Here is a 72089-nt window from a genome sequence, read left to right on the forward strand (position 1 = left end):
TCAAAACGCTCATCTTTGCTGATGTTGCTAGCTGGCATCTTAGCGTTTTTGAGGGTTGCAGAGATTTCAGATCTTGCTACGTCTGCAGCGATGTGACTCAGGCCCTTGAGAGCTACATCTACTCTAGCAATTATATCATTAACTGGTATGTGTCTAGGTGTGACTGCAAAGTTTAGTCCTTTAGCGAAAACGGATTTCAGGCCTTCAGAAATAGAATTGTTACTGCGATTAATTACGACTTTGTTAACATCTAGCTTTTCAATGTGTGGGTCCGCCTTCTTCTTAGGTTTTTTCGGTAAAGTCACGTAGAAAGTAAAATAAAATAAAAACAAAAATCACGACGTTTCGGAGGCAACACAAGTCTCCGTCATCAGGTGGGACCGTCACAGCCAGATTAGCTTGATACAGCTAATCTGGCTGTGACAGTCCCACCTGATGACGGAGACTTGTGTTGCCTCCGAAACGTCGTGATTTTTGTTTTTATTTTATTTTACTTTCTACGTGACTTTACCGAAAAAACCTAAGAAGATGATTCCTTGCAGTCACGAAAGCTTCAAATCTAGAATGTGTGGGTCCGGTTTCTTATTTGAGAGGCGATCGAATTTGGAAATCAAGTTGTCCTTACATTTGGTCGACATAGCGGCAGCTGAAGAGGCAGTCATTTTATCTGCATGTTCCCAATCCGATGTGGACATTGTTGCACTCAAAGATAAGTGTGATTTGTAGAGTGTCTTGTCTAACTGATCTAGATCGGTGCGCGTAAGTCTGATTTTCTCTGAGATAAGAGCTAAGCTAGTTCTAGACAGAATTCGTTTAGCATTAGAAGAAGTTACAGCAGCAGATGTTAGTGTAAATGCGTTTGGTATTACCTTAGAGTCGCGGCATCTCTTCAGAAAGGTGAGAGACTCGATTAGCTGAGCCTTCTTATCACGGAGCTTGTTAAAGGATCTCGACAATCGAGGGGATTGCCCTGTCCCCAGACGACCTGCTTGTCAGTTTTGATGTGGTTTCCTTATTCACCAAAGTTCCTGTACCTGACACCATCGCAATCATTGAAGACTTAGTTCATCAAGGACTGAATGCTGGGGTACCCCCCCTGGTGAGACACTGCTTAACCAATACATACTTCACCTGGAATGGAACTTTCTACAAGCATACTGAGGGCACCCCAATGGGCTCCGCCCTATCTCCGGTTGTAGCCAACATCTTCATGGAGAAATTTGAGACTGACGCCATCAAGACTGCCACTCTACGCCCGACCTTATGAAAGAGGTACGTAGATGACACTTTTGTCATCTGGCCACATGGCCGGCCTGCTCTAGACCAATTTCTCGACCACATCAATTCCATACACCCAGCCATCAGATTCACCATGGAAGTCGAAAAAGATGGCAAGCTACCCTTTTTGGATGTCCTAATTAAAAGGAGACCTGATGGTTCAATGAGCCACTCTGTCTACAGGAAAGCCACCCATACGGATGCTTACCTAAAACCGGATTCCCACCACCATCCATCCCAGAAGAATTCCCTCATCAAGACTCTATACCATAGAGCCCAATGCATTTCCGACCAGGAACACATTGGCAGTGAACTCAAACACGTACGCCAAGCTCTTAAGGCTAATGGTTACTCCGACTACACAATCCGCAAGGCCATCACTCCAACCATCAAGAAGGATCCTGTTGAGCCTTTCAAGACCATCACCTTACTCTACATTGCTGGGGTCACAAAAAAGATCTCCAAAATCCTGATTAAACACAAGATCCAGGTCCGATTCAACACAGTACATAAAATCTGTGATCTGGTCCCGTCTGTAAAATATGTGGTTCCAGACATACAGTACCCTGGCGTCTACAAACTAAGTTGCCTCTGTGGTAGCAGTTACATTGGAGAAACCAAACGACATGTCTCGGACCGCATCCGTGAACATAAAGCAGACCTGAAACACGGTAGGACAAACACCTCAGCCGTGGCAGATCACTGTTACAATTCAGTGGGCTCACATGACATTGACTTCTCCAAGACAGAGGTTCTCTGCAAGCCATCTGGCTATCATGAGAAATTCGTTCATGAGGCGATCCACATATACAAACACAGAGATTGTGTAAAGTACGATTTAATTGCATCTTTCGCTAAGAACTGAGGTTTATTGTTTACTATTATTAAACAAATAAGTTTACAAATATTACAATGATAATGTTTGTGTGCAAATAACAACTCTGCTTCATTGTTTACTATTATGAAACTAAAAAGTTGCCTAATACTGTATTACAATTATAATGTTGGTGTGCACAAACTACATGTGTGTCCCTAAAGTCGATGTCTGTGTGTGAGTCCATATGTGTTTGTGTGCGTGTGTAGTGACATGGGAGGGGAGGGCGGCCCAGGCGCTTAAGCCTCTTGGCGCCACCAACGGGGGGGGGGGGGGGGGGGGCTGTGTGTGCTCTGTGGGATATCTGGGGGCGCACACGGCCCCACCCCTCGTTGGGGACTAGGCATAAAAGGGGAGCTCCCTGGATGATCAGGGCCAGTTGTAGCTCAAGACCCAAGACCAGCCATCTGAGAACCCTAGGACGCTGTGAGGGCCAGTGGTGGGACTCTGGAACTCCCGACTCTACGACCTTGTGAGGGCGAGTTCCAGAGCGTAGCCAGAGTAGTGTATCTAGGCTGTGTACCTAGGCTGTGTACCTAGGCTGTAACAGAGTATCAAGACTGTTGGAGAGATGGAGAGTTGGAGTGTTGGAGTGTTTATTGTAATAAAAAAGTTAGCTCTACAAGTGTCTCCGGAACCCATTACATTTGGAGTCAGAAGTGGCCATGGAGACAAGAAGTAAGCCACGTACCTTCAGTCCTGACGACAATGTAGAGGAGCAAGCAGCGATGGGGCGGCCAATGCTGGCCAAAAACAACGCCGCACCGCCGGCCGACAACGATGCCGCACCGCCGGCCGACAGCGACGCTGCACCGCCGGCCGACAACAACGCCGCACCGCCGGCCGACAGCGACGCTGCACCGCCGGCCGACAATGACGCCGCACCGCCGGCTGAGCAGCTGTCTGCTCCGCCGACCGTCCCCTCTCCAGCGTCGGGAGCAGGGATGGAGGAGGCGCTGCTTCACCTCACACAGCTGCTATGCGTCACCGCCTCCCTCCTGGGCGAGATGCGGCGCTCACATACGATGGCGGGAGGGAGAGAAGAGGCGCAGCGCTCGCCCGAGCCTGCCACCGCCATTCCCGCCACCGGCATTCCCGCCATAAATGTGGGGGATGCTTCCGGGTGTATCGTCACTTCTGCCGGGGGAGCAATGACCGCTGGGAGCAACGTCACTTCCGGGCCCAGCGTGGTCCGACCAAACAACGCCGCATCATCAGCGCTGCGACCTTCACTGCCGGACGACAGCTGGCTTCAACCTAGCATACCGCGTCATCAGCGCTGCGCCCGGACAGTGAGGGCGCCATTCTTACTGTAACCGGCGCCGGGGCCGGCACATCGAATGACACGCTGGTCGTCGCCTTTGCTTTGGCCAAAGGTTGGAGGTCGGGAGACCAGGTCCCTGACACTTCGTCCATTTACGCGCTCCGGATTAATGATTTTTGTTGACATTTTCTTCGTTGTCGTCGGGGAGTCGTGATTATTGTTGGGCAAACTGTGTGGAGCTTCGCTCGTGAGTGTTGTCAATGTGTGTGCGAAACTTTGCTTGTGATTGTTAACAATGTATGGTTTGTATGGAGCTTTGTTCGTGATTGTTAATGTATAGCTTGTGCTGTCATTGTTAACGATGTATAGACTGTATGGGGCATTTATCTTGAGATGGTGACATGCTGCCAGGGATTTGGAATTGTCGTACTGGCTCTCAAATATCTTGGGATGCAGATCCTGACCAGGATGGCCCAGTGGGTGTTGCGTGTCTAACACGAGAGTTGTGGTCCCGTCATGCTATGGCTGATGGCTTGACCTGACAGCCCGGAGATAGAGACACTCCGTGGCATGTCTAGCCTAGTGGGCTGTGCGCTCACATGGCTCGGAGAGTGTGGTCCCGTCATGCTATGGCTGACGGCTTGACCTGACAGCCCGGAGATTGAAACACTCTGTGGCATGTCTAGCCTAGTGGGCTATGCACTCACATGGCTCGGAGAGTGTGGTCCCGTCATGCAATGGCTGACGGCTTGACCTGACGGCCCGGAGGTTGAGACCCTCCGTGGTGCGTCTGGAGCTGTAGGCTCGCCCTGACGGCCCGGAGATTGAAACACTCCGAGGCGCGTTGAAACAGTGGACTGGAGATTCCTAGTGTTCAGGTGTAGTTGTTTCGTTACGTTGGGACTGTATCCCTCAGATGTTAGGGTGCATGTTGTGCAGTGAGTGAACGATGAGTCATCTCAGCTCGGTCGGTACAGCTATATGCTGCGATGCGAGTCTTGGAGAGAGACTGGGTCTCAGCTCGGTCGGTACAGCTATATGCTGCGATGCGAGTTTTGGAGAGAGACTCGGTCTAAGCTCGGTCGGTACAGCTATATGCTGCGATGCGAGTCTTGGAGAGAGACTGGGTTGAAGTCCCCCCCCCGATATGGCCAACGCGTGCTACTGGTTGTGACGCCGCGTCGGAAAGGCGGTGGGGTGGTAACATGGAAATTCCCCCCCGATATGGCCGACGTACGCGGTTTTAGGATGGAGACGCCATGTCGGAAAGGCGGGGGGTGCTAATGAGTGACATGTAATGTCGGTGGTGGTCCTCAGTGAGGGCTGCTGGGACGCAAGCATGGGATGCCTTCGAGATGCGGTTCGCGCGTGCGTCCGCCATTTCTGGGCAGGAGCAGGCAGATTTATTTTGTTTGTGTCATGTCAAATTTTTATATGTATTTTTTTTTTATTGTAGATACTGGAGCAGCCCTGAAGTGCGACTTCTTTGCCCAGTACATGGGTCGGCCCTGAAGTACGACTTCTCGACCCGGGACGTAGACAGACGTCCGGATTAGTGTGTGTAGAGGGATGCTAGACATGTTGGTCTTCGCCCTCTCTCCACCTGACGGATGGGAGACTGGCAGGGTGGTGTGGAACCCTGCCATCCATGCGGTGGTTGTGCATCCAACGCGTCGGAATCTGTATATTTGTTGTTGTTAATTCCCCGTTTTTTACGCGGATCCCGAGGAGGGTTAGGTGTGCCGCGGGTCGTTTTTTCACGTGTCATTGCTTCACCTTTTTGTTGATTGACGCTTGTATATAGTGTAAAGTGTACAGGTTGGTTAGGGTATTTATGGTTGCTTTCTTGTTCTCTTTTCTTTTCCTGTTGAGGCTCGCGTATTTTTTTTTCTCTCCCTTTCGTTAATTTAAACTTTCTAATTATTGACAGCCGGGACGGCTGGAGGCTACATAGAGGAGGGTAATGTAGTGACATGGGAGGGGAGGGGCTGCTGGGGGGGCTCTGGGACCCTGGGCGGCCCAGGCGCTTGGGCCCCTTGGCGCCGGGCGCTGGGTTCCCAGGCGGCCTAGACGCTTAAACCCCTTGGCGCCAGGCGTTGGGTTCCCGGGCGGCCCAGGCGCTTAAGCCCCTTGGTGCCACCAACGGGGGGGGGGGGGGGGGGGGGCTGTGTGTGCTCTGTGAGATATCTGGGGCCGCACACGGCCCCACCCCTCGTTGGGACTGGACGATCAGGGCCAGTTGTAGCTCAAGACCCAAGACCAGTCATCTGAGAACCCTGGGACGCTGTGAGGGCCAGTGGTGGGACTCTGGAACTCCCGACTCTACGACCTTGTGAGGGCGAGTTCCAGAGCGTAGCCAGAGTAGTGTATCTAGTCTGTGTACCTAGGCTGTGTACCTAGGCTGTAACAGAGTATCAGGACTGTTGGAGAGTTGGAGAGTTGGAGTGTTGGAGTGTTGGATTGTAATAAAGAAGTTACCTCTACAAGTGTCTCCGGAACCCATTACACGTGTAAGTCGATGGGTTTCTATGTGTGTGGGTCCATGTCTGTGTGTAAGTCCATGTGTGTGTCTGTCTTTTTCAAACGGACAACGTCCCATGTGTGTGTGTGTGTACGTACAAGTGTTTGTGTGTGTGTGTCAGTCCATTTCTGCGCATATCAGTCTCTGTGTGTGTGTTAGTCCACATGTGTGTGCATGGCTCCATCTGAGTGTGTAAGTCAATGTGCGTTTGTGTGTCTATGTGTGTCAGTCGATGTGTGTGTGTTAATCCATTTGTGTGTATCTAAAGTAGATGTCTGTGTGTCACAGTCCATATGTCTATGTGTGTGTAGGGCAATGTGTGTGTCAGTCTATGTATGTGTGTGTAAGTCCATGTGTGTGTGTCTTAGTCGATATGTATGTGTAAGTACATGTGTGTTTACGTCAATGTGTGTGTGAGTCCACGTATGTCTGTGTGTGAGTCGCTGTATGTGTGTACAGTCCGGCAAACAACCCCCTACCTCCTCGCAGTGCCGGACAAGGAACTCTGTCGTGGACAGTGCTGTGGGGGGAGGGCCAATGCCCATTGGCCCTCTCCATTCATGGTGTCTGTGACCACCACAGTGGCTAAACGGGGGCTCTGGACGGGTGCTAGGGGCTGGTAACTCCTCTACTTTCAATTCATTACCACGAAACTACGACTTAAGCATAAATATGTAACTAATAAGCTTGTGCCGGATGCCCCAGGGGGACAGGCGGCTATGACGTCTCCTGGCCAAACCCCAATTGGCGGAGTCAGGTGATTGAAATTTCACCCTCGGGGCTCCGCCAGAAACAACGAAAAGCCACTACGGATGGCCACATGGAATGTTCAAACGCTCACTGCGGAGGAGAGGCTGCAACTCCTTTGTCGGGAGCTGGACCGGTACTGCCTGGATATCTGTGGCATTCAGGAGGTCCGGTGGACCGGTTCTGGCTCCTGCAACCATGAGGGGTGGACAGTCCTCCACTCGGGGCAGGAGACTGCCAAACAACAGGGTGTGGCTCTTCTTCTGAACAAAAGAATGAAGGGGGCGTGGGAGCGTGGCGGTGAGGTGTGGGAAGCTGTAAGCCCCAGGCTACTTTGGGCTCGCCTTCCCATCAACCGGAGGCGAGGAGGGGTGATCATGGTTACTTATATCCCCACCGAAGACGAACATCCGTGGAGGGATGCAGGCAAAGCGGATGAGTCAGATGCTTTCCATGACCTCCTGTCACAGATGCTGGCTAAAGTGGCCAATAGGGACAGAGTCATCTTGTTGAGTGACTTAAATGTCCGAGTTGGTCATGATGCTGGCACCTGGTCTGGAGTGATTGGAAGGCATGGGCCAGATCAGCTCAATAACAACGGTAGGAGGCTGCTAGATTTTTGTGCAACCCGTGGGCTTGTAATTACCAACACGCTCTTCCGGCATCGGCGCATCCACACAACATCATGGATGCATGCCAGGTCCAAACAAGAACATCTGCTGGACTACATAGTGACGGACCAGCAGATGCGAGCCCATGTCCTTGACACCAGGACCTACCGTGGAGCTGATCTGCCATCTGACCATCGACTAGTCATCTGTAAGATGCGCCTGCCATTCTTCCACTCCGGTAGTGGGTGTACACCCAGGACCCCATTCCAACCTAAAGTGGCCTGGTCTCAGTTAGCTGATGAAAGTTGCAAGTGAGAATTTCATCATCGCTTGCAGCTGGGGTTGGTATCGTCCCCCACTCCTCCTGATGTCGAAGGTAAATGGGCGAGGTTTAGGACTGTGACTCATGCAGCTGCAATGGCTGCTTTGGGTACGCAGTCCAGACCTCCACAGAGACCCTGGCTGACAAAGGAGGTGTTCAGGATAGTTGAGAAAAAGCGACAGGCCCACTCTCATCGGCTACAGCATCCCACGTCAGAGAATGAGGAGGATTACCGCAACCTTCGCTCGGAGGGTCAGAGAGCCGTAAGGCGCTGCAAGCATGGGTGGTGGTCGCGGGTTCCTGAAGAGATGGAGTCTGCCTCAGTGGCCCGCGATCATAAATCACTATTTAACTCCATGAAAAAAGTAACCTGCAGCGCCACACCTATTACCATCATTAGGGGAAAAAACGTTGATCCAATCTCTGACCCCCAGGAACAGGTTTGCAGATTTGCTGAGCATTTTTGTGAGGTCCTGGGAGAGGGGAAATCCCTCAGCCAGGAAAACATCATGGCACAAAGTGGGGATGACCCTGCTGAGGCTGCGGTGCCTCAAATATTGGAAGAGGTCACCCCCTGTGAGTGGCTGGCTGAGGTGCCATCTGTTGAGGAAGTACTGAAGGCGATCTGGAGTCTGAGACCAGGAAAGGCACCGGGCAGAGATGATCTCCCAAGCGAAATGCTGAGGGAGGGTGGCGTTTGTGCACAGACTGCCCTATATGACATCATAACAACAGTCTGGACCGCTGGATGGGTTCCGCAGGATTGGAAGGATGCCCTGGTGGTCCCCCTCTTCAAGAAGGGGGACCGCACAGACTGTAACAACTGCAGGGACATCTCACTCCTCAGTGTGCCAGAAAAGGTCCTGGCAAGGATTATTCAACATCGCCTTGCTAGGCACGCTGAGGAGAGGCTTGCGGAGCCCCAATGCGGTTTCAGGAAAGGGCGGTCCTGCACAGATGCCATATTTTCTGTCTGTCTGCTACAGCAGAGGTGTAGGGAATTTCAACAAGACCTACATCTCTGCTTTATTGACCTGGTCAAGGCCTATGATACCATCAGTAGGCCTGGGATCTGGGTTGTTCTTCGTGCTTTTGGAGTCCCTGACCCTCTGCTCACGATCATTAAGGACCTTAATGATGGTGAGCGGGCCCTGGGTTAAACTACGTGGCCGGGAGTCAGAGCCTTTCCCTGTACACCTTGGGGTACGACAGGGATGTCCTCTGGCTCCCACATTATTTAACATCTATTTTGACCACATAGTTCGTGAAGCCTTCAATAGCTGTACCGCGGGAATCTCCATTTCGTACAGATATAATGGGAGGCTGATCAATGCCTGGGTGCGATCAAGGGATGCCTCCCTATTGCTCAACCTTGTTATGTATGTTGATGCTCTGGTGATTGCTGCTCACTGCTGCTGAACCTGGAGCTTGCCACTAAGAGGTGAGCCCCACCAAAACTAAGCACCTGCCTGTGTATTTTGTACCATCGAAGAATCCACCCCCACAACTCACAATTGGTGATGCGGCAGTTGTGGAGAGAGTGGAGAGTTTCCCATACCTGGCCAGTGTGCTCATGACCGGCTCCGGTTTAACAGCAAAGGTCTCACTCCAAATCAGTCGAGCGCCATTATCTTTTCATCGGCTGCGTTACGCTGTGTGGAAGCTACCTGGTCTCTTGCTCCGCATGAAGCTCCAGGTCTTCTCGGCCACTATAATTCCCTCCCTTTACTATGCTTGCGAAACGTGCACCCCCTAATGGAACATCTTCGCCGGTTAGAAACATTTAGGCTGCCCTGCTAACGATCCATCCTGGGTTTAGCCACATATGTGTGTGTGTGCGTCTAAGTCGATGTGTTTCTATGTGTGTGGGTCAATGTCTTTGTGTAAGTCCATGTGTGTGTCTGCCTTTTTCGCCTGAGCAACGCCGGGTACTTACCGCTAGTACTGTATATAAAAGTTTCTGCGCACGCGCGTTTGCGAGGGATTTGGCTCTCAAACGGTGGGGTTGATGTCGAAAAAAAATTGCCACCCAGCACGCCATAAGCTCCGCGGTGAGAATAGGCTATTTCTTTTTCACGTCCGTCACCTGTAAATTAGTAAAATTAGCGTTTTTTGGCGATTTAGCATAATTTATTTATTTAGTTTATCTATTGTTCATTTATTTCCCTTTGCCGCGCGCTGCGTGATAACGCAGCCAGCTGCACTTGCGCACAACGCCCACTACGTTACCCCTAGCAATCCACACGCGCCATCGCCCAAGGTAAGTCGCACACCTTTGTATTATATGCATTTATATACGACGTAAGTCACACAAATTACTATTATAAGCATTTATCTAATTACACTTTGCACTGCTCACATGGGATGCCACTAGCAATGCACATACGGTCAGCACAATTTTTCATTCGCCTTACACATGCAGCAAACACAACACACGTAAATTCTTCATAGTGCGATGTCCTCTTCTCCCGACCCCAACCCAATGAGACCCCAATGCGTCCTGAAACATATAATTATTATAGCGCTTACATGCCATTATTGTTGCGTGGCCGGGGGGAGCAGCCCAGCCCCAAGCCTGCCAAGGTGACACCTCGGTGGGCTGGGAAATCTCGGCGAGGCCGGGGGCTCTGCACGGGACTAGGCCTCATCACGGCACTCTGTCTGCTTACTACTTTGTGCTATACATTCGATATATACTGCTATACACTCAGCATGTACTACTGTAGTGCTAGCAGGTACCACCAGTCATTATGCACTGCTCTAATCATAGCAGGTACCACCACTGTCGCTTGCCCTGCTGTAATCATAGCAGGTACCACCACAGTATGCACTGCTGTAATCATAGCAGGGACCACCACAGTCACTATGCACTGCTGTAGTGAAAGCAGGTACCAAACTCCGTATGCACTGCAGTAGTTAAAGCAGGTACCACCACTGTAATCATACCAGCTACCACCACAGTCCATATGCACTGCTGTAATCATAGCAGGTACCACCACAATATGCATTGCTGTAATCATAGCAGGTACCAGCACATTCAGTATGATCACTGTTTCATTGCTTTTATGGCTTTATTTTGGTGATTTTCGAAAAGTTTTTTGGTTTGGCCATGTGTGTTTGTTGTAGTACAGAGTTAGACTGATGGCCTTAATCTAAGTTGTCTTGTGGTTGTTGTTGTTGTTTGACTTGCATCCCACTGGGATTTTTGCACACAACGTTGGTGTATGGTGCTTTTCTGCAATAGTTTGCTGTCTTTTCTTGGATTTTCTGTTTGCACATAGTCACTTTAAGATGTTTTCTTGTTCATGTTGCGGTTGCACCCGATTCAAGAGCAGAATGGCTCACAGGGCTATACCAAATAAATCTACTTGAAACTTGAAACAGTATGCACTGCTGTTGTTACACCATGTACCACCACAGTATGCACTGCTGTTATCAGAGCAGGTACCACCACAGTCAGTATGCACAGCTGTACTGAGAGCAAGTTGCACCACAGTATGCACTGCTGTAATAATAGCAGATACCACTACATTCATTATGCAATGCTGTAGCTAAAGCAGGTACCACCACAGTATGCACTGCTGTTATCATAGCAGGTACCACCACAGTCAGTATGCACTGCTGTACTGATAGCAGGTACCACCACAGTATGCACTGCTGTATTAATAGCAGGTACCACCACATTCAGTATGCACTGCTGTAGTGAAAGCACGTACCACCACAGTCAGTATGCACTGCTCTGGTTATACCAGGTACCAACACTGTCAGTATGCACTGCCTTTGTGATAGGAGGTTACACCACAGTCACTAGGCACTGCTGTAGTGATGCCAGGAACCACCACAGTCGGTTTGCACTGCTGTAGTAAAAGCAAGTACCACCACAGTCGTTATGCACTGTAGTAGTGATAGTGCATACCGTCGATGTGTGTGTGTTAGTCAATGTGTGAGCGTGGTGTGCGTGTGTAGACAACTACTATTTTTAAATTAAGTTACTTCTTTTCACAATAATAATGCCTGCGTCTAAGTCCATGTGTGCGTGTGGGTCGATGTGCGTGTTTGCGGCGATGTGTGTGTGTGTAAGTCGATGTGTCTGTGTGTGTGAGTCAATGTGTGTGTGTGGGGAGCAGTAGTGTAGCGGTTAGCGCGCTGCGCTACAAACTTGGCGACCCAGGTTCGATTCCCGCTCCCGGCCAACATCAGTGACAATTATCTGAACCGGTCCTGGGCCTCCCCTAAGTCGACTCAGCCTCAAATGAGTACCTGGTGTGATGTGTAAACATCGCCACTGGGGAGACAAAGGCGGCCGGGTGTGGTGTTGGCCACCCACCCCCTCGTGTGCCGTGCCGGCCTTCATAAGTGATCGCTAACAGCATTTGTCCCTTCAGTCTGTTAAAATTATACGGGGGATCTTTATCTTTGTGTGTGAGTGCATGTGTATGTGGGTCATGTAGCCCGCATGCCCAGCCACCGTATGCCTAAACAGCTTTTGTTCGGCCGGATCGAGGGGGCTAAATGGGCGCAGCACGGGCTAGAGAAGAGATGGAGTGATGTGGTACAGGAGAACGTGAAGCTGAGTGGACTTGCCGATGACTGGTATCAGCGGTGTCAAGATCAGCCTCTGTGGAGCAGGCTCGTGAAGGACGCTACTGGGCAGTTGGAGGCAGTCGCCCTCCAGCAACAACGGAGGGCGGAGGAGCGACGCTCACAACAACGAGCGGAGCGCCGGGTGGATAAAATTCAGCGAGTTGGCACAGTAGGGGGCACAGGTGGTGCATCAGCCTGTCATCTCGGTCATCTCGGTCAGTCGACCCATGGCACCTGGGTCTGCCCCGTGACCTCCTGCCAGCGGGCGTTCGACACCTCACGTAGCCTCAAGGTGCACTTGGCCTGGCACAAGCGTCGTGGTGACGTCACCGCCACTTAGTGGCGAATGGTGGTTGTTGTTGTTGCGTGTCAGTCGATGTGTGTACAGCAATGTGTGTATGTGTGTGAGAGTCCGTGTGTGTGTGCATCGATATATGTGTGTGTAAGTTCATATGTCTATGTGTGAGTCTATGTATGTGTGAGTCGATGTGTGTCTGTAAGTCGATGTGTCTGCGTGGGTCCATGTGTGTGTGTAAGTCCCTGTGTGTGTCTTAGTCGATATGCGTGTCTTTGTAAGTCCATATGTGTGTGTGTAGGTCAATGTGTGTGTGAGTCTATGTATCATAGGACACTCCACCCCCACAACTCCCCAATTGGTGATGGGGCAGATGTGGAGAGAGTGGATAGTTTCCCATACCTTTGCAGTGTGCTAATGATCAGCTCCTGTTTAACAGCAGAGGTCAGAGGTTGAATTAGCGATTTTTGCGTGCTGTCTTTTTACTTATTTATTTATGACACATGCACGACCATACCAACTCACGCGCCTTTGATGGGGAGGACAGCCCATGCCAAGTCGCACGCCTTTGGTGGGAGTGAGGGGGACATTTTCTTTCGCATTAAAAAGGTAAATTGTTCACTGTGTGATGTCCCCCCCACCCCGATGCGTGCAGTTACTACTATACAGTCGGTAGATGCTACCACTATAGGCCGTAGATATTACTGCAGAGTGGCCGGGGAGATCTTGGCTGGGGGGGGGGGTCAGGGGTAGCAGCCCAGCCCCAGCCTGCCAAGGTGCCACCTCGGCCGGCTGGACAATCTAGGCGAGGCCGGAGGCTCTGCACGGGACTAGGCCTCACCACACCACTCTGTCAGGTGAGTACTTTGTGCTATATAATCGATAAATACTGCTATAGACTCAGCATGTACTGCTGTAGTGATAGCAGGTACCACTACAGTCAGAATGCACTGCTGTTAGATTTTTAAGAATAGGTTTGAAATATGTATTTTTTACCTGGGCAACACCGGGTACTTCCCGCTCGTTATATATTACATGGAAAATGTGTTCGATAAAGAGCAAATTACTACACCATTTCAAATCATTTGAATAGTTTTTGTATCCATTGCAGAGAAAAGTGATAATTATACTATTGTGGGATTATTACATGTGTAGGACTCATACTCTCGTTGTCTTTCTTGTCTCGTTTATTCACGCATAGAGTTCACACCTCCTCCTCACCATCGCTCCGTGTCTCTCCGTTCGCTCCGATGCACAACTCGCCATTTACAACACTCCATGTCTCCCCGTTCGCTCGCTCCGCTCTGCAACTTCGCTCGCTCACTCTCCTTCTCTCCCAAGGTCCGTTACTCTGCTGCTACCCTACTCTGTACTCACTCCATCCACTCCTACCACTGCTACCGTTCACTGTATTCTCTCTATCCACTGCTACCGTACACTGTGTTCTCTCTATCCACTGCTACCATACACTGTGTTATCTCTATCCACTGCTACCGTACACTGTGTTCTCTCTATCCTTATCGTATCTATTCCAGCTCACTGCTGCTCCGTCTCTGTCCCGGGCACCAACCACTCCAGCTCCAATCCCAACCAAGACTCCCGTCTCTCCGTTACGCTGTTCCCTTTATCCCCGCACCAATCAGTCCCAATTAATTATCTCCCTCCCCGCTTTGCTACTCGCCCCCAGGCCCCCAGCCTCACGTGACCATGTTATTGCCGCCAGGCCGGTGCCGGTCATTAGCCACTCACCCTCCTGACCAATCACTGGCCTGCGTCCTCCGTCACCCCTAACACCTGTCGCGTCTCTTAACGACCCCCCCCTTAATGCCACGACAACAACAACCGTGTCCTCAGATGCTCCCACTATACACTGCTCGCTTGCCTAGCAACAGAACGCGTGGCACGTGATATTTCAAGTCCTACACATGTGTAGCAATATTACAGTCTTTATTTGAAGCTTATGTGACTGCAGGAATCCATACTCTCTGGTTCTTTCGGTAAAGTCACGTAGATAGAAAAAATAATAAAAGAAAAAAGAAAACACGACGTTTCGGTCGCAACACAAGCGGCCGTGACCAAATACACAGCATCGCAATGCGCATACGGCGCTGCGTGACTGACTGGGCACGTCAGTGACGGTCTCGACGTGACTATGTATGCACCCAAGGGCTGGAGCGAATCATTGGGCATAATCCGAGCCGTGTATTGCAGTGCGTATTTTACGGCAATTTATTTGTCATTAAATAGATACAATCTGTGCCAAGTTGTAAACTGCGAGTTTTTAGGCGTCTCAATAATAAGCTGCAGTGATTCTAAGTGGTGCCTGCTTAAACATTCTGTCTCCCTCCTCAATACCGCGTGGGCTTGCGCGGGATATTATTAAGAGAGCGGAGTGTGTAACTTACTCGTCGTGTACCATTAACTAGCCGCATGTCAGCAGCAGCGCTGCGATTCAAATCGCCGTTGATGCAGCCACTTGAGCGAGCCCGCAGAGAGCGTTAAGTGCCGCACAAAGACCCCCCCCCCCCCACCCCCCACGTGGCCTGTAACAGACTGTTGGGACAAGTGCACCTATGAAGGCCGGAACGGCACTCGAGGGGGTGGGTGGCCAGCACCACGCCCGGCCGCCTTTGTCTCCCCAGTAGCAATGTTTTATACACTGCACCAGGTACTCATTTGAGGCTGGGTCGACCTTGGGGAGGCCCAGGACTGGTTAAGATAATCGTCACTGCTGTTGGTCGTGAGCGGGAATCGAACTCGGGTCGCCAGGTTCGTAGCGCAGCGTAGCGCTCACTGCTCCACCGTCTCTCACGGCCGTGTGTCAGGGTCTGGGCACCCACCAAATCTCGCCACGCTTACTTCTTTCTACATCGCCTTCTCCCTCTCTACGTTCTCAATCTTTGCTCTCTCTCTCTGTTCCTCCTCCTCCTCGTGCTCAACCCACGCTCTCTCTCTCTTCATCTCACCCCTTCACTGGAACAAACTTCCCCTTCCACGTTAATCGTTCACGTTCGCTCACTAGTTTCCGCTCCGCACTCAAAACTCACACTTCTTGTTACCCCTTGCTCACCCCCACGACCCCCCCTTAATCTCCCCCTCATGAGCACCACCACCGTTACTGGCCCCTCTTCATATTCTCATTACATGGCTATCACTCATTCCCCATTCATTAAATCCATTCATCACCATCATTTACCGTCATCAATTTCCCTTTCACCGAATTCATCATCACAGATTTGCCCCCATTGCTGCATCTGATCTACTTCATTTACCTCATCTCCACCTTTACATTCACAAACACACGCATGCGCGCATGTACCATTTTTTATTATCTGTTAAAGTGACTCCGTTAAGGCGTTATATGAATTACGCTAAGATAAGAAGATAGATAAGATAATGTAAATATGGACCAGGATTAAACGGGTGGGTTTAAAACTCCCCTGTGGGAGAATATTAGCTGCAACTCTTTTGTTGCAATGCGTTAAGCCGCAGAAAAGGGAGTGGGAAAAAAAATAACAAAACAATCGCGCACAGACATGGGGTGTTTGCTTTGTCCAAGCAAACTGGATTCCTGGTTATATGGAATAGAGGGTGACTCTACATATGTATCGCTGAAGCAAATGTGCACTGATTTTTGTTTTGAAACCGAAGTCTTAAGAGAGTCAAAATAGGGTCCGGTACAGCGCGTACTGTGTTTCTGTATGGTGCGGCACAGCGTGTACTGTGTTTATGTACGGTGCGGTACAGCACGTACCGTGTTTCTGTACAGTGCAGTACAGCGCGTACTGTGTTTCTGTACGGTGCGGTACAGCACGTACTGTGTTTCTGTACGGTGCGGCACAGCGCGTACTGTGTTTCTATACGGCGCGGTACAGTGCGTACTGTGTTTCTGTACGGTGCGGTACAGCATGTACTGTGTTTCTGTACGTCGCGATACACCACGTACTGTGTTTCTGTACGGTGTGGCACACCACGTACTGTGTTTCTGTACGGCGCGGTACAGCACGTACTGTGTTTCTGTACGGTGCGGTACAGCACATACTGTGTTTCTGTACGGTGCGGGACACCACGTACTGTTTTTCTTTACGGTGCGGTCCAGTGCGTACTGTGTTTCTGTATGGTGTGCTAAGATTGGGTAGATTCAGTCGATTGTTTTCCTGGGAATTGACCCTTCACAGTTGAAATTAACGGCATCCTGTGATTCCCTGTATGCCTCACCCGGAAATCTAACTCCCCTCACCATCCACATTTCCCTCTCACCCTAACATCCTTCCAGCACCCAAACTCCCTCAGCTGCTTCACCTCCACTCAGCCTCGGCCCTGCGATCAGGCACTTCATCACCATTGACAGCAGCGTCGTCGTCGTCACGGCCATTTTATTGATCGAAGGTAAATAACGTCCCACCGGTTCTGATCACAATATGAGAAGCCTTGGGCGTTCGTAAGGCTGACGCTCGCCAAATACCACTCACCTGAGCCTCACCACTTAACTGGAAACTCACAACTCACCTGACCTTCGCCACCCACATGATCCTCACCACTCATCTGACCCTCACCATCCACCTGACCCTCACCACCCACCTGACTCTCAGCACCCACCTGACCCTCGCAACTCACCTCACACAAAACGCTCACCACTCACAAAACACCCTGGGGGCACACTCACCTGAAACTGACCACTCACACAAGAAGCAGGCACTCACTTCTGACCACTCACGGCGCAGCTTTGACAAGACATTGACACTCTCACACTTCCCGCCTCGACGCAGCCGCATGCTCTCCACTACCCACTCCATGTTCCGAGCCGAGCGCACGCGTGGCCTTCCGTGATGGAGCCCGTACAGCGCGGGGGCAATGCCGCACGAGTTTGGCTGATGGGTGCCGCCACTTTCAACGGCTACCATCTATACATATATATAAAAAAGTCAAAAATTGTTTGTGTGTGGGTTTGTGTGTGTTTGTGCGCTTGCACAGGATTTGGCTCTCCAATGGTGGGGTTTACGGTATATAAAAATAGCCAGGTACCACGTCGTAAGCCCCGCCGTGAGCAAGCGCTATACTTTTCTCACATCCGTCAACTTTAAATTAGTTGAATTAGCGATTTAGTGCGATTTTTGTGCGCTGTATTTTTTATTTATTTATGATGCGTGCACGACCATACCAACTCACGCGCCTTTGGTGGGGTGGATGGCCCGTGCCAAGTCACACGCCTTCGGTGGGAGTGAGGGGGACATTTTCTTTCGCGTTAAAAATGCTATAAAAATACACTAAACGCTCAGGTAAATTCTTCACTGTGTGATGTCCCCCCACGCCCATGTGTGCAGTTACTACTATACAGTCGGTAGACGTTACCACCGTAGATATTACTTCAGAGTGGCCGGGGAGATCGTGGTTGGGGGGTGGGGGGTCAGGGGTAGCAGCCCAGCCCCAGCCTGCCAAGGTGCCACCTCGGCCGGCTGGACAATCTAGGCGAGGCAGGAGGCTCGGCACGGGACTAGGCCTCACCACGCCACTCTGTCAGGTGAGTACTTTGTGCTATACAGTCGATAAATACTGCTATAGAGTCAGCATGTACTACTGTAACAATAGCAGGTACCACCACAGTCGGTATGCACTGCTGTAATCATAGCAGGTACCACCAGTCAGTATGCACTGCTGTTAGATTTTTAAGAGTAGGTTTGAAATATTTTTTGGACCCGGGCAATGCCGGATACTTCCCGCTAGTTCTCTATATTACCCAGCGAGCACGGCACTTCACCGCCGGTGCCTCTTCAGCGAGTGGCCCCCTCGGGAGCCACGCGTGTGACCGGAAGCACGTGGCCAATGAAAGACAAAGATCCCCCCCCCCCCGTGTAGCAAGAGACCGGTAGCGATAGAAGAGGCCAGCACAGTACACGAGAAGATACGGTACAGCTGCAGGATATGTAAAAATATTATATAACTTACTATAGAACCAGGTAAGGCCCACTGAGCTGCCATGTAGCTCTTTTTCAGAAGCAATCAGGCTATCACAAATAGTAGTTCAATTAAGTGGTTTATTACGTGTAAATGGAAAGCAGCCAAATACTCTAAACACGTGATGTTGATTCTAAATGTGGAGAAAAATCCACACGATAACGGGGAGAATATGCAAACTTCAAATATACAGGCGTCCAGGTCGGGATCGAACTCACGACTTCCTGTATACCAGGCGAGGTAGTTAACATTTCGATGATGATGATATAATGGTCATCATCATCAACATGCTTATGCAGTAGGAATCATTCCTGGATAACAGCTCAGTGGCAATAGGTTGCCCCATTCTGTTTGCATCACACAGAGGAGAGTGATGAGTTTGCAACTCTACCGGACGTCTAGCAAAAACATTGCCATGCTGCAGCGTGTACAAAACTCTTGGCACGTGTCATGACGGGTACTGCAAGATCTGACCGTGTCTGTCCGGTGCTCGTTGAGCTGCATCGACTTCCGGTTCCTGAACGAATACATCGTTATAAGGTCGCACTCATTACATACAAAGTGATTGCCACAAATAAACCACAATACCTTGCTGATCTTATCAAGGAGCATAAACCATCATCACGTGAAGCTTTTGGTTAACCATCGAACAAAGACGGTCACCGCATCGCACGCTTTCAGTTGCGCTTCTGCAGCCGTCTGAAATGCTCTTCCTTCTGATATTAGGAAGACACTGGAGCTATGCACTTGTACATCATCTAGATTGAAAACTCATTTTTTTAGAACTGCTTATTGAGTTTAGTTTGATGTCCTTCCCCTGCACATCTTATTAGCATGGTTGGCTACGTACGGTGTGAAAGAAGTTCAACATACGTACATACGCACCGTCCAGTGGAATAGCCATAGCAAGCTGTCAAAAGGCTAAGGTAAAAAACACATGTTAAATAATGCATAAGCTACCACATAAATCCCACCACGGCAGTTGGACAGGACATGGCTCAGACTCTTGGCCAGTCAGCTTTATCTGGGTCTGCCAGCTAATGGCTGCAAGTAAATGATCTGGGACCCTGAAGGCAAGAGTGTGTGTGTGTGTTTGCGATCCCCAAAAGGCATTGTGATGTCCCAATGGTATCGCATAGACCTTTCCCCAATTAAACGTGGCAAAGGCAGAGTTTCGGTTGACATTCCCCAAACACCCTCTGCAGGTAGCCATGACACGGGCGGCCAAAGCATCCAAGCAGAACTGTCTCAGCCCCAATCCTCACCAGACCCCCCCTTGCAAACCTCCCGTCTAATTTCACTGCCAAAAGAATGTTGGAATTAGCCCCAACTTATCTCCATTGACTCGCCGCGGATGCAAACGAGAGCCCCACCTTTTGCAAAGAGAACCACGGGGGTGGTAGTAGGGGTTGCTTAGGTGATCCCCAATATTTAAGAGGCCTGCTCTGCACGCTCACGCAGGTCGGTCGCCTTCGGGTGTTGGGATGAATGCGGCACTGTCGTCACACCCTGGAGTGTGTGCATGACACGCATCAGGTCATGAGACGAAAATCCCCACCTCTCCCCTCGTCGATTCTTCAACAGGCTCTCGGGGCGAGTGCCATTAGCGAGTAGCGCCTATGAAAGGCCGGCACGGCACCCGGGTAGGTGGGTGGCGATGTTTAGCACACTACGACAGGTACTCATTTGAGGCTGAGTCGACCTCGGGAAGGCCCTGGACCAGTTCAAACATTCGCCACCGTTGTCGGTCGCGAGCGGGAATCAAACTGCCCACTTGTACTAATTGCTTTCTGTCTGGTGTGTACAATCGTGTTTGTATAAATTTAACCTACACACGACATCGTTCCGTGTGCATGTAGAAGCCCGTTTATTAATCCGCTGCTGAATGAGGGCCTGCCCACACCACGCAGGCTTTGAGGGGTTGTGTCACCGTACCTCACCACCCCGGTCAGTGTTGGTTTGTGGAGGTGGGGGAATTACATGGACTTTGTTACATGCCCCCCCCCCCCCTCCACTGCCCACATCACCTGCTGCACCTGTTGCACGTTGCACCAATTACACCAATTGCATCTGTTGCACCTATTGTCCCAATTGCACCTGTTGCGCCAATTGCACCTGTTGCACAAATTCCACCTGTTGCACCGATTGCACATTTCACCAATTGCACTTGTACCAATGGCACCTGATGCGTCTGTTGCACATATTGCACCTGTTATTCCAGTTGCACCTAGTGCACCTGGTGCGCCTGTTGTACCAATCGCATATGTTGCACCAATCGCATATGTTGCACCAATCGCATATGTTGCAAGTCTGCATTAAGCAGACATACTTGTGGTAATTCTAGATTTGAAGCTTTCGTGACTGCAAGGATTCATACTCTTAGTTCTTTTGGTAAAGTCATGTAGGTAAAAATTAAAATAAAACAATAAAAATCACGACGTTTCGGAGGCAACACAAGTCTCCGTCATCAGGTGGGACCGTCACAGCCAGATTAGTTGCATCAAGTGAGGGAGGGATTCAAGGTGTAAGCTCTTAAGTACCAGTTAAGGGAGGAGGGGGGGAGGGGCTTATCAGAATGTGGTAGCCAATGAATGGAAAGTATCGGGAGAGGGGGGGGGGGTCGGGGCTAACAGAGGGACAGGGTACTCGTGGTCGAGGTCAAGGACGTGTTTGTGCACAAGTCACTGTGGATGTACATAATAGGAAAGGAAAGAAAATGCCCATGTTTATACCAATGTTGGCTGACAATAAAGAGAGTACTGTTAAACGTTAGGGATGTTAACACTCGGTAAAGTAAAATAGTGCCTGTCAGAAAAGATGGTCCAATAATGTGTAATTACATCTTTTTTGCATGGTTGATAACATCTTTACAATGTTCTCAGGTTTTTTCGGTAAAGTCACGTAGGTAAAACATTAAAAGTAATGAAAGTAAAATAAAACAAAACAAAAATAAAAATAAAATTCACGACGTTTCGGAGGCAACACAAGTCTCCGTCATCAGGTGGGACCGTCACAGCCAGATTAGCTGCATCAAGTGAAGCAATGATTCAAGATGTAATCCCTTATAAGCAAGTTGAAGGGGGGAGGAGAGGGGGGGGGAGTTCATCAGAATGTGGTAGCCAATGAATGGAACGTATCGGGAGGGGGGGGGGGAGCCAACAAAACATTTGGCGACGGCTTGGACGCGGCTGCTGCGCACGCCAACACAATGGGCAGAAAGGGGGGAGGGGAGGTCTGATACACATGATAGAACAAAGGAACGAAAATGCCCATGTTTATACCAATGCAGGCTGAAAAATGAAGAGAGTACTGTTAAAAATAACTGGGGATGTTAACACTCGGTGAAGTAAATTAAAATAGTGCCTGTCAGATAAGATGGTCCAAAAAGTGTAATTAAGTCTTTTTTTCAGCCTGCATTGGTATAAACATGGGCATTTTCGTTCCTTTGTTCTATCATGTGTATCAGACCTCCCCTCCCCCCTTTCTGCCCATTGTGTTGGCGTGCGCAGCAGCCGCGTCCAAGCCGTCGCCAAATGTTTTGTTGGCTCCCTCCCCCTCCCACCCCCCCCCCCCCCTCCCGATACGTTCCATTCATTGGCTACCACATTCTGATGAACTCCCCCCCCCTCTCCTCCCCCCTTCAACTTGCTTATAAGGGATTACATCTTGAATCATTGCTTCACTTGATGCAGCTAATCTGGCTGTGACGGTCCCACCTGATGACGGAGACTTGTGTTGCCTCCGAAACGTCGTGAATTTTATTTTTATTTTTGTTTTGTTTTATTTTACTTTCATTACTTTTAATGTTTTACCTACGTGACTTTACCGAAAAAACCTGAGAATATGAATCATTGCAGTCACGAAAGCTTCAAATCTAGAATCTTTACAATGATTACTAAGTTTGTACCCATCATCACGGTTGAAATTATGTCTGTGTTTGTATATCTGAATGGCTTCGTGTACAAACCTTTGATGGTAGCCAGAGGGTTTGCAGAGCACCTTAGTCTCGGAGAAAACAATCTCATGAGAGCCCACCGCGTTGTAGCAATGATTGGCAATGGCGGAAGACTCAATTTTGCCGTGTTTCAAATCTGACTTGTGCTCGCGGACACGATCAGAGACATGACGTTTCGTTTCCCCAATGTAACAGTCACCACAGTTGCAACTCAGTTTATATACTCCAGGGTATTGCAAGTCAGGGATGACATCCTTCACAGATGGAATTAGATCACGGATTTTATGTACTGTACTAAATCGGACTTGGATCTTATGTTTGTTTAGAATTTTGGAGATCTTTTTGGTCACGCCTATTATGTATGGTAACGTGACAGTTTTGATCAGAGTTTCAAGTGGCTGTTTCTGTATGGTGGGAGAAACAGCTTGGCGGATGGTGCGTTCAGAGTATCCTTTCATCCTGAGGGCCCGATGTACTTGTCTCAATTCACTGGCCAGGTGGTGTTGGTCAGAAATGCCATGAGCTCTGTGGTATAGCGTTTTGATGAGAGAATTCTTTTGAGATGGGTGGTGGTGGGAATCCGGTTTCAAGTAGGAATCTGTGTGGGTGGCTTTCCTGTAGAGAGAATGTCCCAAGGATCCGTCAGGTCTCCTCTCAAACAGAATATCTAAGAATGGTAGTTTGCCACCTTTCTCCACTTCCATGGTGAATCTGATGGATGGATGTCTAGAATTGATGTGGTCCAAGAAGTGGTTCAATGCTGGGAGGCCATGTGGCCAAATGACGAAAGTGTCATCCACATACCTCTTCCACAGGGAAGGACGCAGCGTGGATGTCTGGATGGCGTCTGATTCAAACTTTTCCATGAACATGTTGGCTATCGCTGGTGACAAGGGGGAGCCCATAGGGGTACCCTCATTCTGTTTGTAGAAGGTGCCATTCCAGGTAAAATAAGTGTTGGTGAGGCAATGCCTAACCAGCGCAGGTACATCCGAATTCAATCCATGTTGGACCAAGTCCTCAATTATTGTTAGGGTGTCAGGCACTGGAACTTTGGTCAACAGATACTACATCAAAACTGACGAGGATATCATCAGGAGATAGTACCATGTCCTTGACCAAAGAGACTAGTTGGGTTGAGTTGAGTACTGCCGAAGAGGTCTTGCCTGTGAAGGGAAGTAGAGTATCTGATAGAAAACGGGCAAGTTTGTAAGTAGGGGAGTTAATCGTTGACACGATGGGTCGTAGCGGGGTGCCTTCTTTATGGATCTTGGGAAGACCATAGAATCTGGGAGGTCTAGCAGCCGAGGGTTTTAGAGAGGGACGTTTAGTTCGTTCGATTAGGGAAGTCGAACTAGTGATGATCCTGTTGGTTCTTGTCGTTAGGCTGTTAGTAGGATCGCTTTTAATTTTGGAGTAACTACCATCATTAAGTAGGTCCAGGATTTTGCTGTTGTATGATTCTTTATCCATGATGACCGTGGCCTTGCCCTTGTCTGCCGAGAGGATGACTATATCATCTCTCTTTTTTAAGTTCGCGAGTTCAGAGCGTTCGTTTTTGCTAATGTTACTAGTGGGTTTCTTAGCATTCTTAAGAATCGTGGCTATTTCAGCTCTTGCTACATCCGCATGGATGTGTCCTATGCCTCTGAGGGCAACATCAACCTGAGAAATGACATCCTCTACTGGTATATATTTGGGGGTGACAGCGAAATTTAGTCCTTTGGCCAGTACCGTTTTCAGATTGTCAGAAATTGGTATGTTACTCTGATTAATGACAGTCTTGTTGACATCCAGCTTTGTGATTTGTGGCTCTGATTTCTTCTTAGATAGGAGGTTGAATTTTGAAATCAGGTTGCCTTTGCATTTGGTTGACAGTGAGTCAGCAGAAGCAGAAGTCATGTTGTCAACGTGGTTCCAATCAGAAGGAGACGTTTTTTGTGCTAACATTAAATGTGTTTGTAAGAGAGTCTTGTGGTAGATAAAACGGGGCTATGAATAATGATGCTTTGTAATTTGCATCGTCTTTGCGCTGTTCGCATTGTATACGACAAAGATAACGACCCCCCCCCCCGTGTAGCCTCAACAGATTGTTGGGGCAAGTGCTGTTAGTGAGTAGCAGCTCCTGTGAAGGCCGAGACGGCACACGACCTAGGGATCTATAGCAGCGGTGAGACAAAGTCGGGAATGGAGGCTGTCTGGTGTAGGTCAATTAATTGTAAGGACAATGTGCATGTTTTACCACCAGCATATGTGGTCAATGCAGACTTCATGCCTTATTATTGGTGTCTTATTTGGTGTTTGAACATTTTAACACAGCTTCTGTATTATTTCCAGAAAGAGAGATATGGCACTGCTGCTGAAGATATGACACTCCATTGGGAGACTGCTGAAGTTAAACGTTGCCTCCAGAGTACCAGTAACATCTCTTATCTGCAAATCCCTTATCTATGGAAGCTCCCTTGGACATCACTGGCAAAAACTGCTTTGTGTTGTGTTAGTTTGTTGTCATTTCCCCGCACCACCGATTATCACGGTTGGCTACGTATGGTGTGAAATAAGTTCAACATACAGTGAGGGAAAACAGTATTTGATCCCCTGCTGATTTTGTACGTTTGCCCACTGACAAATAAATGATCAGTCTATAATTTAATGGTAGGTTTATTTGAACAGTGAGATACATGGTGCAAAAGAAGTTCAACATACATACGTACATCTCATTCACACTGTGTTCAACCACCACCCTTTCAGGACACAACATCTCACTTGCTCACTCGCTCGTCTACGTCACTCGCTCTGCCCATTCACTCACCATGCTCCTTATCAGAATCGTTATCTCTGCGGAGCAATCCGATGGGCTATGAAGCTCTTTCTTTTCAACAGATGTCCAGGTGATTGGACTTCTCTGCTTCTTTCCCTCGCACCGCTCCACGTTGGAATTCCCTCGTGTGTCCTCTGCTCTATTCTCAGGCTCGTATAACCTCGCTCATATCAATAAACACGTTACACTCTGTATCTATTAACGGTGGTCGTGCTCGTTTTTATTTGCTGGCCGCTTGACATAGTAGGACACTTGCGGCCGTGGTCAGAAGTTAAAACTAAACTAAACTTTTATTTTACCAGGTAAGGCCCCACTAAGCTATGTCGCTCTATTTTTAGAAACGACCTGGCCATAACAAATGATAGCTCAATGAAGTGGCGTATCATCACCACGTGGACATTTATAGTAGCAGTCAAATACTCTGAATGCATGTTTCTAAATGTTGAGGGGAAACCCGGAGGACCCGGAGAAAAATCCACGCAACAACAGGCAGAGAGACACGCAAACTTCAAATATACAGCAGGCGTCAGGGTCGGGATCAAACCCACGACCTCCTGTATACCAGGCGAGGTAGTTAACATATCCTAGCCACCGTGGTGCCCAAATTTAAATGAATGCCACATTGGTTACTATTGTGGCCGAATACGTGCCTGCTAACAAGGCTATATTCAACTCGATTCTAAGCTTTCGTGACTGCAGGAATTACTCTTTGGTTCTTTCGGTAAAGTCACGTGACATTACCGAAATAACCAAAGAGTAAGGCTATATTACCGTACACATACAACACTTTACACATGGATTGCAAAACTGTATACATAATGATGCATCTCGAGTGTCAGGTCAGAGGTTTACCTCTAGGCCTCTCTGGTTTTGTCAGGTCAGAGGTTTCACCTCTAGACCTCTCGTGTCAGGTCAGAGGTTTTATCTCTAGACCCCTCTGGTTTTGTCAGGTCAGAGGTTTCACATCTCGACCTCTCGTGTAAGGTCAGAGGTTGTACCTCTAGATCTCTCTGGTTTTGTGTGTTAGTTTGTTGTCCTCCCCCGCACCTCCGATTAGCACGGTTGGCTACGTACGGTGCAAAAGAAGTCCAATACCATATACTGTAGCCATGCATGTGTAATAAACGACTGGACCACGATGTCTGTCCCAGTGTCCTTTATTATTCGGTTCGTGCTGTACACCCACACGGCTGTCTTTACTCTGTAGCTTCTCCACGGTGCTGACTCCAATGTCGGCCCGATCCACAACAGCAGCTCCGCTGCTGTTTCTCTCACACAGCCCCCCTTGGCTGTACTCTCTGCTGCTCTTCTCCCTCCGCAGCCCTCACAGCTTCTTGCTCTCTCTCTCTCTCTCCGCAGCTCCTCCTGGCAGCCACACCGCTGCCTCTAACAAGCAGCCCCCTCTCTCTCTCTCTGCAGCTCCTCCTGGCAGCCACACCGCTGCCTCTAACAAGCAGCCCCCTCTCTCTCTCTCTCCGCAGCTCCTCCTGGCAGCCACACCGCTGCCTCTAACACGCAGCCCTCCTGGCTGTCTCCTCCCCAGCTGCACACCACTCCGCAGCTTCCTCTTATCTTCGGGGTTGGCTCCCGATCGCCGTCGGCGCCCCCCCTCTCCACACTTGCCCGCGTGGCCTCACTCTTTTCCGCTCACACCCCGACTACCTTCCCCTTCCGGTTTACCCGCTTAAAGCCCCGAACCTTACCCCCACGTCACATGACTCCACCCCCCGTGACGTCACCTCCGGAAGGTCGCTTACGCCCGCATTACACCACCCTCCCCCGTAGAAAAATCCCAGCCGACCTCGGCTGACCAATAGCAAATCGTAATGCGGCGAACCGAGCTTCCCCCCCTAAAGGACACTAAGCATATAATGTAACAGCAAGAACAACAACAACGCAATCAACATCAACGATCGTACAAAAGCATGCAATAAATACAACTGTAAGAAAAAAATAACAAGACAGCAACAATCAACGAAACGTAAGCGATTTGGAACGTGTGCGGGTCGCCGGCCCGTCCCGGACGGTCGGCGGCCCACTCGCAGAACGGGAACGCGATGAAAGTCGAGGAACGACAGGGGGTAATCCCCCTGTCGCAGCTGGAAGTCCACCGCCGTCCCGTGTCTCTAAAGAGTTAGTCTTGGGCTTGTCCTGTGACCGTGCCCGCAGCTGGGTCGGAAGGGCTGCAGGGCTCGAAGGTCCCGCAGACCTGGCAGGCGTCCTCCGAGCAGGGCCCCTCGTCCCCCGCAATGTCACGGCCGGCCTGTCTGGAACAGGTACGACAGGCGCTCTAGCGAGATCAATGGACGCAGGCAGGGGAGAGTCAGCAGCAACAGACCCCGGCAAGGCAATATTGGGGGATGACGCATCATGTAAGGGAGCAACATATGGTTTCAAGCGCGACGTATGCACAACCCAGCGACGAGACCCAATCTGGACGCGTGCTGTCTGTGGGTTGGGAACCGCAATGAGGCGTACGGGACCATGCCAGGGTTTGTGCAATTTCGGCGAGGTCCCCGGACGTACCTGTGGACAATGAAGCCAGGCTAGGTCCCCAACCTTCCAAGGGCACTCCCCCTCAGACCGTCGCGCATATCGCTCGTTCCGGGCCTGGGCTTTGGCCGTAGCCACGCGGGCATTCTCCCGCGCCTCCGTGACTCGGCGAACCGTGTCCTGGATGTATTCAGGAAGTGGTTTCCGAGGTCCCTTCACCCCAGTTCCCAATTGCACATCCACCGGCGGCACGTTTTCCCGACCATACATAAGGTAAAACGGCGAATATCCTGTAGCCGCATGAGGCGTCATCCTGTACGCCGAAAGCACCCCGGGGATGTGCAGATCCCAATCTGATTGTTGTTCACTCACGGTATGGCAAAGCATGGCAGACAATGTCCTGTTCAGCCGTTCAACCATACCATCCGTCTGCGGATGGTATGGGGATGTCCGTACTTTCTTAGTCCCAAGGCCCGCGCACACTTCCGCCAATAATTTAGAAGAGAAATTCCTGCCCTGGTCCGTGAGGAGTCTCTCAGGCGCCCCCTTATCCATAATATACCCAAACAAAAAGGCGTCGGTAATGGCCGCGGCCGACTGATCGGGCAACGGCCAGGCCATCGGCCAACGGGAGAGGTACTCAACCCCTACCAGCAAATATTTATTACCCCTCGCCGATGGTGGAAAAGGTCCCAATATGTCCAGTGCCACCAATTCATTGACTCGAGACACCTGAATCGACTGGAGAGGCGGCACGTAAGGATGTTTCGGCGGCTTACGTTGTGCACACGCAGGGCACGCGCGCACGTGCCCTACGACATCTGTCGCCATGCCGTGCCAAAAATAATGACGTTGCAACGTCAACAAGGTCTTCTGCACCCCTAAATGTAAGAGAGTGTCACAATGGAGGGTTCTAATCAACTCGAACCGCAAGGACGTTGGTACCACCAGGCGCCAACGTTCCTGGAACCCCTCCCGCCACATAAGCAGACCATCTCGGAGAGCGGTTTGCGGCCCCACAGCCGTACTCGGACTCCCATTGTCCTTAGCAGACCGCTTCCGCAAGGACACCAATGACTCATCCATCATCTGTTCCCGGATCCAGACAGACCGCGGCAGATTCAAAACCCCGTCAGCCGGTCCCGGTTCCATCGGAGTGTCCGACTTCTCGACGGCCAGCGTGAGCGGCTGAGGGGGGTTTGGAATCGGCGAACACCTATGCGTCCCCGACTCACATTTACAAGGGCCGCGCCGCGGTAATCTGGAAAGTGCGTCAGCGTTCGCATGGCGCACACCCTTCCGATGTTGAATTTGGAAGGAAAATTCCTGTAGCGTGTCCAACCAACGTGCCAACTGTCCGGATGGCTGGTCAATTTTAAGGGCATATTGCAAGGCCGCATGATCCGTACGCACAATAAAAGAACGACCGTAGAGGTATGGTCGAAATTGCCGTAGGAAAAAAACAACCGCCAATAGTTCTCTGCGAGTGACACAGTAGCGGGTTTCCGCAGGAGACAAGACTCGGCTACCATACGCCACGACACGCTCTACACCCCCTTTAGACTGTGATAACACCGCCCCAATACCTGTGTCACTCGCGTCCGTATCAAGAATGAATGGGTGATCGAAATCGGGATAATCCAATGTTGGGGCCGTGGCCAATAGATCACGCAGACTCCGAAAGGCCGCCTCCTCCGGCTGTCCCCAAACAAACTTCCGTCCTTTACCCGTAAGGAGATGCAAAGGCCTCGCAATCGTCGCAAAACCCGGCACGAATCTTCGGTAATACGAGGCAAATCCCAAAAACCGCCGAACATCCCCCACGGTGGCCGGAGTCGGCCAATCCCGGACGCACGCCGTCTTTTCCGGATCCGTGGACACTCCCTCAGCGCTCACAATGTGCCCCAAATAACGGACGGACCGTTGCAGTAGGTGACATTTCTTTGGTTTGAATTTCAATTTGGCAGAACGCATCCTCGTAAACACTGTCTCCAGCCGCGTCAAATGTTCATCGAATGTGCGGCTGAAGACAATGATATCGTCCAAATATATAAGACATGTCTCCCACTGCAACCCCGTCAAAACGAGCTCCATCAATCTTTGAAATGTAGCAGGGGCCGCATTCAATCCCATCGGGAGACAGTTGAATTGAAATAACCCCTGAGGCGTACGGAATGCGGTTTTCTCCCGTGAGGACTCGTCAAGGGGAAGCTGCCAAAATCCCGAAGAGAGGTCCAGTGTGGAAAAGAACTTAGCCCCCGACAATGCGTCGAGGGAGTCATCCATACGCGGCAGAGGGTACGCATCTGCCACCGATATCTTATTCAATTTGCGGAAATCAACACAAAATCGCAATTTGCCATCCTTCTTCTTAACCAAGACGACTGGAGCGCCCCATGGGCTGTTAGATGGCGATATAATGTCCGCAGCCAACATGTCTTCCACTGCCCCCCGTACGTGTTCTCGCTCCGCAGGACTCATCCGATGCGAATTTAATCGAATAGGGGCAGCATCGCCCGTCTCAATGTGATGGTAAAGCAAGGAAGTGCGGCCCAAATCCAAATCATCGGAGCTGAACACATCGGAATATGTCAACAACAATTTACGCAGCGCACCACGTTGCTCCATGGACAGGGAAGAATTTTCGTCACATAATTGAGCAACCCAACGATCATCCGAACTCCTTGGTTCGGAAACCCCAGCAACAACTCCCCGGCTATGTGGACAATCATGGGTCGCAAACGCCGTAGTGGCATGTGCCACAACCGTACCGGCCGGGACACGGACGTTTTCTCCCCCCGCATTAAGCACCTGTAAAAACGGTAATTGATCCGGCCGGACGATGGTCTGTGCCCCCACTAACGCCAACCCGGTTGTTATCATGGCGGACGGTGACAACAAGACCCCTACTGCTCCTAGCCGATCAGGCAGGGGCTTCCGATACCGCAAGGGTATAAGCATCTGTGTACCAGGTGGGATGTCCACAGATGCGACGGACAGCGCCTGCACTTGTACGGCCGAAGCAGGTCGCCCCCAGGGCGACGGCAGAAACGAGATTTGACGGCCCCCCGGCAGTTCAATACAATTCTCATTGATTTTGATCAAAATGGGCATCTTAGCCAAAAAATCGGTGCCTAACAAACAAGGAACCGCCAAAGATCTCGATATCAACACAACACCCGAGGCCGACACATCCCCAATAGATATCTTAGCATCCACCTGACCCACGATGCCCATGCTACCCCCGTTCGCAGCGACGCACGACCCATAAACCGGACGCACAGCCCCCGACGGAATGCCCAACAGATGGAAAATGACATCCGATATAATAGTCGCAGACGCCCCCGAGTCGACCAAAATGCGCACGTCCACACCTTGTATGGACCCCGGTACAGTGGACGAACCCGTAGCGGCCGCGACAACTCTCCGTGCCAATTTGCGCCACTGCGTAACTGAATGACAAGGCCCCGTCGATGGCCTTTCTTTAACAACAACAATAGGATCGCGCAACACAGGTGGTGGGTGAGGTGGAAAGCCTTGCCGAGTGTCTGGTGCGTGCCGACATGCCTGTTTCGGAGGATCTTTAGCCGACTTGACCGGTGCCGAGGCCTCCTGCTGCGGCGGAGCCGGGAAGCGGGCCCAGCAGTCTCTGGCGTAGTGGCCCCTACGCCCGCAGCGGAAACATTCGGCCTCGTTGCGCCGAAGCGCAGGCCTCGCCTCCTGACGGCCCCGTTCTGGTAGCACCGCGCGCGGTCTCGGCCCGCCGCGTCCCGTCCATGGAGCGGAGGCAGCCGTCAGTTGTTGAGGGCCCCGGTCATCCGGAACATAGACGGCCTGCGCAGGGTTCCACCCCAGCGCCTCCTCTTCTTTGACGGGCTCCCCCGTCCACGCCGTCACTTGTTTCCAGCGACGGAGGTTGAATTGCGCATCGAGACACTTAGCAGCCATCCGGGAAGTTAGCTTCTCATGCCCACACACAGGCATGGGGATCCCTAGATCCCGAGACAGCTCCAACATTTTCCCTAATATGAGAGGCTCCAGCAGGTCCTGTGGCGTCTCAGGATAAGCTGCCATGGCCAGCTCCAGCACCGCACCCCTGAACGCCACGGGCGACTCCTCTGGTGCTCGTTGTCGTTGAGCGAATCGCCGATGCGCATCATCTGGTGGCTCATAAGCATCGGCCATTTCTTGAAAAACACCACATAAAGTTGCCTTCTTATCGGTCGCTATGGAACGGAAGAATCGGACAGATTCGTCGTCCAGGAGAGTCGGCAACACCTCCAAAGCCTCCGCATCGGTCCATCTTGCTGTGCGTACCGCCGCCAAGAAGCGGCAGGCGAACGCGCTCCAGTCCCCACCGACGGAAAATTCTTTAACTGTTGTAAGGTGGCGACTCCGACTCCTCTTCCCGCCGTCTTCCAATGGTGGTGGTTGTGATGGCAAATTCAAAATGGCGTCGGCCCGCGGCGTGGCCAAGATGGCGGTTTGGCGCCACGGAGCGCGCAAAATGGCGGCCTCTTGCCGCGTGGGCAATGGCGGCGGCAGGACAGGCAACGTGGCGGCCCGCGGAGCACCACTTGCATCATCCATCGTCCCTGGCGCGACGAGATGGCATAGATGCGCCAGGACGTCCTGAAGTGCCTCCAGTTGTACCGCCATCGCTTGCCATCGTTGATCCGCGTCTGATGATGTCGACGGACCCGCCACCGCGCCAACATCCTCCACACCCGTTCCCGTGGTCGCCTCAGCCTGGCTCTCCTCCACCACCCCAACAGGATCCGTGGTTGGAGGGAGTTCGTCGTCGTCGGACGAAGAAGCCGATGCAGGCGCCAGATTAACTTTCTTCCTCACTTGTTTCGACATGCCGTTGCACTTCCGACACCAGTGTAATAAACGACTGGACCACGATGTCTGTCCCAGTGTCCTTTATTATTCGGTTCGTGCTGTACACCCACACGGCTGTCTTTACTCTGTAGCTTCTCCACGGTGCTGACTCCAATGTCGGCCCGATCCACAACAGCAGCTCCGCTGCTGTTTCTCTCACACAGCCCCCCTTGGCTGTACTCTCTGCTGCTCTTCTCCCTCCGCAGCCCTCACAGCTTCTTGCTCTCTCTCTCTCTCTCCGCAGCTCCTCCTGGCAGCCACACCGCTGCCTCTAACAAGCAGCCCCCTCTCTCTCTCTCTGCAGCTCCTCCTGGCAGCCACACCGCTGCCTCTAACAAGCAGCCCCCTCTCTCTCTCTCTCCGCAGCTCCTCCTGGCAGCCACACCGCTGCCTCTAACACGCAGCCCTCCTGGCTGTCTCCTCCCCAGCTGCACACCACTCCGCAGCTTCCTCTTATCTTCGGGGTTGGCTCCCGATCGCCGTCGGCGCCCCCCCTCTCCACACTTGCCCGCGTGGCCTCACTCTTTTCCGCTCACACCCCGACTACCTTCCCCTTCCGGTTTACCCGCTTAAAGCCCCGAACCTTACCCCCACGTCACATGACTCCACCCCCCGTGACGTCACCTCCGGAAGGTCGCTTACGCCCGCATTACACATGCATTACAACTGGGATATTCCCACAGTAATTGCGTTCAGATTCTAACGCTTGACAATTACTACAGGAATCGTGATTATACTCTTTGGTTCTTTCAGTAAAGTCACGTAGTTAGAAATAAAATAAAACAAATCACGACGTTTCGATCGCAACACAAGTGGTTGTCATCAGGCAAAGGAGTCAGCCTCTTAAGGCAAACTGTTTATAAATGTTTGCATTGGCAATGCCAATGCAGCATTGGCATTGTTGCTGCATTGGCATTGTTGCTGCATTGGCATTGTTGCTGCATTGGCACTCGTGCACCGCCCATGCTCCTGGTGCTGTTGATACACTTGGGCTATGCCCACCCCCAAACCTTTATAAACTGTTTGCCTTTAGAGGCTGACTTCTTTGCCTGATGACGACCGCTTGTGTTGCGATCGAAACGTCGTGATTTGTTTTATTTCTAACTACGTAACTTTACCGAAAGAACCAAAGAGTATGGATTCCTGCAGTCACGAAAGCTTCAAATCAAAATCGTGATTATATTATTTTTCCCACGGGCAGTATTTCTGCCATGGAAGATTCATTCAAAAGTATGGCGTTTTCTTCTTGGTGGTTCTACTGGAAATAGAGATTCCACTGTGGAATGAAAACCTCCCAACTCCATGGAGGCTAATTAGAAAAAAGTCTCTGCCTTGTCATCACGGCTTCACCCACCGGTTCATCACCACCGCACCTCACCTCACTACTCTCGCCTTGCATTGAAGGCTCACGGTAAAACCCTACACAGCAGCAGCAGCGTCATTCAACATCTGCTTTGGACACGGAGGTCTCAAAATGATACAACCTTACGTCACTATACACCTCTGTATACTACAATATACTATACTATACACTATACTACTATACACCACACTCTTACAGCCTCACATCGGTTCTCTACTGTCGCCCCCTCGGTATGGAACTCTATGCCCCTTTCACATACGGAACATCGAATGCACTCTCTGACTTTCAACAAACACCTAAAGGCCTCCTCTCCATCTGTCTGGGTCCGGCTTCCGAGCAGCCCTGAGCTTCGCTCTGCGCCGCCTCCGAGTTGTTGACTTTTGTCTGCCAAATCTGGCGCGTTATAAATGTCATAATTGTTATTTGTTATGTGTTCTTTGTTATTTTGATCATTATTTGGGCATATTTCACCTGGGTCAGTGTGGGTTGGTAAGGGGGAGGAGCCTCGGGGCAGTTTTAGAGAATGCTCTCGACAGTTTAAAATTAATAATAAAGGTTTTTAGGTTAGATCGCGTAAATATATAAATGTGTTGTTAAAATCCGCCGCCACCCGACACAGCCAATTAGTAAGGTTTTCAACGTGAACAAAACGTGCCAATTCGTTACTAGCACACCGGTTGTGTGCTGGATAGTAAACCCACCACAACATTTACAATTCGAGTACCGTGACATTTCGCCAGTAATTCCAACAGCAACAACCAGCCTCATCAGGCGACAGCCAGAGTTGTGGAGAAATCCTCCTCCTGTTTTGGTCTTAAATAGAGGTGGGAAATGTGATGCCATCACTTGTGAGACAATCAGGTGCATTTCGTCGTACTCGAATTGTAAATGTTGTGGGTTTGCTCACCAACACAAAACCAGTGTGCTGAAGTAGTAACTAATTGGATATGTTAGGTGGTGGTGGGTTTAACGATACATTTATATTTACGCGATCTATGGATATTGGTTGCGAAAGCCTGCTATGTGTTAAACCAAAATAAAGTACAGTGGTCCCTCAGTTTACAATGTCATCAATGAACGATGTTTCGATTAACGATCTGCCTCCCATAGAGTCCACATTATTTATATTAACGATACATTTTCGATTAATGGATTTGTTCACGATATCACGTGGCCCTGCCAATTTTGGCCAATCGGAGCGCTCCTAAGCAGACTCAGCAGAAAACCTCAGCCAATCAGCGACGTCCCCTTCTATGAGCGTTTTAAGAGCAACTGGCTGCTCGCTTTTCAATGTTTGATGTGCCTTGCTTATGGAAAAAGCTCTCTTGAATACTTAAGTGTTTCTTACTCTTTGGGTCTTTCGGTAAAGTCACGTAGAAAAAAAAAATCACGACGTTTCGATCGCAACTCAAGCAATCGTCTTCAGGTGAAAAATACAGCAGATTGACTGCTGAGGCAGGAATAAATATAGCGAGAGAGCTACTGCAGCCATAGGTTATATAGCTTTGCTGGGTACAACCCAAGGGTAAGTGGGCGGGGCTAGAGATGGAATTTGCAAGTAAATGTAAGATTGCTCGGCCATTGTATTGCTATAGATTAGCATGTCAATCTGTTAATGTAACCCCACGGTTATGTGACTTTACCGAAAGACCCAAAGAGTATTAATTTCTGCAGTCACGAAAGCTTTAAGTTAAGACTTAAGTCCTTTTCTTACTTAAACGTTAAATACGATTAATAACAATGGTCCCTAAAATGAATATGAAGAAAGACAAGAAAGTGAAGAAAAAATTAGTATGCATCTTCTTAGCCTAAGGTAAGATTGTTGTAATGCTCTGTTTATGCACCTTTGTGTGCTATATTTATGCATTAATTGAATGCTTTAATATGTTCTCATAACGTTTATTTATGAAAATTGCGTGTTTAAATATTATAAGATGTTTTATGGCTAAAAAGGTCAACTTACAGTCATCTTGGAACAGATTACGCCCTTTAACGTGCATTTCCTACATTAGCTTAACGATCATTTCAATGAAAGACGGGTTTTCGCGGAACCAATTAACATCGTTAACCAAGAGAGCACTGAAGAAAATGAAAGCAAACACAACTATGTCTCGTGAGAGTTAAAAAATATTGCAAAAGCATAAATCAGTGTTAAATCATCAATTCCCTCTCAGCGTAGGTCGGCTGGCTCAGCCAGATTATGTTTAGACTCTTACAGAAGCGATTAACAGAGATTTGGATGACTGTTGACAAAGGGCTGTGCGATGTCAAACACAATCAATGGTTTCATAAAGAAGCCCATATACAGGTTTTTTGGGTTCGATCGTATAAATATATAAAAGTGTTGTTAAACCCGCCAACATCCGACACCACAAATTAGTAAGGTTTGTCACATAAACAGAACATGCCAATTCGTTACTAGTTCAGCACACCGGTGTGTTGGAGAGTAAATCCACATTTACAATCCGAGTATGACGTTTCGCCATTAATTACAACTAGCTTCATCAGGCGACAACCAGATTCGTGATGCTGGTCGCGAAAGCCTACGTGTTATTAGAAAGCCCAACGATGTCGTGCAGTGAATGACCTAAACACGCAAAGTGAGTCACAGGATTCGTGGCGGGAGTGGGTGGACGACAACAGCGGAGCGGTCCACATAACGAGGCTACGCCACTAAACGTGCGCTCCCCCGAGAGGCTACAGCAGTGCAGGAACAACCCACCTCCAGCTGAGATCGTTTCCGAAGACAGAGAGAGAGAGGTCTAAGGCCCAGCGAGTATCCCTCCCACTCGCTTTTTGGCTTTCCAATAATTTCCCCCCAAGTGCTGCTCGCCACAGAATGCAATTTTGGAAGCTTTAGTTGTATTACAGATGTCCTATTTGAAAGAGAGTCACCTGTCTGCGTACGATGTGTTGCTCACAAAGGGCCCAGTGTTGGCACAATGTGATAGCACCCAGAGGCTTCCGATACAAAGAGGTTAAAAACATACTCTACCTACGTGACTTTACCGAAAGAACCAAAGAGTATGGATTCCTGCAGTCACGAAAGCTTCAAATCAAGGTTAAAAACATATCAATAACGTTGCTAACCATTTTATATGTTACCAGGTAAGGCCCACTGAGCTATATAGCTCTTTTTCAGAAGCATCCTGGCTATCACAAATGATAGCTCAACCAAGTGGCTTAGCACGTGGAAATTTATAGCAGCCCAAATATTATATAAACGTGTGATGTTGATTCTAAATGCGGAGGGAAAATTGGAGGACCTGGGGAAAAATCCATACGACCACAGAGAGAGAGACATGCAAACTCCAAATATACAGGCATCAGGATCGGGATCGAACCCACGACTTCCTCTATAGCAGGCGAGGTCGTTAACATCTCGTGAACGTGGCACCCTATTTAACCAGTAAATTCGACTAAATCACACTTAAAAACTTGCAGCATAATAGTTAGGTATCTCACGGGCTGATGACTGGAGTCTGTGTCTGCTATCCACAACGTAAATCCAAAGGGGAGTGCAGCCACCTTGGCTCCGTACTATGATGCACGCAGTGGCTCGATATCGCAAAGCACGAAAAATCATTGGTGCCAACTCGCGGTCAGTGAAGCCACGGAAAATGAATACGATCGTCAGTTAACATTCATGGTCGTTCATTGACCATGACTCCTGGTTACGGTTCATTGGAAGCGTACGTATATTACGCTATAACTAAATTCTCTCTCTATATATAGGATGTAAGGTGACGTACAGTGAGGGAAAAAAGTATATGATCCCCTGCTGATTTTGTACGTTTGCCCACTGACAAAGAAATGTTCAGTCTATAATTTTAATGGTAGGTTTATTTGAACAGTGAGAGACAGAATAACAACAACAAAATCAAGAAAAATGCATGTCAAAAATGTTATAAATTGATTTGCATTTTAATGAGGGAAATAAGTATTTGACCCCCTCTCAATCAGAAAGATTTCTGGCTCCCAAGTGTCTTTTATACAGGTAACGAGCTGAGATTAGGAGCACACTCTTTAAGGGAGTGCTCCTAATCTCAGTTTGTTACCTGTATAAAAGACACCTGTTCACAGAAGCAATCAATCAGATTCCAAACTCTCCACCATGGCCAAGACCAAAGAGCTATCGAAGGATGTCAGGGACAAGATTGTATACCTACACAAGGCTGGAATGGGCTACAAGACCATCGCCAAGCAGCTTGGTGAGAAGGTGATAACAGTTGGTGCGATTATTCGCAAATGGAAGAAACACAAAATAACTGTCAATCTCCCTCGGCCTGGGGCTCCATGCAAGATCTCACCTCGTGGAGATGCAATGATCATGAGAACGGTGAGGAATCAGCCCAGAACTACACGGGAGGATCTTGTCAATGATCTCAAGGCAGCTGGGACCATAGTCACCAAGAAAACAGTTGGTAACATACTACGCCGCGAAGGACTGAAATCCTGCAGCGCCCCCAAGGTACCCCTGCTCAAGAAAGCGCATATACATGCCCGTCTGAAGTTTGCCAATGAACATCTGAATGATTCAGAGGACAACTGGGTGAAAGTGTTGTGGTCAGATGAGACCAAAATGGAGCTCTTTGGCATCAACTCAACTTGCCGTGTTTGGAGGAGGAGGAATGCTGCCTATGACCACAAGAACACCATCCCCACCGTCAAACATGGAGATGGAAACATTATGCTTTGGGGGTGTTTTTCTGCTAAGGGGACAGAACAACTTCACTGCATCAAAGGGACGATGGACGGGGCCATGTACCGTAAAATCTTGGGTGAGAACCTCCTTCCCTCAGCCAGGGCATTGAAAATGGGTTGTGGATGGGTATTCCAGCATGACAATGACCCAAAACATACGGCCAAGGCAACAAAGGAGTGGTTCAAGAAGAAGCACATTCAGGTCCTGGAGTGGCCTCGCCAGACTCCAGACCTTAATCCCATAGAAAATCTGTGGAGGGAGCTGAAGGATCGAATTGCCAAACGTCAGCCTCGAAACCTTAATGACTTGGAGAAGATCTGCAAAGAGGAGTGTTTGTATATTTGGGGACAAAATCCCTCCTAAGATGTGTGCAAACCTGGTGACCTCTGTGATTGCCTACAAGGGTTTTGCCACCAAGTACTAAGTCATGTTTTGCAGAGGGGTCAAATACTTATTTCCTCATTAAAATGCAAATCAATTCATTCTAGATTTTAAGCTTTCGTGACTGCAATGATTCATATTCTTAGGTTTTTTCGGTAAAGTTACGTAGGTAAAAAATTAAAATTAAAGAAAGTAAAATAAAATAAAAATCACGACGTTTCGGAGGCAACACAAGCTTCCGTCTTCAGGTGGAATCGTTCGATTAGGGAAGTCGAACTCGTGATGATACTGTTGGTTTTTGTCGTTAGGCTTTTAGTGGGATCGTTTTTAATTTTGGAGTAACTCCCATCATTAAGAAGGTCCAGGATTTTGTTGTTGTATGAATCTTTATCCATGATGACCGTGGCATTGCCCTTGTCTGCCGAGAGGATGACTATATCATCTCTCTTTTTTAGGTCCGCGAGTTCAGAGCGTTCGTTTTTGCTGATGTTACTAGTGGGTGTCTTAGCATTCTTAAGAATAGTAGCTATTTCAGCTCTTGCTACATCCGCATGGATGTGTCCTATGCCTCTGAGGGCTACATCAATCTGAGAAATCAAATCCTCTACTGGTATATATTTAGGGGTGATGGCGAAATTTAGTCCTTTGGCCAGTACCGTTTTTAGATTGTCAGAAATTGGGATGTTACTCTGATTAATCACGGTCTTGTTAACATCCACGAAGCCATACAAATATACAAACACAGACATAATTTCAACCGTGATGATGGTTACAAACTGAGTAATCATTGGAAAGATGTGATTAACCATGCAAAAAAGATTTAACTACACTTATTTGGACCATCTTATTTGACAGAAAACTATTACAGGTTACTGATAGACAGCCAGTTTTGTTTTACCATGTTTAGCTTTCTACCAGGTTTAGCTCTCTTTTTTCACACTTTTGTTATGTAGGCTAGGCGTAGTCACAAACCGAACCTCTCCATAATAAAGGCTCAGTCTTTTGTTATGCAGTCTATTCATAGTCTCAAGCCGCACCTTTAATCATTGGAAAGATGTGATCAACCATGCAAAAAAAAGATTTAACTACACTTATTTGGACCATCTTACTTGACAGAAAACTATTACAGGTTACTGATAGACAGCCAGTTTTGTTTTACCAGGTTTAGCTTTCTACCAGGTTTAGCTTTCTTTTTTCACACTTTTGTTATGTAGGCTAGGCGTAGTCACAAACCGAACCTCTCCATAATAAAGGCTCAGTCTTTTGTTATGCAGTCTATTCATAGTCTCAAGCCGCACTTTACCATAATAATAAAAAGTGGGCCATTCCTGGCCCCCCCCCCTCAACCATTATATATAGTGAGTGGTATCTCCTGTAATCTCTCATTTACTTGATACAGCTGTCGGGCTGTGACGGTTCCACCTGAAGACGGAAGCTTGTGTTGCCTCCGAAACGTCGTGATTTTTATTTTATTTTACTTTTATTAATTTTAATTTTTTACCTACGTGACTTTACCGAAAAAACCTAAGAATATGCAAATCAATTAATAATATTTTCGACATGAGTTTTTCTGGATTTTGTTGTTGTTATTCTGTCTCTCACTGTTCAAATAAACCTACCATTAAAATTATAGACTGATCATTTCTTTGTCAGTGGGCAAACGTACAAAATCAGCAGGGGATCAAATACTTTTTTCCCTCACTGTAAGATACATTTTCATAAGAGGTGGCTGACATTTTCGGATCGCCTTCTGCTAAGTTACAGAGGTCCAAGGCTCTTTTCCTGGGGTGAATGGATGTGCCACAGTGCAGCTCCCAAACTTTGGAACAATGCTTTGTGACTTTGGGGCCGTCCATAAATGACGTCACGCGATTTTCGCCGATTTTTTACCCCCCTCGTCACACGGCGTCACAAAAAGTCAGACCCCCCTCAAATATGACGTCACGAAGCTCTGCCCCCCCCCCCCCCCAAACCATAATTCCATTTTGAAAATAAAACATGCTTCAAATCATTGTAGTGCGTATTTAATGTGGCGCTGCACTCTGATGTTGTAGAAGAAAACATGTATTAAAAAGGAGGCGTTGGAAAGATAACATTTAGCATAAAATTTACGTGAAAATATTCAACGTCTAACTAAAACTGCAGATGTTCAGAATATTATATTGAAATTCTCTTATAATTATAAAATATTAAAAGTAATTATAACTATAAAAAATACTTGAAACTCTGTATTAGAACGAAGCAAAAATGGAGAATACAATTATAACAATCACATATTCATTCCACAGAATGAAAAGCCCTGGTAGAATCATTAAAATAAAAATGTTTAATAAAAATCATTCAAAAGATATACAAAATTTATGCTTCTCCATTCTCCCATGGAGAAGCAAAATGCTCCTTCATGGAATAAATAAAAGGTGACCTTAGTAAATTTAAAAAAATAAAATAGTTAATCATGAAAATTAATCAAAATTTATGTTGTTATAAAAATTATATTGCATTTAAAGTTGCGCATTTTGATGTGACGTCACCTTTCTCAAACCCTCCCCCCTCCCCCCCTCGTCACACATCGTCACACATCGTCACAAATGTCTGACCCCCCTCCCCCCCTAGGTGTGTGACGTCATTTATGGACGGCCCCTTTGATAATATAGACAATCAGAGAGGTTAGAGATATTTAAGTCCTGTCTTGAAAATCTTACCTCTTTAAACTGGCCTTTACGCACGCTGTGTACCCTGCAGGTTATGTTTATTTCCTCACTTTTTATAACACGGCGGTGGTGCATTGTGATCTACGGATGAAATGCGCCTTACACATTTAAATAATTAATATATGTGACACTTTAAGAAACGGGTAAGAATTATTATTGCATTTTGCCCAAGCTTTGTTTGGAAAATGCGATTTCAATAAAATTCCAAATTGCTTTTGCATGCATGTTTGAAAGTGTCTTATTTAAATATAGCACCTTAGTCCAAGTGACCCTTTTAGTTTTCCAATCTCGGTTCTCTGTCTCTGTTTCGCCCTGTTGGGCGCCACGTTGACGAGATGTTAACTACCTCGCCTGGTTTACAGGTCGTGGCTTTGATCCCAACCATGACGCTTGCTGTATATTTGGAGTTTGAGTGTCCGGGTCCTCCAATTTCCCTTCCACATTTAGAAAACATGCATTGAGATTATTTAAATGTACAAATAATGGGTCACTTCATTGAGCTATCATTTGTGGCCAGGTCGCTTCTCAAAAATAAGTTAATACCTCAGTGGGGTTTTGCCTGGTAGGATGGGGATGGTTTCGTTTTATTTGAATGTCTTTGGGTGATTTGTTTACCTTTCTTGGCCTTTGCACTACTATCGTGTTTTTGTACTGTTTGTTATTGTAACGCTCTTACCCCGTGCCCCTACTGGACGTCTATGAAAAAGAGCTTTATAGCTCATCGTATTCTTCCAGTATGAATACAAATTCTGAGATATTCTGATTCTGTATGCTGCACGTGTTATTAACATGATGTCTTCATTAGGGTTAGTTGGCAAGTCTGTTGCACTCACATTTAATTGCACCGGTTAAATTTAGGAACATTCATTCATCACAGTTTGCTGTATTTTTAATACATAATGGGGAATAATTGGATGAGTGACACAACTGTCACGTGACATACAGCACTTCATCATTCAAAGTCACAAAATATTAGCTACCCCAAAAAATCGTGCAATTCTTTTCTTCATTTCAGAACAACTCACGGTTGTGTTGGACTATGTTGTTGTGCGAGCGGTAAGTGTAAGCGAGTTAGCGCGCTATGCTACGAACCTGGCGACCCGAGTTCGATTCCCGCTCACGATCAACACCAGTGATCATTATCGAATCCGGTCCTGGGCCTCCTCTAGGTCGAACTCAACCAAATAAGTAACTGAGGCGGTGCGTAAACATCACCACTAGGGAGACAAAGGCGGCCGAGCGTGGTCCTGGCTACATCACCCCCTAGTGTGCCGTGCCGGCCTTCACAGGTGCTCACTCACAGCACTTGCCCCAACAGTCTGTTATGGCTACACAGATCTTTGTCTTCGTTCTTTGGTTGTCGTTTGAGGCGTGCTAATTTGTCTATCTATCCACTGTGGTGGAGACAGCAGTGCTTATTTAACTTCTTTAACTCTGGTTTATATTCTCGACGGAAACCATGCGTGTGTGTGGGTATCAATGACATTTCAGATTCAGCGCCGATTTTCGGTCATGCGCACAGATTGACGGCTTTTTATAACTGCACTAAATTTGAAGCGTGTGCTATTGATTTTTTTTTTCAAAATGCTCCCTCAAGGACAGTGCTCATTCTGCTCTTATGTGCGCGGCTGTAAGTCAGAAAAGGTTAGCTTGCAGCACGTGTACGACAAAGCATGTGATTAAGCTTGTATTTATCCTTTAGAAAAAATCTCTCAATGCTTAAGTGAAATATGGAGTGGGTGTTCTGCATGACCTCGGTTCTTACAAATGGCATCTTCCATAATATTGTAAGCAAATTTTGGCTTTCCGGAATTTTAAATATATGGGGCTGTCCACAATAAAGGTTGTTTTTTGGGTTGGATCACGTAAAAACAAATATGTCGTTAAACCGCCACCACCCGACAGCAGGCATCAGGGTCGGGATCGAAACCACGACTTCCTGCATACCAGGCGAGGCAGATAATACTGCTGCGCCTAATCGTGACCACTCAGAAAGCTCCTGAGACATAAACCAACCTCTCCACCCTCCTCCAACCTCCTGGAACGCTTCACGCTCATACAGCTCAAGGGGCTCTTCGCCTCCTCTCCCAGCTTCTGCTCCTTCCAGTCCACGCCCTCCATTACACCGACTCCACCGATACTGCACTCACAAAGGTTCTAGATTACATTAATTCCATTGTGGACTCCGCTTCAATCCTCTCACTCGTTGGCCTCAACATTTCTACCGTGAACTGCTAACTCCACATTGGCCTCCTGGGAGTCTTCACTCCGGCAATCAGTGGCCCAGCCCTGCAACGGGTTACATCCTCTGGGTCACGACTCTCTCTGTCACAGCAGAATACAACTCAGGAAGCTCCTGACCCATAAACCAACTCGGGCTCCCCTGCTGCTCGTGACTCTCATCGGCCACCTCATTCAGAGCTTCACTGTGTAAAAATACCATTCCGACGCAGACGACTTCCTACTAGTCAGCTCTGCTGGTACCGACGCCTCTGGACCCCGAGAGATTTATCCAAGCGTACCGCTGCCCTGCAGCGGTGGTTCTGGGGGGGCCCTCAATGATCTCTCCCCGAATGCTTCCAAGTCCCGGAGACATTGCGATGGACGACCACAAGGCGTTTTCCCCTCATCCACGCCTCCGCTGGGCATATCGGTCGCTGGCGTCCACGGCCTGGCTCTCCTGCAGCCACATTCAACTTCCTCAGTATGCCCCTCGACGCCACCTCATTTGGCTCGATATGTACGCTGGGGATTCAAACGTGTTAGCTTAAAATATTCCATATCCCGTCTAGGTCTAATCGGCCTTCTCTTATCATCGGTTGGAGTCGTAAACATGTTACAGAGTGTGTATGTGTGTGAATGGAACCTCGGTATACGTCGTTAATTCGTTGCAGAAGGTAGGACTTATACCGAACACGACGTATACCAAACGAATTTTTCCCATAAGAAATAAAGGGAGAGGAAATAATCCGTTCCAGAGGAAAATAAATGATATTTTATATGGCATATTACACATTATTGGGGTTGTATAAAATAATGTAGACACTAATTACGAAAATGCATACAGAAGCCACGTGACCGCGCTGCTGCCAGCTGCGCTGGTCACGTGGCGTGCCTCAAGCCACGCACATCGCGCGCGCCTCGACCCGGGGCTCCACCCTCCATGGGGGCAGCCCCCCACGCACCTCTCCCCCACGTCCCCCGCTACTCTCCCCCACGGCACCCCGCTCCTCTCGCTTTGTCTCAGTCGTGAACGGGGCATAGGCAGGTACTGTACGCGGTGACTCATTACGACCCATACAAGTTCGAGCTAGCGCGTCGTATCCCAAGCAAGACGTGGTATCCCAAGACATTTTTTTCTCGAAAAACATGACGTATACCAAATTCGACATATTCCAAAGCGGTTGTATACCGAGGTTCCACTGTATGTTGAACTTCTTTCATACTATACGTAGCCAACCGTGCTAATTAATTGGAGGTGCGGGGGAAGACCAACCAACTATAGATCTCTGTGTGAGTCTATGTGTCTCTGTGTGAGTCTATGTGTGAGTCTATGTGTGAGTCTATGGGTCTACGTGTGAGTCTATGTACATATGTTGAACTTATTTCCCACTGTACGTAGCCAACCGTGGTAATCGGAGGTGTGGGGGGGAAGTAACAAACTAAACACAAAGAACTGTTCAAAGAAATTAATATAGTACACTGAAGGTGTTTTATTTACCTTGGAAGTCAAACTGAGCCTAAAGTCTGACAGGAGGCTATTCCGCTCTCAGGAAATTGTCCATTTTTTACTTCGATTGCTTTTGCATTTGGAAGGTAAGTAGCAGCAGCAGTTTCCTTACATTGCCGTACGAGCCTGAGGTGCGACCGGAGCGTCATCTTCGTCGTCTAGAACCCGCCGATGGATAGTATGGCAAGAGTGTTGGGATCGTGTCGTACTTCTGAATGCTCTTAGGTTAGGGCTAGGAACTGTCTGACCAAGTTTTGGGCACGAGTCAAAACACGGAGCCAGCCAATCGTCATCAGGGCTGGGTGCTGCTATACGGCAACAGACCGCGTGTTGCTTTGTGTTACAGCCGCTCATGAAAACATTCGTCTTGTGACTGCTTCGGCACCACAAGAATCAATGTTGATGCAGCACCACCACCACTAAGCAAGATTTTCTGACCGGGGTTGCGAATGGTGGGAGAATAAAAAATAGCGAAAATTTGCTTTTTTTTTTTACTGCGCAATGTGTTCATATAAACGGTATATATTGGTTTAACACGTAGGTTTTCATGACTAATATCCATAATTACAGGTTTTTGTGTAAGATCGCGTTTACGTGACAAATCGTACTAATTGGCTGTCGGGTGGTGGCGTGTTTCACGACACTTTTCTATATTTACGCGGTCTAACCCAAAAACCCTGTATTTTGAGCGGTATATATGTGTTGATGAGTAGCCTGATGACGTCATGGGGTAGTGGGATGACATCATGTGATGGGGATTGTAAAGGGGTACTTAAGGGGGACCCCGTGATGTGAGCGGGGTTATTGTGGGAGCCCAGACTGTGTAGCGGCTGAGGCAGGTCTCTCCCGCTCATGACCGGACGGAGTTGGCTAAACCCCCGTCCGGGTTCGACGAGTTGGAGAGCCCAAGGGAATAGCCGAGGCTAGGGACAAGAGTAGAGCCAAGGTCCAAGGGAAGGGCCGAGTGTAGTGTGCACCTACCACTGGTGTGAGTTAGTGTGATTATTAACAGTGTTAATAAACTGGCGTAAGCCATTACAAGAAACTCCGAGTCCGCGTGGTTTTAACACCTCAACATATGTGTTGTGAGTCCAACTGAGTTGCAGACGTTATCCTTTAGAGGCCACACATTTATTATATCAACACGTAATACACAAAAGGGGTAACTGCCCCATTAACAGATACAGCCTAGGGTGGTGACCACCCAGCTAACTACACTATCCGAAGGAGTTACAGCTACGAAGGGTCGGACCCTCACTCGGGTCCCGGCCACATGTTGATGCCTTGTAGAGCTTCCAGCTTGTAGGACGTGGAGCTTCCAGCTTGTAGAACGAAGCGACCCTGGTCCCTCTCAGGGACCCATCTTATATCCTCCCGGGTCGGGGCTGGCTATGCCCAGGCCCCGTCCGCCTCCTTGAGCATTCTAGCTCCCTCTCGATCCCTCTCGAGAGCTCTCCCTGGACACGTGATCACCCCCTAGCCCCCCCCCCCCCACCTGGGGCATTCTCTGTGGACACTCCAGATCACGTGTCTACGGGGTAAACCAGAGTGCCATGGCCCGGGGCAACCCTGTCCCTGGGCTGACACTCTCCCACTACCCCTTGTGGGAGCCCGCACTACACGCCATGCGTGGTGCCCGCACTATCCCAGCACTCACCAAGCCCCACTAGTGCTGGTACTACACCCATCTACGGGGTGTACGCGATGATGGTGCATCGCACGCCGTGCTATAGTAAAGCCGGCATCACACAGTAACCCACCCAGTGCTGTCCGCGACGTAAGAACATCGCACGCCATGACCCTCCCGAGCCGGCACCCTACAGTGACATCCCTGATGTCACTACATATGTATACGTGTTCCTGAGGAGAACTAGGCCTATGACATCACCCACAATGCACCTTGATCTTATCACATATTAGAAGTTAAGCAGAGTAGCACCTGGGTAGTGCTTGGGTGGATAGATATTGCTTGGGTGGCAAGGCCTGTATCCGGGAAGTGGATTGACACAAACATCTGTACATTCACTTATAAACCAATTGGGGAAATGTCTCTGCCCACCGACACAACCTGGAACAATGCGATGCTTGAGCACAGATGGCAGTGCGGCGCTGTATTTGTGGCGCGTAATCTTGTGCTCGCTTGTTGCCACGTCCCACGTTTTCCGCGGTTTGCTTCTATGTTTGCTTCTGCGTTTTATCATCTCAAAGCGAGGGAGCGATGCTCTGTTGCACATCTAATTTTGCTTTTCTCCAAATTTCCATTCCAGACATTATTTGTTGTTTACTTCATATAGATCTGAACGGTCTTTGTCACGGAGAGTCTCACTAATCATCATATGGACTGCGAGCAGCATGTGATGTGGTGTATGTGTTACACACAGATGCCTGTGTGGGATGCATACAAATGTCAAAGACAAAAATCCCCCGTATAGCGAAAACAGACTGTTGAGGCAACTGCTGTTAGCGAGCAACTATGAAGGCCGGTACGGCACACAAGGGAGTGGGTGGCCAACACCACGCCCGACCGCCTTTGTCTCCCCAGTGGCGATGATTTTTACACACTGCACCAGGTACTCACTTGAGGCTGAGTCGATCTCGGGTAGGCTCAGGACCGATTCAAATAATCGTCACACTGGTGTTTGTGGCTGGGAGCGGGAATCCAACTCAGGTCGCTGGGTTCGGAGCTGAGCGTAGTGTACTAACCGCTACTACACTGCCACTCCAAATTCTACAGCTCACGCTCCTCTGCAGCGGTGGAACAGGAGTATGGCAGAGAAGATACCGTCATGCAATTGCACGTGCAGAACGTGCCATGGTTTACACTGAAAGGCATTGGTTTGCTGGATCACATCGAGGTCTAAGGCTCCCAAAACCTGCTATGAGGTGACCATGAGAGCCCCACACATTGTCGAATGCCGAGCGTTAACCCCCTTCGTACGCATATGGGATTTCTCTGGGTACTCCAGTTTTCCTCCTGCCTGTCAAAAACACTTGTCAACGTAATTGGTCAAACATTCGAATGCAGGACCGCCTTTCAAAAGGGAGTATTGAGGCTCAGTGAGGCTTGCCTGGATAAAATGTAATTCTTATCATCAGACTTGCAATACCGCGGTGGGTATTTTTTAATTGAGCCTTCAGAGGAGTGCACGTTTCAATCAAGTGCACAGGATGTCAAGTAAATTAACAGAAAATAATTACGTGTATTGTATCGTGGTTTTTTTCTTTCAGATATCACCCTTACTGTAAAATAAATAAGCTTACACTACACACCTCCTTCCCAATCTGCCCCTCAACTTGACAAAATAATGTACAGATTATTACTTTATTATTTATGTAGAGTGACAGGCATGGGAAGGAGGCATATTATTTGCTGATGTATTCATGTAACTTACAGTATATCCCCAGAATATAATTTGTATTTAGTGTTATGGTCCTTCTCCCGCACCTTTGATTAGCACGGTTGACGTACGGTACGAAATGTGGTTAGATAACGTAAATATAAATACGTCGTTAAATCCGCCACCACCCACACAGCCAATTAGTAAGGTTTGTCACGTGAACAGAACATACCAATTCGTTACTAGTACAGCATACCAGTGTGTTGGGAGAGTAAATCCATAACATTTACAATCTGAGTACGACGTTTCGCCAGTAATTACAACGACATCATCAGGCGACAGCCAGATTTGGAGAGATATCCTCCTGTTTCGTTATAAAATAGAGGGATAGATGTGATGACGTCACTGGTGAGCCCCTCACGTGCCCCCACTCGCCGGAAGGTGGCACGAAATGGTGTTAACAGCGAACGCCCATGTCGCCTTCGGTAAGGGCGGACAGGTTTGTTCGCTCGAGCTGGCAAACTCTCGTTTGAGTCTGCTCGCAAAATAAATCAATGACGCGAACGCGTACGCACGCACACACGCACGTACGCACCCGCGCGTTTCATTCAGTTGAAATAAAACCGGCGCTGTACAAAAAAAATTTGCGCTGCGGGTATGAAATTACGCACGCAGTACGATGCCGTTAGCACGCTGCGTCGTGAATCTGGCGAACCGAGTTTAGTTGCTGGTCACGGCTGACATTGGTGAAAAGTGATATCTGAGCCAGTCGTGCGCCCCCCCCCCATTACACCCCACATCGCCCCCCCCCCCCCCCGCTTCACCAACGTGCACCGACCGGCACGGCGAAATATGATCACATTGCCGTGACTGCAGCGGCGGGCATGTTCGTCAATGTCATCGACGTGCATCTGCGTTTTTTGCGCGATTATATTTCAGCCGTATGGTAAACACAACCCTCGGCGACTTAGTCTCGGCGTCCCCCCGTGCAACTCAGAGGAGTCCCTTGGCTCCCTGGCTCACGCACAACAAACACCATTATTGTCCGCTTCAATTTTATGATGGGAATCGTAACTGGCAATCGTGACTAAGATCAATGCCGCACACCCCCGGCTACCCATACCTCTAACCCCCCTTCCCATTGTATGGCACCAGCACAGCGCGATCATGGCCGCTACCGAGACCCAGACCCGCGCATACGCACAAACCTCAGCGGCCTGCTGGCAATGCTCCTGATATTAAGGAAGACATTGAGAAACGCAGCACAAAGAGTCAGTCGCACTCCGGACGGCATCGGACGCCAATGGATGAACAGTGGGTCTTCGTGTGAGTCTATGGAGTCTCTGTGTGAGTCTATGGCTCTCTATGTGAGTATATGGGTCTCTATGTGATGAGTCTATAGCGCTCTATGTGAGTATATGGGTCTCTGTGATGAGTCTATGACTTTCGATGCAATTCTATAGGTTTAGTGTCTAACTGTGTTATTGGCTGACTGGGTTGCATCGCAATTATATTTCTAAGATTTGCCGAGTTCGCGTCTCCCATCTTCTTGCTGTATTTGCCTCCGTGCATTTTGCCGTTCTCTGTGTGCTCTGCGTGTGATGTCCCTCTGTGTGTTCCCTTGCTGTGTGGTTTACGCCATTTTCACCTGAGGACGAGTGCTTGTGTTGCGTTCGAAACGTCGTGATTTAATTAAATTTTATTGTATTTCTACATACGTGACTTTACCGAAAAAACCAATGAGTATAGTAATTCCTGCAGTCACGAAAGCTTCAATCCTAGATTAAATCCTAGATTAATTATATGGGTCTCAGTGTGAGTCTATGGGTCTCTGTGTGAAGAGTCTATGGGTCTCTGTGTGAAGAGTCTACGGGTCTCTGTGTGAGTCTATGGCTCTCTATGCGAGTTCATATCCACTGCGAGCGTTCTCTGAGGTCACGAGAGGCTCATGCTCGCTTTGCCCAGTGAAGCCAGCAGCTCGATGCATAACCGTGACATCGACTTTCAGTACAGCCACTCAATTATTTTCCAGACAGAGAAGAGAGATCGGATGTCTTGTGTTGATGCAAGATAGTGCGGTTGCTCAAGCCGAGCCCTCCTCCCCATGCCCGCTACAAGATGAGCTCAGGAACTGCACCAACTGTCGCCAGAGCGTGTGCTCGGAGCTGCCCGAGCCACTCATCACAATGTCCGGATCGTGATTCGGTTGATCATTATTATTGTTGTTGTTGCACGGAATGGAACGTGCAGTCCTAATGCATCTCCGGTGCCTTGGTGAACTGAGGTAAGCAATGCTCACGTGGACGATGTGATGCGTACATCATTGGTATGGCAATGGATGTGAATCGGGGTTTTTAGCGTCCCCATCTCCTATTAGCACGGTTGGCTACGTACGGTGCAAAAGAAGTTCAACGTGCACACACGCATAAGCACCCAACAAGAACAAAACCAACTGCCGTTCACCACTAAGTGGCGGTAACGTTCCCACGATGCTTGTGCCAGGCTATGTGCACTTTAAGGCCACGTGAAGTGTTGAACGCCTGTTGACAGGAAGTTACGGGACTGACCCAGGCGCCATGGCTTGACTGACTGAGATGACTGGCCGATGCACCGCCTGTGCCCTCTACGATGCCAACTTGCTGCGTTTCAGCCGCCCAGCAGTCCACTCGTTGTTGCTGGAGGGCGACTGCATCCAACTTCCCAGCAGCATCCTTCATTAGCCTCCTCCACAGAGGCCGATCTTGACACCGCACTTATTGGCAAGTCCATTCAGCTCCACATCCTCTCGCACCATATCGTTCCATCTCTTCTGTAGTCCATGCCAAGCCCATTTAGCCCCCTCTATCCAGCCGAACAAAATATGTTTAGGTATGACTGGGCATGCAGGCTACATGGCCCAGCCAATACAGCCTTGCCTGCTGGAAGTGCTCACCGATGGGACTGTGTTAAGATCTTTTGAGGATTTTTGAACTCCTCAATCCAGCTTGGTTAAACGCAGAATGGATCGCAGGCAGGCCAGCCTGTGTGTTTCTAACCGGCAAAGATGTTCCATTCGGGGGTCCACATTTCGCAACCATAAACAAGGGAGGGCATGGTCGTGGCCGAGAAGATCCAAAGCTTCGTGTGGAGTGACAAGACTAGGTAGCTTCCACACAGCATTTCGTAGCCGATGAAAAGATAATGCCACCCGACTGATTCGGAGTAAGACCTCTATTGTCAAACCGGAGCTGGTCATGAGCACATTGTCCAGGTATGGAAAACTCTCCACTCTCTCCACATCTGCCCCATCCCTAACGGGGAGTTTAGGGGGTGGAGTGTTCGATGGCACAAAACACCCAGGCAGATGTTTAGTTTTGGTGGGGCTGATGGTAAGGCCCCATCTCTTCATGGCAGGTTCCAGATTCAGCAGCAGCGCTTCCATCCAACTCCTCTGAGTGAGCAGAAATCAACATATATAATCAGCATACGTAACATGGTTAACCAATAGGCAGCCATCCCTTGACCATGGCCGGGCATCAACCAGCCTCCCATTGTATCTGGAGCAGATGGAGATTCCTGCGGTACAGCCATCGAAGGCTTCACGAAGTACGTGGTTGGAAAAACACACACATATACACGTACATGCACATACACAAAGACAAAGATCCCCCGTATCGCCTTAACAGACTGTTGGGGCAAATGCTGTTAGCGAGCACCTCCCCACTACATATGTAGTCGGTTCAAAGAGACTTGGACGACGTAGTCGGAGGCACATTTATTTATTAACCACAGTTGTATATTACAGGCCGAGATATACAACAATCGAAGGAGTATCGGCCCGTTCACCCGTCTAACAGGTAGATCCCACAATCTCTGTCCTGGCTAGACTACTCCTAGGTCCTCCACTACAGGGCTAGGGGAGGCTAGCTGACCCAGCTCTGGTTAAGCTGGGATTACGGCACCCTGAGTCCCCAGACCGGTTCTTAGAAGAACATCGGCTCTGGGCTCTCGGGGCCACGCCACTGGCTTGCCCTGGTCGGTCCTGAGAAGGACGGGTGATCCAGGGGAGTCCCAGGGCCTATCTAGCCGGTCTTCTTGCTTCGCTGGTTAAAGCTGAACACTGAACCCCGAGCCCTCCGGCTCACCGCCTTATATAGCAACTCTCCCACCGAGGGGTGGGGCCGTGGGGGATCCCAGCGCCGTATTAGCCCCCCAGGCTAAACGGTGCGGACGTGGATGTAAGCATCTCTTCGCGTACGGGCATAACCATGCCCGGTGTGTTTGTTTGCCCTCCCGTAACACCTCTACATCACCCCCCCCTGTACAGCCCGCAGCCGTCCCGGCTGCAACAAAATTCACAATAAAGATGCATCCCCCCCCCAAACCCGTGTGTGCCTCGCGTAACTAACAACAACAGCAACAACAACAACAAGAGAGAGAAAAATAACCCGACGCACCCCGCCCCCCGAATAAATACCCCATCCCGTAAAAAAAAAAACATATATACAATTTCCAGGACCCCCGCCCACCCCGCGACCCCCGCAAGGGCCGCACAAGCGGCCGATCTCACAAAAGTCTGCGCGTTTTGGCGTGCGTTCTTGCAGTGGGACCGTCACAAGGGGCAGCCCCGGTTGGCCCAGTGGTGGGTGTCCACAGTCCGGGTGCGAGAGTGTCTGGCTTCGCCGATGAACGACCCCCGACACCCCGGGAGGGGCTGGTGGTCGTGAGCACGTCAATCCTGGTGCACCTGGAGGTGGAACAGTCAGTGGCAAGTCAGGTGAAAGCAGCGAAGTCGGACTCCGGGAGTTGGTGGATCCCTCACATGTTTGGCCATGCGTGTGTGTGGTAGGAACATGGGGCGCAACGAACCGTTTCAACCTGGAGGGGTGCACGAACCACCGACGCTTCCCCCATCGGGCACATACACATTGTGGCCGCAAGACCTGCACCACTTCCACGGGCACCCGCCACGGCTGCACCAGCTTAGACGAGGTCGCCAGTGGTACTTGGGGACAGTACAACCACGCCTTGTCACCCGGTTTCCACTGGAGCACATGTGCCCGACCCAGCTTGAGCCTTTCATTCGCCCTCTGGCGGAGGTCTGAATTTTGGATGGCCGCCTCCCGCGCCTCTGTCAATTTAGCAATGTTGAATTTGACATGGTCGGTCAATTGGGATTTAGCATGCGGTGTGGAGATCTGCAGCTGAGTCGCGACAGGTGGGTTAGCCTCGCGACCGTACATTAGGAAGAAGGGCGAAAATCCGGTCGCCGCATGAGGAGCCATTCTGTAGGCCGCCAAAACCCCCGGAATATGAAGGTCCCAATCGGTCTGGGAATCAGACACATGTTGGGACAGCATGGACGTGATAGTCCGATACAGACGCTCCACCATCCCATCAGTTTGCGGATGATATGGGGAGGTACGAATTTTTTTCGTACCCACGAACTCGCACACTTCGTAGAGAAGTTTACCCGAAAATGTTTTACCCTAGTCGGTCAGCAGCCGCTCCGGAGCACCTTTGTCGAGGACGTAGCCCTGGACAAAGGCCTCCGCGATGGCTGCTGCTGACTGGTTGGCGAGGGGCCAGGCCATAGGCCATTGCGTAAAATATTCTACCCCGGTCAATAGGTATTTATTTCCCCTAGGTGTAGTGGGGAATGGGCCCAGAATATCAAGCGTGACGAGCTCGTTAACCCGGGAAACTTTGATAGACTGCAATGGTGGGTTGGACCCCCTCACTGGTGGCTTCCGTTGCGCGCACTGAGTACACGACCCTAAAAGATCATCCAAGTCCCTTGCCATGCCCGGCCAAGAAAAATCCAGCTGGATCATGGCAAGGGTTTTTTGAGTCCCCAGGTGAAGGAGTCGCTCGTGCGCAGCCCACACCACTCTACCCCTCAATGCGGAAGGCACCACCAGCCGGTGGCGGAGGGATCTCCCGTCCCAGTGCATCGGCAAGTGGTTAAATTGGAAAAGGCCGTGCTGCATACGGAAAACTGTTTTAGGTTTAGATTCATCATCCAGAGGGAGCTGCCAGAACCCTGACAGTAAATCCAACGTGGAGTAGAACCGCGCCCCCGCCAGGGCATCAAGCGATTCATCCATCCGAGGGAGCGGGTATGTGTCGGCTATGGAAATCTTGTTCAGCCGATGAAAATCGACACAAAATCGACACAAAACCGCAATGAGCCGTCGTGTTTTTTAACTAAGACGATCAGCGCACCCCAAGGGCTGGTAGAAGGGGATATAATAGCCGCAGCTAGCATGTCGTCTACGGCCGATTTGACATGATCCTTTTCGGCGGGACTCAACCGAAAAGGATTTTGGCAGATTGGCGCGCTGTCACCCATGTCAATATGGTGTTGCAGCAGTTTAGTACAACCAATATCATATTTGTGTTGACTAAAAACGTCGGAAAACTCGCGCAGGAGGATTCGTAGCCTCTCACGCTGTGAGTCGGACAGGTCCAATGATGCCGCACAAAGCGCATCCAGCCACCCCTCATCACGGTCCGAATGCGGTTGCGACAGAGGAGCGGTGCTCACCTGACCAATGACCGGTTCCTCACAGGGTACTGGCGTCACGTGCGCAAGCACGGTCCCTTGAGGAACCACAGCCGTTCGCAACCCCACATTGAGGACCGCGATGAAGGGGTCCCCGTCCCCTTTCACAATGGTCTGGGCCACTATCAAATCAGGTCCGTTGACCCCGGCCCTAGATGGTCCCAACAGAACACCCCGATCCCCAATCCCCTTAGCAAATGGTCGACGCAGCCTAAGAGGCACGAGCATCTGAGCTCCCGGCGGTACGTGTACCGTCCTCGCAACCAGCGCCTGCACCGTCGCAAATACCGTACGGACAGTAGCGGGGGAGGACAAGAACATCATACGTCGGCCCGATGGGAGTTTAATGCAACCCTGGTCGATCAAGATTCGAATTGGCATTTTGGCCAAGAAATCCGTCCCTTAACAGGCACGGAACCGCCAGCGAGGAAGAGACCAATATCGGGCCGGATAATTTGATGTCCCCATTACAAATTTGCACGCGGATCTGTCCGAGCCCCCGTTAGCAGCATAGCATGGAACATCAACGGGGAGCAAAGGACGGCTTTGATCGGGGAGAATGTTATAAATTAAATCGGACACAATAGTTGCCGATGCTCCCGTATCAACTAAGAACCGCACCTCAACCCCATCAATATGCCCCACAACGACCAACGACCCCGCCGACGCGGCAACAACGTGATGGGCCAACTCAGACCACTGGCCCGGTTGGAACGCCCTCCCCATCGTGGCACATTTCGACGCAACGACAGGCGATTTCGGACCCCCGTTCGTTGCAGTGCGTGAGTGTGTCACAGGTGTGTGAGTAGGCCAAACATGTGGGGTGCCATGACTCGCCGGAGTTTGCTGGTGATGCTTGGGTAGAGGCGCGTCGTCCGGCCGAGGCGTCGCACTGCGCTGTCGAGGAGCCCGGCATCCCGAAGCCACATGGCCCCTGAGGCCACAGTTGTAGCAGCGCGTGAGCGCCCCAGATGGCTTGGGCTGATCCTGGCGGATCGGTACGTCCCAAGCTGGTCGTCCCCCGGATCTCCACTCCATCGGGCGACCCACAGCGCAGACCTCTTCCGATGGGAGGGTGGTTGCAGCCATGGTATGCCTGGCCGCCGCCTTGCTGGCCTTGCGACGCTGGGACAGCAAGTTTGCGTGGATGTGCCGCGCGGCCCGCAGGGAACACATCTCCTTGTCGTCTTGCGCCAAGACGACAATGTCCAAATCGTCGGCCAACAGCAATATCTTCTCTGCCACCATGGTGTCCACCCCTTCCTCGTCCATCCGTGGGAAAGCCGCCTTCGCCAGGGCCAGGAGAACTGTGCGGTATGCCAGGGGCGATTCCTTGGCGCCCCGCTGGCGATCGTAGAACAGCTGTCTGCAGTCAGAAGGTGGTCCGTAGACTGCAGACAGGAGTTGAAGCGCCATTTGCAGTGTGGCGCGCGCCGTTCTTGGCGCCGAGGTGAGGGTAGCGAGTGCCTAACTGTCGAGCATCGCCAGTAGTGCGCGTAGTGCTTCATCATCCGTCCATTGTGACATTTCTTGGTGAGCGAGGAACCGTCTTCGGAAGGCTCCCCAGCCACCGTCTTCCCCCACAAACTCTTTGAGGGGCAATCTTAATTTTGGAGCTTTCGTGACTGCAGGAATTATTCTTTGGTTCTTTCGGTAAAGTCACGTATAAAGATAAAATAATAAATTAAATAATAGCATACTACGACGTTTCGATTGCAACACAAGAAATCATCATCAGGTATAAAAGAAATAGCAACAAAAATCTATCCAGAAAACTATAGACAGACATATAAGCAGACAGACATCATAAAGATACACAGAGAGAGAACACGTATCGGCACAAAGAGGGAGGTCGCCTCTATGATGGGGCCTTATATAGAGAGGGGGCGGGGGCGGAGAGAGGGAGGGGGCAGAGAAAAAATTTGCATGTCAATGAGTGGACAACAACGTGGTATGGTACGCAAGCTTGAAAATTAGGAGAAAGACACACTGAAATTAAATAACCTACTAAAATATCGAAATGTAAATGCAACACAGAGAGTCGGTCAACACACAATTAACGCATAGCCCGGTTGATTACGTATTTCAAAGATTGCTAAGTTAGAATTTAAGTTAGAATTTAAGTGTGAAAATTCCAAATTCCAAAGAGAGGACACAGGCAGAGAGAAAAAACTAAAACCAGAGAGAGAGAAAAAAGATAAGCTTAAAACTTCCCCGTAGAAGTGGCCTCCGCAGCCGTAGATCGCGCCCCGTCGTTCCCGCCACTCCGCACAGTATCGGCGGGAAGGGCGGGTGCCATCGGCGGTCGCACTGCTGGTGACGCGCTGGCCGCTATAGACGACGTGGCGGCTTCTGGTTGGCGAATGTCGGTCACCTGATGTAGCCCGGCCCCGCCCTCAGCACCCACTGTACTGATGGCGGCAAATCCGACTTCCAGCCCCGTTGAAATGGCGGGAACTGGCGTCGCGTGTCGTCCATCGTCGCCCCGTGCAGCTCCTCCAGCCCCCAGGCGAGTGATTTCCTCCAACGTGGCGGCTGCCGCGTAGATTAGCTCCGCCAGGCGGGAGTGAGCCAGCCGCAGTCCGTCAGCCGACGGTCCCCACCCGTCCTGCCGCTGCAGTGTGGGTGGACTCGACCCCGGTTGCTCGGATTCGCCTTCAGCAATCTCGGGCTCTGAGTCGGCCGAGGTTTCCTCCTCCCCCGGTTCCCTGGTACGAGCCGTCCGTCTCGTATCCATCCTTAGAAGACCACTTCTGACGCCAGTTGTAGTAGGTTCAAGGAGACTTGGACGACGTAGTCGGAGGAACACTTATTTATTAACCACAGTTGTATATTACAGGCCGAGATATACAACACTCGAAGAGGTATCGGCCCCTTCACCCGTCTAACAGGGAGATCCCACAATCTCTGTCCTGGCTAGCCTACTCCTAGGTCCTCCACTACAGGGCTAGGGGAGGCTAGCTGACCCAGCTCTGGTTAAGCTGGGATTATGGCACCCTGAGTCCCCAGACCGGCTCTTAGAAGAACATCGGCTCTGGGCTCTCGGGGCCACGCCACTGGCTTGCCCTGGTCGGTCCTGAGAAGGACGGCGATCCAGGGGAGTCCCAGGGCCTATCTAGCCGGTCTTCTTGCTTCGCTGGTTTAAGCTGAACACTGAACCCCGAGCCCTCCGGCTCACTGCCTTATATAGCAACTCCCCCACTGAGGGGTGGGGCCGTGGGGGATTCAAGCGCCGTATTAGCCGCCCAGGCTAAACGGTGCAGACGTGGATGTAAGCATCTCTTTGCGTACGGGCATAACCATGCCCGGTGTGTTTGTTTGTCTGTGTTCCCTCGCTGTGTGGTTTATGCCATTTTCACCTGAGCAGGGGCGCATGTGTTGCGTTGGAAACGTCGTGATACATTTTAATTTTATTTTTATTTTATTTCTACATACGTGACTTTGCCGAAAGAACCAATGAGTATAGTGATTATTATTAACAGTCCAGCAAGTAGGCCTCGAGCAGGAAGCATAATCGCGAGAGATGGCGGCTGACGATCAGGAGACCATCGGTGGAAAGGCACGGTGGAGATGGAGCGGGCGGGAGGAACTACACGGATTACAGTTGCCTGTTCGGACAGAGTCGTAAGTTCAACCGCCGCGCAATACATGGCATTGGTGACATCTACATCTACAGAACATAAAGAACCAGTGGCATCTACATCTGCAGAACGTGAAGAACCAGTGGCATCTACATCTGCAGAACACGAAGAACCAGTGGCATCTACATCTGCAGGACATGAAGAACCAGTGTCATCTACATCTGCAGAACGTGAAGAACCAGTGGCATCTACATCTGCAAAACATGAATAACCAGTGGCATCTACGCCTACAGGAGATTATACAACTTTTAAAGCCATCCCATCGTGTGATGCCCTACAACATATTTGGAATCGACAGGAGTAAAGTTGGACTTACGATCAAATTGACTTACGAACAGACCTCTGGAACTGAATTCGTTCGTAAGTAGAGGAGTCCCTGTATACATCGTCGCGAGGCCGAATGACGGTGAAGCGGTAAAAGGGGGGGCCTTCATCCAGCAGCAGATGGACTACGGCTGTTTGACGTCGACAATCGCAACGTTGGGAGTTGTTCGCTGTAGCGCTCTCTCGCTCTCTCGCGCTTTCCCATCGCAACGCTGCCCCCCGCACCGAGGGGCCCCCGAGCCCCCCGTAACTGCACCACCGCTCTTGCACGACGCTGGCGAGGTGGCACGTTGAGCCTCCCCCATGACCGCACCGCCGCTCTTGCGCGAGCACGTGCAGAGTGGCACGTTGGCCTCGAGCCCAGCGGCTGTTGTTGCCGTGCTCACTACGCCTTCGCTGCAAAGGTTCCATCACTAGGATCATCAACCACTGTCTGTCCGCAGCTGGATGGAACCTGCATATGAGTGGGGCGTCGCGATGGAGAGATGTTAACTACCTCGCCTGATATACAGCAGGTCGTGGGGTTCGATTCTGACCCGAACACCTGCTGTATATGATTTAAAGCTTTCGTGACTGCAGGGATTCATCTTCTTGGTTCTTTCGGTAAAGTCACGTAGAAGGGAAGTAATAAAATAATAAAAATAAAACATAATAAAATTATTCTCACGACGTTTCGGCCACAACGCAAGCAGCCGTCCTCAGGTGAAAACCAGGTCCGTCGAGGCGACAGAGTCTGAATGAAACAGCACACGAGCTTGGAGCATATATATAAGCTGGGCGCCTTGACAAAGGAATTTGCATATCAAGAGGAATTTAGCATATGTATGGGAAATGCAGGAATGTGATTAGTACTACATATGCATGTGCATTATGCAGGGTTAACAGCATCAAAGGGAGCTGCAGTTGCTGCTGCTGCTGCTGCAGTTGCTGCTGCTGCAGTTGCTGCTGCTGCAGTTGCTGCTGCTGCAGTTGCTGCTGCTGCAGTTGCTGCTGCTGCTGCAGTTGCTGCTGCTGCAGTTGCTGCTGCTGCAGTTGCTGCCTTATCCATTTTAATATAACACTATGTATTATTCTACCCACCCTAATGTGTATCACACTGCTATATATTTACTATACAATTACGACACCTGAGGACGGCTGCTTGCGTTGTGGCCGAAACGTCGTGAGAATAATTTTATTATGTTTTATTTTTATTATTTTATTACTTCCCTTCTACGTGACTTTACCGAAAGAACCAAGAAGACCTGCTGTATATTTGGAGTTTGCGTGTCTCTCTCCCCATGGTTGCGTGGACTTTTTATCCGAGTCCTCCGGTTTTTCACTCCACATTTAGAATCAACATCACGCATTTACAGTATTTGGCTGGTATGGATTTCCACATGATGATAAACCACTTCGTTCAGCTTTGATTTGTGATACCCAGGTCGCTTCTGAAAAAGAAATATGTAGCTCAGTGTTGGCCTTAACTGCAAAAAAAATAGCGTGTGGTCTCATCACCCCTTCTCTACTGTAGCCAATCGTCTGAGGCGCTGCAATCTCTTCTTTGGCTGATATTCCATCGCTTGTCGCATCCAACATAGAAAAGCAAATTGGGATAAAATATTTCCTCCATTCATTTTTATTACAAAAACATCATCTTTGACATCGTATCAAACCGCTACTGGATAAAGCGGCCACGTTTGGTCGGTGCAGGGTTTGGCGGAGGGTGTGTGGGAGAGGAGTTGGAACTCAGATCGTCTGGTTCACGGCTCGGTGCGCAAACCACTGACCCACACGGCCTCTACCTCGCCACCCCGTCGCCGCTGCTGCACAAAGCCGGCGAAGCGGCAAGCGAGGCGGAGCGGATATTTGTCTCCTTCGCTTGCCCGTTGTCATCAAGCCGCAGGAGGTCCTCTGGAGCTCGCTATCGATTGCTCTCTCACTCTCTCTTCCCGTAATGTCATAATCCGAGCCAGTGGTGCAGCCCGCATTGGTTGGCTCAAGCAGAAATATCACATTTTTATAGTCGCCGTTTGAAAACTACTTCACCTTTTTTACTCACTGCCTAAGCGTAGGCTGTTATACACACTCCCAGCAAGTCATGTTCCTCGCTTTAATCGTTCTTAATCACGTTAAAAATTATTCACGCACTGTACAGATTGGCTAAAATTCAGTTTGTTTTACAGTAAAATTTATGAATAATGAATGAACACATACACACACACAATCGTTCATTATTCATGAGCGCGATTCAAAGGAGGGCGAGACCGGCACGGGATAGAGATGTGACAGGCACAAGACAGAGACCGTGTCACGCACGTGACGCCACCCACAAGCGCGCACATTATTCTCGAGCTCATCGTACGCACGTGTCGGGGGTTAGGTAATAGCTAACGAGAAACTGCTCACGGTGCAAGGAAAAGCCCCCTGTGAAGATGAAAGTCACGCTCCCGGACAGTCACCTGTTCCGCGCATTGCCTCGTTACACCGAACACTCTTGCATAGCGACCTCACATTTCGCGAGGCTACACGGCACTCGGAAGTGTATGCGCTGCCGGCGTTCACGTTTTGTAGCTGTTACATTATTCTGTTCTTCGGGTTTGTCTTTTGACCTTCAGTTATTACAATTCGAATATATATACCACATTTGTCAGCATTGTTCGCTCCTGTAGACATGCACGGGGCTTGCGCACAACGGCGCAGACTTGGGCCACAAATCCACGAGCGTAGCAGATTTCTCACGGCAAAAAGGTTACTCGCCGGAAAATTACCTCTCCAGCCCAATCCGGCATTATTCATGGGCACAGGGCGGAGTGCTGGCACGGCCTCCACAGAGCGGCAAGGAGGGCACAGAGCCACTCCACGCCACCCAAGCAGCCCTGAGCCCGGCGTGGAAATTTCACATCGCCATGGTGGGGGAAAGATCATATTATCAACCTGCAATGACTGATGCTGATCATTTATGGATGTTATTTTATTATGATGCAGATTACCCGATGATAATCATGATGATGATAGGATCTCTGACTGGGATCACTGCTCACGACTTTCTGAGCTTGCGTTGAGTGCTTGTGGCTGCTGGCATAATAACAGAACAAACAATGGGTCTCTGCTGTGTGAGTCTATGGGTCTCTGTGTAATAAAACAGGTCGAAGACAAGCGACTGTGTCTCCGTCTCTTTATTCTTCGTTATGGACAGCTCGCGTTCCGCTCCCCTCAGTCACTCCACGGCACGTCGCTGCCTGACGTCCCGCCCCCGCGAGGCTCTCGCGCTTCCCCGCTCCCGCGCACCGCTGGCGCGCTGGGAGCCGTCTCCGCGTTGCCACGTGGCCGATGGCTCGCGGAGACTCCCGACGTGGTCCAGCTTCCAGCTCCCACCAACTGCTCCCGAGCCCCGTCCGGCTCCCCCTTATATCCCCTTTCCACGTCACCCAGACTCTGCCCCTCGCCACACCCCTTAAGAACCTTCCAGATAATACTCCTCCCTTAACGCCCCCCGGCTCCGCCCCCAGACCCTGCTCCCGATACTTCGTGGCGCCTGGTTGGTTTAGAGCTGGGGCGGCGACACCCCACATACGCTCGCATAACATCTGTGTGAGTCTATGGGTGTCTGCTGTGTGAGTCTATGGGTATCTGTGTAAGTCTACGGGTGTCTGCTGTGTGAGTCTATGGGTCTTTGTGTGAGTCTATGGGTGTCTGCTGTGTGAGTCTATGGGTCTCTATGTGAGTCTATGGGTGTCTGCTGTGTGAGTCTATGGGTCTCTGTGTGAGTCTATGTATCTCTGCTGTGTGATGAGTCTTTGGGTCTCTGCTGTGTGATGAGTCTATGGGTCTTTGTGTGAGCTTATGTACGTATCTATGTTGAACTTCTTTTGCACCGTCCGTAGACAACCATGTTAATCGGAGGTGCGAGGGAAGGACAACAAACTAAACACAAAAAGCAGTTCTAAAGTGCGCGGAACAGGTGATTGTCATGAGTTTTTTTTCTGTGGAGGAGGCTCGTGAAGGACGCGACTGGGCAGTTTGAGACAGTCGCCCTCCAACAACAACGAAGGGCAAAGGAGCAACGCTCACATCAATGAGCGGAGCGCCGGGCTGATAAAACACAACAAAGATGGAACATTGGGGAGTACAGCTGGTGCATCTGCCGGTTAACACAGCCGGTCAACCCATGGCACCTGGGTCTGTCCCGTGACCTCCTGCCAGTGAGCCTTCGACACTTCACGTGGCTTCAAGATGCACCTAGCCTGGCACAAGCACTGTGGTGATGTCACCACCACTTAGTGGCAAATGGCTGTTGTTTTTGCGCAACTATGTTTTAGTATACATGGTGGCCATTTATTTTCACACTAGCATTATAAGTATTTAATTATTTAGTATTTAGTTCATATTTAATCCATTATCATTATTAATGTTTTATCTCTCTATGGTTTCACCTCAAATTCGTGGTTTCCAAAACTCGACCAAGCACCCCAAATGAATTGAGAGACAACACAATTGATGACTGCTCAAAGATTACAGCTTTAATCTTAAAAGAAGTTCCATATTTATGTCAAAGGATAATTCATGCATGTGTAGTGGTGATACGTGCTGGTAGTAGGGATCGTGGGGTAGCGCGTGGTGATTGGCTGTGTGTTGGTGACGCGCGCTGACGGTGAGGGATCGTAGGTCAGCGCGGGGTCATGGGTTATGTGATGGTGATTGGCTGTGTGTTGGTGACGCGCGCTGACAGTGATGGATCGTGTGGCAGCGCGTGGTGATTGGTTATGTGCGCTGACACGAGAAGGGATCGTGGGGCAGCGCGTGATGATTGGTCGGCTAGGGTGGGTGCTCACATCGCGGTCCGCATAGGCTCCGTCTCCTTGGAGTGGAGGGCTATATAAGGCGGTGCGCGCGGGCGCTCGAGGAGAAGTTGGTGACCAGTGAAGACGGAAGACGGAGGAGGAAGAGATAGGGCCCTGAGACACCTAGTCCCGCTGTCCTTGTAAGGACCGGGGCCCTGTGTGGCTCAGAGGCGGGACCTTGGGACCCGGAGGCCGGACGTCCGTGTGAGGACCGGGCCGCGGGACCCAGTGGTCGTGATCCGTACCCAAGCTGGGGTGGGTCTAGAGGTTCCCCCGGATGCTACGGGGCTGGAATGCCCGTGTGTGTGTAGCCGGGTGGAACGGGTAGTGTGAGCTGTAGTTACCACCCGTGTCAGGTGGAACGTGTAGCGTGAGCTGTAGATACCACACGTGTCAGGTGGAACGTGTAGCGTGAGCTGTAGTGACAACACGTGTTATTGTGACAACCCAAGTGTGAATAAAGTGTGCTACCTGTCAAGTGGTTTCCCGCCGTAGTTTACTATACTTCAACTGGCGTCAGGAGTGAAACAGTCTTTCAGGCATGGATACCAGGAAGACTCATCGGACTCACGAGATTGACCGCGAGGATAACCACGACGACTCGGGCCAGCAGGCATCAGGGGGAGAAGAGGAGGAGATGCCTGCGCCGCAGGACCCCTCATGGGCGCCCGACGAGCGGCTGGGGGCTGGTGCCGGACTCCGCGACGCACACTCCCGCCTGGCGGAGCTGCTACTCGCCGCAGCGTCCATCCTGGCGGAGATCACCACGTCGGGAGGAGCGGGGACGTCGGCGGACATTCAAAAGACTCGCCTCGCAGATTCCCGCCAAAATGACTTTGCGGTTCCCGCCATTTCTACCGAGCGGACATATTTTGGCGGGAATGGCGAGCAACACGTGGCGGGAGTCCTCCAAGCGCGGCCGCTTACGTCATCAGCGCGCGCTACGGGCCGCCATCTTCCACCCGCCATAGGGGCCGCCATTTTGCAGACCGACGGTGCAGCGGGGGAGAGCCACGTGGCGGAGGACGACATCATCTTCCAGCAGCGCCTTCCCACATTGACAGCCTTCAAGGTGGAAGGCGGGGACTGGGGCGCATTCCAACGTAGGTTCCTGGCGCATCAAGAGATGTCGGCCTGGTCCGACGCTACGGCGCTGCGGGCACTGCCTGCCATGTTGGACGACGACGCGCTCGTGGCCTTCAGGTCCGCATCGAGATCGGCCCGCTCCACGCTCAAGGCTGCGCTGGGCCTCATGGCCAAAGTTTACGGACCACCTTCGGCCTGCCGCCACCAATTTTACGGCCGACGGAAGGCGGACACGGAGACCGCGCTCGCCTACCGCACGGCGTTGCTGGCCCTCGCCGATGCCGCGTTCCCTCGTATGGACGAGGAGGGGCAGGACGCTATGGTTTTGGAACAACTGCTCAAGTTGGCACAGGACCTGGGGGTCCCCATCAACACAGCCGACGAAGTGGATATATGTTCATTGCGTGTTGCAACGAGTATTCAGGCGCACGAGGTCCTGCAGCGGAAACAGGTGGTCGTCTGCACTGCTGCCGGGGTCTCAGCTCCGGGCCCGGTGGTCACCGAGCCCCAGGTCGTTCGCCCACGGGAGGAGGCGTTCGCGGCTGCACGACCGGGGGATTGGAGGTCGGGGGGTCGGTCGCCTCTGCGATCGACCCGCAAGCTGGAGCAACCGAGACCTCCGACGTCCCTCGTCACGTGCTACAACTGCGGCCTTCGGGGCCATGTGGCATCCGGGTGCCGCGCTCCACGTCAGCGTGCCACGGGACCTCAGCTGGACGACGACCACGGCCCCAAGACGTCCCACCTACCCCCGGCAAGTCGCGGCACTTCACATGCTCGGCCTACATACACGACACACATGGGCCGTCGCTTTGCGGCGGAGGATGTGCGATTGGGGGTCAGGGAATCGGTTCGGAGAGGGGGGTTCGTACGGGCCCGGGGGACATTAAATGGTCCGAGTTGGGCCACAGAATTGTGGCCGCGGCGGCCGGTTCGTCGGTCGTTAGGGGATTCATAGATGGGGTCGAGGTCAGGGTTTTGGTGGACACGGGAGCGTCGGCCACTATAATTTCTGACCTCATTTATAACATTCTCCCGGTCCAATGTCGACCTCTGCTTCCGGTGGACATGCCATTTTACGCGGCAAATGGGGGCTCATTGGGTATTATCGGTCAGATTCGGGCGTCCATTTGCATAGGGGATATTAAATTGGCAGGACCTATTTTCGTCTCCTCTTCCCTAGCGGTTCCTTGTCTGTTGGGCACAGATTTTTTGGCTAAGATGCCCATTAAAATTCTCGTGGATCAACGTTGTATTGAGCTGCCATCGGGTCGCCGTATTTCTTTTTTGTCTAACCCTACTGAAATACGGACGGCGTGCGCGACGATCCAAGTACTAGCGACACAGACGGTGCACGTGCCCCCGGGTTCGCAGATGTTGATACCCCTCCGGTTGCGGAAGCCATTGGGTGGGGAGACTGCGGGACAAGGCGTGCTTTTGGGTCCATCGAATAGAGCTGTCGGGGGTCTGGATTTGGCGGTGGCTCAAACGTTGGTTCGGGCTGACGGGGACCCGTTCGTTATGGTGTTAAACGCTGGTTCAAGGCCGGCCATTATTCCGCAGGGCACCGTGCTTGCTCACGCGGCACGGGTCCCTGCGGAAGAGTGCCTTGTTGCACATGTTGATCCCGTCCCGGCGCAGAAAATTACATCGGGTGATGACCTTGAATGGGTCGATTCGCTGTGTGCGGACTCAAGTGATTTGTCAAGGGTGCAATTGGGTGCGCTGCGCGCTCTGCTGATCGAATTTTCCGATGTGTTCAGCACGCACAAATATGATATTGGGTGCACGGACCTGTTACGCCACCTCATTGAAACAGGCAATGCAGCACCAGTCCGGCAGAATCCCTTCCGGCTGAGTCCTGCCGAGAAGGAACACGTTCAATCGGCCGTCAATGACATGCTGACGGCCGACATCATTTCGCCCTCATCCAGTCCGTGGAGAGCACCTATCGTTCTGGTTAAAAAGCAAGACGGCTCCTTGCGATTTTGTGTGGATTTCCGTCGCCTGAATAAAATCTCCGTGGCTGACGCGTATCCGCTCCCCAGGATGGACGAGTCCCTGGACGCATTGTCCGGGGCGCGGTATTTTTCTACACTTGACTTACTGTCGGGATTCTGGCAGCTGCCACTCGACGATGAGTCTAAACCTAAGACGGCATTCCGGACCCCAGGGGGCCTGTTCCAGTTTAATCGGTTGCCCATGGGACTCCACTCCGCTCCCGCGATGTTTCAGCGCCTTATGGAATTGGTTTTGTCGGGGTTGCAATGGGATACTTGCTTAATTTATCTTGACGATGTCATTGTTTTCAGTAAAACCTTTGAGGAACACCTCCAACGATTAAGAGGGGTGTTCTTGCGGATGCGTTCGGCTAAGTTAAAGTTTAAACCGGCGAAATGCCACCTTCTGCGGAAATCTGTAAGGTACTTGGGCCACATTGTCGATTCTTCGGGGATCTCCACCGATCCCGTGAAGACAAACTGTGTCAGTTCATGGCCAACGCCCACGTCGGTTTCTGAGGTCCGCAGCTTCATTGGTTTTGCGTCATACTACCGCCGATTCGTGGAGCATTTCGCCACCATTGCCAAACCCTTGCACGCTATAACAGCCAAAGGAGTCAGGTTTCGATGGGGGCCAGAGGAGGAGGCCGCGTTCTGCTCCCTTCGGGATGCCTTGGTGGGTGCCCCGCCCTTACGTTACCCTGACTTTACGAGTCCCTTCTTGCTGGATACTGATGCTAGTAACACGGGCATTGGGGGGTGCTCTCACAGGTCGTTGGGGGAGTTGAACGGGTGGTTGCCTATGGTAGCAGGGTTTTGTCACCTGCGGAACAGCGCTACTGCGTCGCCCGTCGCGAGTTGCTGGCTATTGTTTTTTTTGTGCAGCAATTTCGACCTTATCTCTATGGCCGTCATTTTACGGTCCGGACGGACCACGTGGCACTTCAGTATTCATTGAGGGTCGCCCAGCCCTCGGGCCAATTGTCACGGTGATTGGAAGTCCTCCAGGACTATCAATTTACGACCACTTACCGTAAGGGGTTGCGCCACACCAACGCGGATGCCCTGTCGCGGTTGTCGCCTAGTCCTGAATGTGCGTGCTTGATGGGGTCGGCGCGCTGTAAACCGCCAGGTGCTGTGCCCGAGAGTGAGTTGGTCGCGGACACGAATGCGCCGATGGTTGACGTTCCCGCTACCCCTGCGGGCGGGGACTCGCTACTCTCACTGTCTCTCGTTGAGTGGGGCCGACTCCAGATGGCTGACAGCTCCCTGCTCGCGTTGCGTCGTAAGGCGGGGGGTCCCGAGGAGGGTCGAACACAGGCTGGCTCCTGGCTGCTCAAGCAGGGCCTGCTTGAGCAGCCAAAACAACTTTGCGGGGCAAAGTTGTTTTGGCTGCACACGAACGCCTCTTACATCTGGGGGTAAACAAAACGCTTGCTCTGCTCCAGCGTGACTATTATTGGCCGGGGATGGGGAGCGATGTGGTCAATATACTGAAGGGGTGTGTGGATTGCGCCAAACGGAAACCACCGCCCGTTGCGCCAAAGCCACCGCTTCAGTCTATTCAGGTCTCGCGCACCAACGAGCTCGTTGTGCTGGATATTTTGGGGCCTTTTCTTGTCACGCCTAGGGGTAACAAGTACCTGTTGGTTGGTGTGGAATACTTTACCCGATGGCCTATGGCGTGGCCACTCGCCAACCAGTCAGCGGCGGCCGTGGCGGACGCTTTTGTCCAAGGCTACGTCTTGGACAAGGGGGCTCCCGAACGCTTGCTGACCGACCAGGGAAATAATTTTTCGAGTAAATTGCCGCAGGAGGTGTGTGACCTTTTGGGTACTAAAAAGGTGCATACCTCCCCGTACCACCCACAGACTGACGGGATGGTGGAGCGACTCCACAGGACTTTAACCTCCATGTTGTGCCAGCAGGTGTGCGAGCCACAGGTTGACTGGGACTTGCAGGTCCCGGGGGTCCTCGCCGCGTATAGAATGGCCCCCCACGCGGCTACGGGGTTTTCCCCATTTTTTCTGATGTATGGTCGGGAGGCCGATCCGCCCATGGAGACTCAGCTGGGACTTTCCGTGCCGCGGCCTAATTCCAAATTGGCCGACCATATTAAATTTAACATTGCTAAACTCGCCGAGGAACGGGAGGCCGCACGGCTTAATTCGAGATCTCGGCAAATCGCCAACGAGCTCTTGCGTGCACGGAAGGTGTCCGTGCACGATTGGAAACCGGGCGATAGGGCCTGGCTGCACTGCCCTCATGCACCTTTGGCTACGTCACCTAAATTGTTGAGGCCATGGCGGGGACCCATGGAGGTCGTGCGGGTTGCACGCCCCCAGTGTGTTCAGATAAAATGGGGAAAGCGCCGGTGGTATGTTCACCCCTCCCGGCTAAAACCGTTCTCGCCACCATATGGCCTTCCTGTGTGTCGTGATGACCGAGCAGGTGATGTGACCGACGACCCGGGGAGGGAGATTTCTTCGCCTGATCCTCACATGTTTTCGCCTGATCCGCTCCCAGGTGTCCGGGAACTGACGGCTGCCGACCACCGGCGACCAGATCCCCGGGGCACGGCCGGTTCTTCCAGGCCAGAACCGTGCCTTCCTGGGCTGCCGGTGCCACCGGACGGTCGACAGTGTCTCGTCCCATACGACGGACCGGCCAGGCAGACTCGCGCTAGGTCGCGCAACTTTTCCTGACCGAATAAATGGGGTGGGGATGCGGGCCGACGTGGCCGGAGCGTCTCGTCACTATGTTCCCCGTCCGCTCGACCGCTTTATCACCCGTTCAAGGAGCGTGCGGAAGGGGGATCGGTAGTCAAGGAGACACTGGACACGTTTTTTTTCGGAATAACTTTATTGTGTTGCTCGTCGGTTTGTACATAGGTTGTTGTTGTGTTGTGTTGTTGTGTTGTTGTGTTGTGTTGTTGTGTTGCGTTGTTGTTGTGTTACGGGGCACACTTCGGGAGTGGGGTTTTTTTTGTTGGTTTGTTGTTGTTTGGCAGCCGGGCCGGCTGCGAGCTATGTGGGGGGGGGGGGGGGTGATGTAGTGGTGATACGCGCTGGTAGTAGGGATCGTGGGGTAGCGCGTGGTGATTGGCTGTGTGTTGGTGACGCGCGCCGACGGTGAGGGATCGTAGGTCAGCGCGGGGTCATGGGTTATGTGATGGTGATTGGCAGTGTGTTGGTGACGCGCGCTGACAGTGATGGATCGTGTGGCAGCGCGTGGTGATTGGTTATGTGCGCTGACACGAGAAGGGATCGTGGGGCAGCGCGTGATGATTGGTCGGCTAGGGTGGGTGCTCACATCGCGGTCCGCATAGGCTCCGTCTCCTTGGAGCGGAGGGCTATATAAGGCGGTGCGCGTGGGCGCTCGAGGAGAAGTTGGTGACCAGTGAAGACGGAAGACGGAGGAGGAAGAGATAGGGCCCTGAGACACCTAGTCCCGCTGTCCTTGTAAGGACCGGGGCCCTGTGTGGCTCAGAGGTGGGACCTTGGGACCCGGGGGCCGGACGTCCGTGTGAGGACCGAGCCGCGGGACCCAGTGGTCGTGATCCGTACCCAAGCTGGGGTGGGTCTAGAGGTTCCCCCGGATGCTACGGGGCTGGAATGCCCGTGTGTGTGTAGCCGGGTGGAACGGGTAGCGTGAGCTGTAGTTACCACCCGTGTCAGGTGGAACGTGTAGCGTGAGCTGTAGATACCACACGTGTCAGGTGGAATGTGTAGCGTGAGCTGTAGTAACCACCCGTGTCAGGTGTAACGTGTAGCGTGAGCTGTAGATACCACACGTGTCAGGTGGAACGTGTAGCGTGAGCTGTAGTGACAACACGTGTTATTGTGACAACCCACGTGTGAATAAAGTGTGCTACCCTTCAAGTGGTCTCCCGCCGTAGTTTACTATACTACATATATATTAAAGGGAAATTTGTGAATGTGTGTTTGTTCGAAATGTTTAGCATACTTCCCGACATGCAACAAACTTGAAATTTGGCATGTGGGTAGCTTCCAGACTGTACAATGCACAAAGTATAAAAAACAATACTTTTATATTTTGTGGGGGGGGGGGGGGCGCAAAAATGGATATATTTTGCACGGCATGCGGCAGCGTTACGCAGTGTGCCTGCTGATGTCACCTCCCCCCCACCCGTGTATTAATCCAAGACAAGAATCAAAGTCTCGGGCGAAGCCAGATAGTAAAGCTAGTACAGTGGTACCTCGGTATAAGTCGTTAATTCGTTCCAGAAGGTAGGACTTAAACCGAAAATGACGTATACCAAACGATTTTTTTTCCCATAAGAAATAAAGGGAAAGGAAATAATCCGTTCTAGAGGAAAAGAAATGATATTTTACATGGCATATTATACATTAATGGGGTTGTATAAAAACAGGACCCTGCGGGGTGGGCTGGTAGGAACGAATAACCAAAGAATATAAACATAATGTATTATTACACTTGTTTAGCCAGGAAAGCCCCACTGAGTCTAAAGGTTTTTGTAGGGTCCTGCCAAGTGTTTGCAGTAGGGGGCGATGTTGCTACACCGAATCGGACGATACGAAGGGAGAGTGTGAGGCCTAGGTCTAGGCTTTAGGCCTAGCTGTAGGCGTTAGGCCGCTGTGAGTTAATTGTTAATTTAAATGTTTTAATTATTTATGTAAAAGCTTTAAATGTAAATGTTTCTATTTAAAAGCATCAGGGAATGTAACATTGTTAAACATTAACTCCCTTGCACACATGCGGGGGTACGATACGAAGGGAGAGTGATAGGCGTAGTTCGAGGCTTTAGGCCTAGCTGTAGGCTTTAGGGCGCTGTGAGTAAAATTTGAATTTAAAAGT

At 50.5% G+C, this 72089-nt stretch overlaps 1 protein-coding gene across 1 annotated transcript; it reads right to left on the reverse strand.

Moving 5' to 3' along the window:
* Window positions 1–3113: 3113 nt before the first annotated feature.
* Window positions 3114–33137, reverse strand: LOC144739849 (uncharacterized). The gene is made up of 2 exons (XM_078623059.1): window positions 29016–33137; window positions 3114–3289 (listed from the first exon to the last, which is right to left on the reverse strand). The coding sequence occupies exons 1-2, from the start codon at window positions 32581–32583 to the stop codon at window positions 3114–3116; spliced, it is 3744 nt and encodes a 1247-aa protein (XP_078479185.1). The 5' UTR covers window positions 32584–33137.
* Between the last annotated feature and the right edge of the window lie 38952 nt (window positions 33138–72089).

The sequence above is a fragment of the Lampetra planeri genome, chromosome 1, assembly GCF_965212315.1.
Source record: "Lampetra planeri chromosome 1, kcLamPlan1.2.h2, whole genome shotgun sequence".
In the NCBI taxonomy this organism is placed as follows: domain Eukaryota; kingdom Metazoa; phylum Chordata; class Hyperoartia; order Petromyzontiformes; family Petromyzontidae; genus Lampetra; species Lampetra planeri.

What these genes read in the sequence shown, in the direction of transcription:
- LOC144739849 (XM_078623059.1), bottom strand. Translation starts at nt 32,583, where the DNA reads ATGTCGAAACAAGTGAGGAAGAAAGTTAATCTGGCGCCTGCATCGGCT. An exon ending in CCAAATTCAACATCGGAAGG is followed by an intron (nt 3,290 to 29,015) that starts GTGTGCGCCATG and finishes CTCCCCCGGCAG; the next exon opens with AAGTGACGATACACCCGGAA.